This window comes from Amblyraja radiata, chromosome 47 (genome assembly GCF_010909765.2).
Source record: "Amblyraja radiata isolate CabotCenter1 chromosome 47, sAmbRad1.1.pri, whole genome shotgun sequence".
Taxonomy (NCBI): domain Eukaryota; kingdom Metazoa; phylum Chordata; class Chondrichthyes; order Rajiformes; family Rajidae; genus Amblyraja; species Amblyraja radiata.
Genome location: NC_046002.1, coordinates 4132022 through 4203863, shown reverse-complemented (window position 1 = coordinate 4203863; position 71842 = coordinate 4132022). Strand labels below are relative to the sequence as shown.

At 48.3% G+C, this 71842-nt stretch overlaps 2 protein-coding genes across 2 annotated transcripts in view; one reads left to right on the top strand and one right to left on the bottom strand.

Moving 5' to 3' along the window:
- Positions 1-27307: 27307 nt before the first annotated feature.
- On the bottom strand, positions 27308-44020 carry LOC116968925 (acidic leucine-rich nuclear phosphoprotein 32 family member E-like). Its single transcript, XM_033015915.1, has 7 exons — positions 43724-44020; positions 34589-34738; positions 33319-33441; positions 31639-31795; positions 29826-29992; positions 29024-29084; positions 27308-27621 (listed from the first exon to the last, which is right to left on the bottom strand). The coding sequence occupies exons 1-7, from the start codon at positions 43775-43777 to the stop codon at positions 27557-27559; spliced, it is 777 nt and encodes a 258-aa protein (XP_032871806.1). The 5' UTR covers positions 43778-44020; the 3' UTR covers positions 27308-27556.
- A 15738-nt stretch (positions 44021-59758) lies between these two features.
- The window catches only part of LOC116968891 (integrin alpha-11-like), a 52625-nt gene continuing 40541 nt past the window's right edge, over positions 59759-71842 (top strand). Inside the window, exons 1-2 of the mRNA XM_033015871.1 lie at positions 59759-60409; positions 67821-67932. Coding sequence (XP_032871762.1) covers positions 60358-60409; positions 67821-67932 — 164 coding nt within the window. The 5' untranslated portion in view covers positions 59759-60357. The remainder of the gene's footprint in view (positions 60410-67820; positions 67933-71842) is intronic.

Genomic DNA, 71842 nt, shown 5'->3' with positions numbered 1-71842 from the left:
GTGTTGGCGCCATATTGATGAGGTCCTGTTGAAGGGGTGGGCAAGCCATATTGATGAAGTCCTGCTGAAGGGGTGGGCAAGCCATATTGATGAGATCCCATAGACGGGGTTGGGAAGTCATACTGTTGAGCTCCTTTGGAAGGGGTGGGGGTCAAGTCAAACTGCTGGGGCCCCGTTGAAAGGCCGGTGTAGTCGTACTGTCCACTTCCTTGTGAAGAGAAGGGGAAGTCCTGCAGCTGAGGTCCCCTTGAGGGGACGGAGAAGGCATGGTGGTGGGGCTCCTTCGACCAGGTGGGCGTGCCGTAGGTCTGGAAGGGGTTATAATAAGGGGGGGAGGAAGGAAAGCTCTCGGGCCCGCTGGACGGGGTGGGGGAGTCGCGAGTCTGCGTCTCCGTGAAGGCGGTGGACGGGGCGTGCCCGAGCGTGGAGATGTGCTCCTTCACGTCGGTGGTGTCGTCCGTCAGCTTCACGGCCACGGTGGAGGTGGGGGAGGAGAAGTCGCCCTTGTCCAGCCCGGTAGCGGAGGGCGGCGGCTCGCTCTGGGCCTCCGACACCACGGTGGTCACCCCCTCCGTGCTGCCCCCCACGGTCGGGGAGAACTCCTGCGCCTGGGGCCCGCCGGAGGTCAGGTCGACGTCGGTGGTCTCGCTGCTCCCGGCCGGCCCGCTGGCCGTTTGGGTGATTTCCAACACCGGGGCGGCGCTGCTGGCGTTGCCCTCCACGTCCTCGCGTACGATGGTCACGTCGTCGGGGAAGCGGGTGTTGGCGCTGCCGAGGGGCGTGGTGGGGAGCTGGGAAAAGGGGGAGAGCATGGCCTTGACCAGGGTCTCGAAGGACGAAAAGGCCTCCTCCTCCTTGGGGACCACCAGGGGCGGCTTGGTCGAGTTCTTCCCCTGATAGCCATCGTCCACGATCACCACGGTGGAATCCGTTTCGACGCCGCCCACCGGCTTCTGATCCTCCCCCCCGGCATCGATGATCCTGTTTTTGCGGCCCAAAATCTTCTCGCATGTCTCCTCCAGCCCCCTCCTGGTGGCAGCCACTCCCTCGCCCTTCCGGTGGGCCTTGAAGTGGAGGTACTCCTCGAAGATCTGGTGGAAGAGTTGCAGCTCTTTCTCAGCGTAGCCGTGGTCTTCTCGGGCGGGCTTGCCCGTGTCGGGGCGCCCAGCCCAGGACTGGCCCGGCAGGCGTGGACGGCCCTTCCTCGAGTGCTGGGTCAGGTTCAATCGGCTCTCGGGCGGCTGACTGGAGCCCGGTTGGAAGCCTACCTTGTGCTGGCCGCCGCCGCTCGGCTTAACGCCACTCTCCGCCAGCATGCGCTCCAGCAGAGAGGGCATGGATGCATTACTGGCGTACACATCGAAGATGATGTCGCCTAGTGTCCTGCTGTCTTGGCTAAAGCCGTTCCCAGTTCTTGGAACTAAATCAGGGAAAAAAAATCAAATTCAATAAACAATAGACAATAGACAATAGACAATAGGTGCAGGAGTAGAGGCCATTTGGCCCTTCGAGCCAGCACCTGCACCGCCATTCAATGTGATCATGGCTGATCATCCCCAATCATTACCCCGTTCCTGCCTTCTCCCCATATCCCCTATCTAGCTCTCTCTTGAAAGCATCCAGAGAACCTGCCTCCACCGCCCTCTGAGGCAGAGAATTCCACAGACTCACCACTCTCTGTGAGAAAAAGTGTTTCCTCGTCTCCGTTCTACATGGTTTACTCCTTATTCTTAGAAACATAGAAACATAGAAAATAGGTGCAGGAGTAGGCCATTCGGCCCTTCGAGCCTGCACCGCCATTCAATATGATCATGGCTGATCATCCAACTCAGTATCCTGTACCTGCCTTCTCTCCATACCCCCTGATCCCTTTAGCCACAAGGGCCACATCTAACTCCCTCTTAAATATAGCCAATGAACTGTGGCCTCAACTACCTTCTATGGCAGAGAATTCCATAGATTCACCACTCTCTGTGTGAAAAATGTTTTTCTCATCTCGGTCCTAAAGGATTTCCCCTCTATCCTTAAGCTGTGACCCCTTGTCCCGGACTTCTCCAATATCGGGAACAATCTTCCTGCATCTTGCATGTCCAACCCCTTATTGTTAAACTGTGGCCCCTGGTCCTGGACTCCCCCAACATCGGGAACATGTTTCCTGCCTCTAGCGTGTCCAAGCCCTTAACAATCTTATATGTTTCAATGAGATCCCCTCTCATCCTTCTAAACTCCAGAGTGTACAAGCCCAGCCGCTCCATTCTCTCAGCATATGAAAGTCCCGCCATCCCGGGAATTAACCTTGTAAACCTACGCTGCACTCCCTCAATAGCAAGAATGTCCTTCCTCAAATTAGGGGACCAAAACTGCACACAATACTCCAGGTGTGGTCTCACTAGGGCTCGGTACAACTGCAGAAGGACCTCTTTGCTCCTATACTCGACTCCTCTTGTTATGGAGGCCAACAGGCCAAAACTGCACACAATACTCCAGGTGTGGTCTCACTAGGGCTCTGTACAACTGTAGAAGGACCTCTTTGCTCCTATACTCGACTCCTCTTGTTATGAAGGCCAACAGGCCAAAACTGCACACAATACTCCAGGTGTGGTCTCACTAGGGCCCTGTACAACTGCAGAATTCATGGAACATTATTGTATTCTCTAATTTCGGGTAACTTCACAAACCGTTAGATTTTCGATTATTTTTTAGATTAGATTCGAGACACAGCGCGGAAACAGGCCCTTCAGCCCACCACTAACACTATCCTACTGAGATCAATAGCCTCCCATGCCTTCCATGAGAGAAGGCAGGTACAGGATACTGAGTTGGATGATCAGCCATGATCATATTGAATGGCGGTGCAGGCTCGAAGGGCCGAATGGCCTACTCCTGCACCTATTTTCTATGTTTCTATGTTTCTATGATGAAACTGGCAGACTCTTTTGTTAAGAGGCAGTGGTATCTGATTGCTGCAGGGAGGTTACATCAGAACTTTTTGTCCCCCAGACTGTTTACTTTTTGAAAGACAGCTTTTTTCCCCGCAAGACAAAATTTCCAAAGTAACTTTTAAGTGGTTCCCTTGTTCCCGATCAAAATCAATTTGGCTCAATGTAATACAGTGTTCTCTAATTCAATAATGTTTTTTTTTAAATTTGTGGTATGGAAACATAAGTTATAGCAAAGCTACCTAATTGCAATCAAGTCTTTCAAAGAGGAGGTATTAACTATAACCTCTATTTGTCTAAATTTGGCCAATGTGTGAGTGTGAAGACATAGAAACATAGACAATAGGTGCAGGAGTAGGCCATTCGGCCCTTCGAGCCTGCACCGCCATTCGATATGATCATGGCTGATCATCCAACTCAGTATCCTGTACCTGCCTTCTCTCCATACCCCCTGATCCCTTTAGCCACAAGGGCCACATCTAACTCCCTCTTAAATATAGCCAATGAACTGTCCTCAACTACCTTCTGTGGCAGAGAATTCCACAGATTCACCACTCTCTGTGTGAAAAATGTTTTTCTCATCTCGGTCCTAAAAGACCCTTATCCTTAAACTGTGTGTGACCCCTTGTTCTGGACTTCCCCAACATCGGGGACAATCTTCCTGCATCTAGCCTGTCCAACCCCTTAAGAATTTTGTAAGTTTCTATAAGATCCCCCCTCAATCTTCTAAATTCTAGCGAGTACAAGCCGAGTCTATCCAGTCTTTGTTCATATGAAAGTCCCGCCTCCCAGGAATCAGTCTGGTGAACCTTCTCTGTACTCCCTCTATGGCAAGAATGTCTTTCCTCAGATTAGGAGACCAAAACTGTACGCAATACTCCAGGTGTGGTCTCACCAAGACCCTGTACAACTGCAGTAGAACCTCCCTGCTCCTATACTCAAACTGTCTTCAGCGTTCCCCTTAGTTTATTTAGAGATACAGCGTGGAAACAGGCCCTTCGGCCCATTGAGTCCATGCCGACCAGCGATCGCCCCGTACACTAACTCTACCCTAAACAGCAGGGACAATTTATAGAGGGCCAATTAGCCTACGAACCTGCGCGTCTTTGGAAAGTGGGAGGAAACCGGAGCACCCGGAGAAAACCCACGAGGGTCACGGGGAGGAGGTCCAAACTCCATCCAGACAGCGGCCCGCAGTCAGGATCGAACCTGGGTCTCTGGCACGGCGAGGCAGTAACTCTACCGCTGCGCCACCGTTGGCAGCCCCCATCGTAGTGGGTCTACTTGAATTCTTAAAGCGTAAAGCCCGAAGGGGCAGAGGAGCCGGCTACAAGCACCGAGGAGATCAAAGGGCGAATGAGGAAGCCTTTCTTACCTCTTTCTTTGAACGAGTTGTGAGGTGCTTCACTCCAGTCAGCGTCTACAGAGGCAATCTGTGGGGGGGGGGGGAAGAATGAACAGAAAGGGCTTTACCATCTTAACGAAACGCAATTGTAGCCTTGTCCCCAAGGCGTGGAATGATATGTTGAAAGATATAATGTTTAAGAAGGAACTGCAGATGCTGGAAAATCGAAGGTAGACATAAATGCTGGAGAAACTCAGCGGGTGAGGCAGCATCTATGGAGCGAAGGAAATAGGCAACGTTTTGGGCCGAAACCCTTAGAAACATAGATCCTTAGGTGCAGGAGGAGGCCATTCGGCCCTTCGAGCCAGCACCGCCATTCAATAACCCGTGCCTGCCTTCTCCCCGTATCCCTTGACTCCACTAGCCCCGAGAGCTCTATCTAACTCTCTCTTAAATCCACAAATCCTTCTTGAAAGATATATTGACGTTGGTGTGTGCATTGCCGAGGGGGTCATGAGGGAGGTGGTCTAATGCTCGACTTTAGCTTGTAAAGGCTTCCCGTTAAATAATAGTTCTTTAGACACAAAAAGCTGGAGTAACTCAGCGGGACGGGCAGCATCTCTGGAGAGAAGGAATGGGCGATGTTTCGGGTCGAGACCCTTCTGGAAACTCAGCGGGTGAGGCAGCAGCTATGGAGTGAAGGAATAGGTGACGTTTCAGGTCGAGACCCTTCCGGGTCTCGACCCGAAACGTCACCTATTCCTTCGCTCCATAGATGCTGTCTCATCCGCTGAGTTTCTCCAGCATTTTTGTCTACCTTCCACAGTCTCATCCGCTGAGTTTAGAAACATAGAAACATAGAAAATAGGTGCAAGCGGAGGCCATTTTGGCTCTTCGAGCCAGCACCGCCACTCATTGCGATCACTCCTGTACCTTCACTCCCTCCATCGGGAAGAAGGTACGGGAGCCTGAAAACAACCAGGCCTTCTCAACATCCATCAGCCTCTTGGACACAACTCAACTACGAACCTCTCTGGATCATTAAAGGCATCGGGTTTTCATTTGGTTTAGAAATACAGGCCCTTCGGCCCACCGAGCCCGCGCCGACCAGCGATCCCCGCACACTTACACTACCCTGCGCACACACTAGGGACAATTTTACCTTTCTACCTGGCCAATTAACCTTCAAACCTGTACGTCTTTGGAGTGTCGGAATATCTAAATAAAAAACCCACGCCGGTCACGGGAAGAATGTACTAACTCCGTGCAGACAGTGTCGGTAGTCAGGATCGAACCTGGGTCTCTGGCGCTGTAAGGCAGTAACTCTACCGCTGCACCACCATGACCCCCCCTTTAGTGGTTATCTATATATTACTAAAAGTCTGATCTTGACCGCTTTTGGCCCACTGTGCTGCGATTTCCGAGAGAACGCCGCCACCAACGGCCGTCATTTTTGGCCACCTCGCTCAGAGCCCCCCCTCCGCCTTCCGGGACACCAGAGGATTGTTCCCACCGATGAAAAACCCGAGAGATATTAATGTTTTTTTTTTTTTAATCCCCCTTCTCTCTGCTGCCCCCCGCTGGCGGCAGGGTGAGGGACTATAAAACCCGGAAGTGTAGTGCCTCATTCCGTCTCTGCCAGACCCAGGAAGCGAGAGGGTCACGGCTCTCTGAGCTGTGAATATCACTGAACGCACGTCTACACCACGATGAGTCCCCTCGATGCGGCTGTAAAGTGGCTGCAGCCCAATTGTTTGCCTCGCCTTTTTAACAAGTTTGTGTTCACAAATTGAATTTTGGTTGTCGGGTGGCTGCAGCCCAATTGTTTGCCTTGCCTTTTAAAATCGTTGCAACAATTGGATGCCAGCCCAAGAATCCATTCGGCCCACAATGTCTATACCAGCCCTTTGGAAACCAGTACCTTCGGCCCGCAACACCCATACTAGCGCAACAGACAGCCCCCCCCCCTACTGGCGAGCGATATTAGAATTGGTGGAGAGGTGGAATATTGTGTTGGTGACCAGCCCTCCCGTATGATGCTGGTACCCAACGGGTCCCACTTAGTCTAGTATATATTTGATGGATGGGATTTATATAGCGCCTTTCTAATACTCAAGGCGCTTTACATCGCATTATTCATTCACTCCTCAGTCACACTCGGTGGTGGTAAGCTACTTCTGTAGCCACAGCTGCCCTGGGGCAGACTGACGGAAGCGTGGCTGCCAATCTGCGCCTACGGCCCCTCCGACCACCACCAATCACTCACACACATTCACACAATATATTATCTGTGTGATGCCTGTTACGCTGCTACAAGTATTGTATTGTTCTGTTCAGGGTAGACATGAGAATTAGGCTCTCGTGAGTCTTCTGACTTGAATCCACCACTTCATCCCTTCCAGAGAGGGGGAGGGTGTTGGTGTAATAAGGGCCATCGCACAAACCAACCTCCCTTTCATTCAGCACCTCGGCAAGGCCAACAGCATCATCAAGGGACCAGTTCACCCCCGGTCACTCCCTCTTCACCCCTCTCCCATCGGGCAAGAGGGACAGAAGTGTGACAATAGACAATAGACAATACTTGCAGGAGTGGAGGCCATTCGGCCCTTCGAGCCAGCACCGCCATTCAATGCGATCATGGCTGATCATCCCCAATCAGTACCCCGTTCCTGCCTTCTCCCCATATCCCCTGACTCCGCTATCTTTAAGAGCCCTATCTAGCTCTCTCTTGAAAGCATCCAGAGAACCTGCCTCCACCGCCCTCTGAGGCAGAGAATTCCACAGACTCACCACTCTCTGTGAGAAAAAGTGTTTCCTCGTCTCCATTCTAAATGGCTTACTCCTTATTTTTAAACTGTGTGGCCCCCGGTTCTGGACTCCCCCAACATCGGGAACATGTTTCCTGCCTCTAGCGTGTTCAAGCCATTAACAATCTTATATGTTTCAATGAGATGCCCTCTCATCCTTCTAAACTCCAGAGTGTACAAGCCCAGCCGCTCCATTCTCTCAGCATACGACAGTCCCGCCATCCCGGGAATTAACCTTGAAAACCTACGATGGGCTCCCTCAATAGCAAGAATGTCCTTCCCCAAATTAGGGGACCAAAACTGCAAACGTGAAAACGAACGCAGACATCTCCAGATTCGGAGACAGTTTCTTCCCGGCTTTTATCAGGCAACCGAACCGTCTTATAACCAACTAGAGAGTGATCCTAGCTTACCATATCTCCCATTGGAGACCTTCGGACTATCTTTAATCGGACTTTATCTTGCACTAAACGTTATCCACCTTATCCTGTTTAAGAAGGAACTGCAGATGCTGGAAAAATCGAAAATGTGGATGCTGGAGAAATCGAAAATGCCGGAGTACAGTTTTGCCCTCCTAATTTGAGGAAGGACATCCTTGTGATTGAGGCAGTGCAGCGTGGGTTCACGAGATTGATCCCTGGGATGGCGGGACTGTCATATGAGGAAAGATTGAAAAGACTAGGCTTGTATTCACTGGAGTTTAGAAGGATGAGGAGGGATCTTAGAGAAACATACAAAATTTTATAAGGACTGGACAAGCTAGATGCAGGAAAAATGTTCCCAATGTTGGGCGAGTCCAGAACCAGGGGCCACACACACTTAGAATAAAGGGGAGGCCATTTAAGACTGAGGTGAGAAAAAAGCTTTTTCACTCAGAGAGTTGTGAATTTGTGGAATTCCCTGCCACAGAGGGCAGTGGAGGCCAAATCACTGGATGGATTTAAGAGAGAGCTAGATAGAGCTACAGGGGCTGGTGGAATCAAGGAATATGGGGAGAAGGCAGGCACGGGTTATTGATTGGGGACGATCAGCCATGATCACAATGAATGGCGGTGCTGGCTCGAAGGGCCGAATGGCCTCCTCCTGCACCTATTTTCTATGTTTCGATGTGAGGAGTGAAGTGGAGATTTACAGGTGTAAGGGGACAGAGAAGGAGAGGAGGAAGGGAGGGAGGGGATAAAAGAGAGTCGGGGATGTGAGATCGTCGACTGAGAACGGCACGGCTCCCATTCTATCCATTGTACCAAGATCACGAGTAGATTAGCATGCACGCCATTAAATACGCTGTGATGACTGGCCTTACAGCAGGAGACTCTTCATCCCACATTTTCTTTGCAAAAGAGTCACGTGCAAAATGCAATCAGGCAGAACCTGCCTTTGGCTTTAAAGGCAGGCTCCCAAATTTAGGCCAACTCTGATGCAAAACAAAGTGCTTTGAAGCTCCTGACCTCGGGTGCTTTCTATGTGGAGTCTGCATGCTCTCCCTGTGACCGCGGGGGATTCCTTCGGTTTCTTCCCACGCGGCAAAGGCGTGCCCGCGCGGGTTTGTAGGTTGATTGGCCCTCTGTAAACCGACCGCTAGTGTGGAGGGAGCGGATGAGAAAGTGGGATGATGTAGAACTAAGGGCGGCACGGTGGGGCAGCGCCAGAGTCCCCGCTTCGATCCTGACCACGGGCGATGTCTGCACAGAGTTTGTACGTTCTCCCCGTGACCTGCGTGGGTTTTCTCCGAGAACTTCCGTTTCCTCCCACACTTGACAAAGGCGTACAGGTTTGTAGGTTAAGTGGCTTGGTAAATGTGTGTGTGTGTGTGTGTGGGATAGTGTTAGTGTGCGTGGGATAGATAGTTGGCGCGGACCGGGTGGGCCGAAGGGCCTGTTTCCGCGCTGTATCTCTAAACTAAACTAAAATAAACTGTAAAAACACTCCCCAGGAACGCCTGTGAATAGAAACATAGAAATTAGGTGCAGGAGTAGAGGCCATTCGGCCCTTTGAGCCTGCACCGCCATTCAATATGATCATGGCTGATCATCCAACTCAGTATCCTGTACCTGCCTTCTCTCCATACCCTCTGATCCCCTTAGCCACAAGGGCCACATCTAACTCCCTCTTAAATATAGCCAATGAACTGGCCTCGACTACCCTCTGTGGCAGAGAGTTCCAGAGATTCACCACTCTCTGTGTGAAAAAAGTTCTTCTCATCTCGGTTTTAAAGGATTTCCCCCTTATCCTTAAGCTGTGACCCCTTGTCCTGGACTTCCCCAACATCGGGAGCAATCTTCCTGCATCTAGCCTGTCCAACCCCTTAAGAATGTGTAGGAAGGAACTGCAGATGCCGGTTTAAACTGAAGATAGACACAAAATGCTGGAGTAACTCACAGAGTTTGCACGTTTTCTCCCCGTGACCTGCGTGGGGTTTTCTCCGAGATCTTCGGTTTCCTCCCACACTTCAAAGACGTGCAGGTTTGTAGGTTAATTGGCTTTGGTGTATGTGTAAAATTGTCCCGAGTGTGTGGGGGATCGCTGATCAGTGGGGACTCGGTGGGCGGAAGGTCCTGTTTCTCCAAAAAACTAAAAACTAGTGCGAGCGGGTGGCTGAGGGCCAGTGTGGACTCGACGGGCCGAAGGGCCTGTTTCAATGCTGCGTCTCTCAACTAAACTTGGAGCAGTGAATTGTAGGGGTGAAGATGTTTCCTAATGCCCCTGTCCCACTTAGGAAACCTGAACGGAAACCTCTGGAGACTTCGCGCCCCACCCAAGGTTTCCGTGCGGTTCCCGGAGGTTTTCGTCAGTCTCCCTACCTGCTTCCACTACCTGCAACCTCCGGGTCTAAATCTCCAGAAAAACAGCTGGGTAGACCATTCATGATGGTCACAGGCTTATATTTGCAAGCTCTTCTGACTTGTTCTAGTTTAGTTGAGGGATACAGAGCAGGAACAGGCCTATCTTCACGCCCAGTCCACACCAACCAACGAACACCCAGTCCACACCAGTCTCTCGACCCGAAACGTCGCCTATTCCTTCGCTCCATAGACGCTGCCTCGCCCGCTGAGTTCCTCCAGCATTTTTGTTTACCACCCATTCACACTAATAATAATAATAATAATGGATGGGATTTATATAGCGCCTTTCTAATACTCAAGGCGCTTTACATCGCATTATTCATTCACTCCTCAGTCACACTCGGTGGTGGTAAGCTACTTCTGTAGCCACAGCTGCCCTGGGGCAGACTGACGGAAGCGTGGCTGCCAATCTGCGCCTACGGCCCCTCCGACCACCACCAATCACTCACACACATTCACACACAGGCAAAGGTGGGTGAAGTGTCTTGCCCAAGGACACAACGACAGTATGCACTCCAAGCGGGATTCGAACCGGCTACCTTCCGGTCGCCAGCCGAACACTTAGCCCATTGTGCCATCTGTCGTCCCAATGAATGGTTTAGGGAGACAGCATTGACACAGGCCTTTCTGCCCACCGAGTCCATGCCCGCCAACGGACATCCATACGCTAATTCTACCCTACACACACTCAAGGCAATTTACACAAGCCAACTAGCCTCCAAACCGGCCGTCTTTGGAGTGTGGGAGGTAACCAGAGCAACCGGAGAAAGCCCACGTGGTCACAGGGAGAACGTACGTACAAGCTCCACGCAGACGGTGGCCGAGGTCAGGATCAAACAAATTTCTTTGGTCAGAGGGTGGTGAATCTGTGGCATTCTTCGCCACAGACGGCTGTGGAGGCCACAATTCAATGGATTTATTTAAGGCAGAGAGAGAGAGAGAGAGAGATAGATTCTTGACTGTTTCAGAAGGAACTGCAGATGCTGGAAAATCGAAGGTAGACAAAAATGCTGGAGAAACTCAGCGGGTGAGGCAGCGTCTACGGAACGAAGGAAATAGGCAACGTTTCGGGTCGAGACCCTTTTTATTTCCTCTTCCTTTCTTCTTCCCCCCCCCCACCCTCAGATCAGTCTGAAGAAGGGTCTCGACCCGAAACGTCGCCTATTTCCTTCGCTCCATAGATGCTGCCTCACCCGCTGAGTTTCTCCAGCATTTTTGTGAAGAAGGGTCTCGACCCGAAACGTCGCCTATTTCCTTCGCTCCATAGATGCTGCCTCACCCACTGAGTTTCTCCAGCATTTTTGTCTACCTTAGATTCTTGATTAGTACGGGTGTCAAGGGTCATGGGTTACGGGGGAGAAGGCAGGAAAATGGGTTGAGGAGGGAGAGATGGATCAGCCATCATTGATTGGATGTCGGAGTAGGCTTGATGGGCCGAATGGCCTAATTCTGCTTCTATCCCGGCGGCACAGCGGGTAGAGTCGCTGCCTCGCCGCGCCGGAGACCCGGGTTCGATCCTGACTACGGGCGCCGGCTGTATGCAGTTTGTCATTTGTACCTTCTCCCCGTGACATAGAAACATAGAAACATAGAAAGTAGGTGCGAGAGTAGACCACCAGGTCCGTCGAGCCCGCACCGCCATTCGCTCATGGCTGAACACTAAACAGACACACTTACCCACAAACAGTAGACACAAGACACAGAACACAAGACACTACCCTCCCCTTTATACCGCTATCACCCCTCTCCACCCCAAGAACCGCGTGATCTCCTGGGGGAGGCAAAAAAACGGATAAAAACCCAGGTCCAATTCGGGAAAAAAATCCGGGAAATTCCTCTCCGACCCCAATCCAGGCGATCGACACTTGTCCAGGAGATCACTCAGGTCTTACTATACTAACCATACCTAGGTCCATATCCCTGCCCTCTCCCCGTAGCCCCTTATCCCCTTGGCAGCTAAAAAACCATCTATTTTAGACTTAAATATATTTAACGTTTCTGCTTCCACTGCTCCCTGGGGCAGTGAATTCCATAAATTAACCACCCTCTGGGTGAAGAAGTTCTTCCTCATCTCAGTTTTAAAAGAGCCCCCCCTTATTCTGCAACTATGTCCCCTAGTTCTAGTTTCCCCGATCATTGGGAACATCCTCGGTGCATCCACCCGATCAAGGCCCCTCACGATCTTATATGTTTCAATGAGATCGCCTCTCATTCTTCTAAACTCCAAAGAGTAGAGTTCCAGCCTACTTAACCTTTCCTCATATGTCAATCCCCTCATTGCAGGAATTAATCTTGTAAACCTTCGCTGCACTGCCTCCAGGGCTAGTACATCCTTTCTTAAGTATGGACCCCAGAACTGTACACAGTATTCCAAATGTGACCTGCGTGGGTTTCCTCCGAGATCTTCACTTGTGACCTTGTGAACCCGGGTCTCTGGCACTGCGCAGCCGTGACTCTCGGCAGTTGGCTTTGGGCCCTACGCCTGGAATCCTTGATGGGGGGGGAAACGTGCCGTCCGTTGACTCTTCATCGGAAGAGGAGAACGACACCACAACTTTGCCGAGCGTGCAGAGAAGGTTTACCAGAATGCTGCCTGGATTGAAGGGTTTGCCATTGACCATCATTAGTTCGAGGAGGGGAATCAGGCCACTCGGCCCCATCAAGTCTACTCCACCATGCAATCATGGCTGAACTATCTCTCCCTCCCAACCCCATTCTCCTGCCTTCTCTCCACAACCCCTGATACCCACACTAATCAACTATCTACCAATCTTAACCTTAAACATATACATTGAGTGGATATTTTCACCAATAGACAATAGACAGTCTGAAGAAGGGTTTCGGCCCGAAATGTTGCCTATTTCCTTCGCTCCATAGATGCTGCTGCACCCGCTGAGTATCTCCAGCACTTTTGTCTACCAATAGACAATAGACAATAGGTGCAGGAGTAGGCCAGTCGGCCCTTCGAGCCAGCACCGCCATTCAATGTGATCATGGCTGATCATCCCCAATCAGTACCCCGTTCCTGCCTTCTCCCCATATCCCCTGACTCTGCTATCTTTAAGAGCCCTATCTAGCTCTCTCTTGAAAGCATCCAGAGAACCAGCCTCCATCGCCCTCTGAGGCAGAGAATTCCACAGACTCACCACTCTCTGTGAGAAAAAGTGTTTCCTCGTCTCCGTGCGAAATGGCTTATTCTTAAACTGTGTGTGGCCCCTGGTTCTGGACTCCCCCAACATCGGGAACATGTTTCCTGCCTCTAGCGTATCCAAACCCTTAACAATCTTATATATGACCAGACTGATTCCTGGGATGTCAGGACTTTCATATGAAGAAAGACTGGATAGACTCGGCTTGTACTCGCTAGAATTTAGAAGATTGAGGGGGGGATCTTATAGAAACTTACAAAATTCTTAAGGGGTTGGACAGGCTAGATGCAGGAAGATTGTTTCTGATGTTGGGGAAGTCCAGAACTAGGGGTCACAGTTTAAGGATAAGAGGGGAGTCTTTTAGGACTGAGATGAGAAAATCATTTTTTACACAGAGAGTGGTGAATCTGTGGAATTCTCTGCCACAGAAGGTAGTTGAGGCCAGTTCATTGGCTATATTTAAGAGGGAGCTAGATGTGGCCCTTGTGGCTAAAGGGATCAGAGGGTATGGAGAGAAGGCAGGTACAGGATACTGAGTTGGATGATCAGCCATGATCATATTGAATGGCGGTGCAGGCTCGAAGGGCCGAATGGCCTACTCCTGCACCTATTGTCTATGTTTCTATGTTTCAATTTCACCCGCTGAGTTTCTCCAGCATTTTTGTCTACCTTCGATTTTCCAGCATCTGCAGTAGCTTCTTAAACCAAATATCCACTGACTTGGCCTGTGGCAATGAATTCCACAGGTTCACCACCCTCTGACTAAAGAAATTATTCCCCCATCTCCTTTCTAAAGGTGCCATCCTTCTTATTCTGAGGCTGTGCCCTCTGGTCCTAGAATCTCCCACCAGTGGAAACATCCTCTCCACATCCACTCCATCCAGATCCTCCAGCGCTTTGTGTTTTGCTCAATAGCCTGGCATCTGCAGTTTCTTGTGTTTCCATGTAAAGGGCCTGTCCCACTTTCAAGACCTAATTCACCACCTCTGCCGAGTTTGCCCTTGACTCATAGAAACATAGAAAATATAGAAAACATAGAAAACAAAGAAACTTACAAAATTCTTAAGGGGTTGGACAGGCTAGATGCAGGAAGATTGCTCCCGATGTTGGGGAAGTCCAGGACAAGGGGTCACAGCTTAAGGATAAGGGGGAAATCCTTTAAAACCGAGATGAGAAGAACTTTTTTCACACAGAGAGTGGTGAATCTCTTGAACTCCCTGCCACAGAGGGTAGTCGAGGCCAGTTCATTGGCTATATTTAAGAGGGAGTTAGATGTGGCCCTTGTGGCTAAGGGGATCAGAGGGTATGGAGAGAAGGCAGGTACAGGATACTGAGTTGGATGATCAGCCATGATCATATTGAATGGCGGTGCAGGCTCGAAGGGCCGAATGGCCTACTCCTGCACCTAATTTCTATGTTTCTATGTTTCTAAAATAGGTGCAGGAGTAGGCCATTCGGCCCTTCGAGCCTGCACCGCCATTCAATATGATCATGGCTGATCATCCAACTCAGTATCCTCTAAGCATGGTCATCACAAGGTCGTAGGTAGGTCGTAGCAGGCCGTGATGCCAGTCGTAGGCACTCGTGGCATCAAGTAGGTCGGGGCGTTTTTTCTAGCACGATGAAACATGTCCACGAGTAAAAAAGGTCGTGAATTAGCTCGTGAAAGTGGGACATGCCCTTTAGGCCTTCTTGAAGTCCAAATAAGCATCTATCGAGTTATCTGTGCCTATCCAGGTAGTTTTAATCACCAAATACACCAGCATTTAGCAAGCACAATTTCACTTCAGCCCATGTTGACACTGCCTAATCCAATTATTACTTTCTAAGAGATTTATACTGGGTACGTCCTGAAAATTTGACCGCAGCATCTTTGGCTCCTGCTGGCGTCCGGCTTGCCTTTTCCACCCACCACCTTTCTTAAACAGTGGAGTCACCCACATAACAATCGGTGCAAGAATCCATGGAACCTTGGAAAGTAACATAGAAACATAGAAAATAGGTGCAGGAGTAGCCCATTCGGCCCTTCGAGCCTGCACCGCCATTCGATATGATCATGGCTGATCATCCAACTCAGTATCCCATACCTTCCTTCTCTCCATACCCCCTGATCCCTTTAGCCACAAGGGCCACATCTAACTCCCTCTTAAATATAGCCAATGAACTGTGGCCTCAACTACCTTCTGTGGCAGAGAATTCCACAGATTCACCACTCTCTGTGTAAAAAATGATTTTCTCATCTCGGTCCTAAAAGACTCCCCTCTTATCCTTAAACTGTGACCCCTAGTTCTGGACTTCCCCAACATCGGGAACAATCTTCCTGCATCTAGCCTGTCCAACCCCTTAAGAATTTTGTAAGTTTCTATAAGATCCCCCCTCAATCTTCTAAATTCTAGCGAGTACAAGCCGAGTCTATCCAGTCTTTCTTCATATGAAAGTCCTGCCATCCCAGGAATCAGTCTGGTGAACCTTCTCTGTACTCCCTCTACGGCAAGAATGTCTTTCCTCAGATTAGGAGACCAAAACTGTACGCAATACTCCAGGTGTGGTCTCACCAAGACCTTGTCTTGGTGATGCTAGTAGTTTTCTCACCGCCAGCTACTGTATCCACAGCTACCAGCTTGGGGTGGGAGATTGCAACCTTCACGTGGTCCGCCCAGTTTCGACTAATGCAATCAATCTGGTGTGCACAATCAAATAAGATCAAATAGAACAAGTTGTCCTACAACTTTAGGCTGTGCACGCCACACGCAAGAAGAAGAAGCTACCAGCTTCAAAGCCCCACCATATTATCGGAGCGTCAGTGTTGTACTGGATGGTCCCGAGCGACTGGGCTTTAGAAGGATGAGTGGGAATCTCATTGAAACATGTAAGATTATTAAGGGTTTGGACACGCTAGAGGCAGGAAACATGTTCCCGATGTTGGGGGAGTCCAGAACCGGAGGCCACACACACAGTTTAAGAATAAGGGGTCGGCCATGTAGAACGGAGACGAGGAAACACTTATTCTCACAGAGAGTTGTGAGTCTGTGGAATTCTCTGCCTCAGAGGCCGGTTCTCTGGATACTTTCAAGAGAGAGCTAGATAGGGGTCTTAAAGATAGCGGAGTCAGGGGATATGGGGAGAAGGCAGGAACGGGGTACTGATTGGGGATGATCAGCCATGATCACATTGAATGGAGGTGCTGGCTCGAAGGGCCGAATGGCCTCTACTCCTGCACCTATTGTCTATTGAACTTTTTTTCTCTCAAATCATATTTTTTTCTTATCATATTTGTTTACAGTGTGCTATGTTTATATATTCTGTTGTGCCGCTGCAAGCAAGAATGTCATCGTTCTATCTGGGACTTATGACAATAAAATACTCTCGACCCAAAACGTCACCGATTCCTTCCCTCCAGAAATGCCGCCTGACCCGCGGAGTTTAGTTTAGAAATACAGCGTGGAAACAGGCCCTTCGGCCCACCGAGTCCACGCCGACTAGCGATCCCCGCACACTAACACTATCCTACGCACACTAGGGACAACTAGGTCCGAATGGCCTATTCCTGCACCTATTGTCTATTGTCTAGTGGCGTATCTGGTGGAGCCACTGCCTCTTGGCGCCAGGGATCCAGCTTCGACTCCGACCGCAGTTTGTGGAGTCTTTGTGGAGTTGGCCCATCATCCCCGTGACCACGTGGGTTTCCTACGGGAGCTCCGGTTTCCCCTCACATCCCAAAGACGTGCAAGGTTGGCAGGTGAGTTAGCCCTCTGTAAATTGCTCCTGGTGCGTTGGAAGCCACTGAGGAAATTGGGATAACTAGTGAGCAGGTGATCGATGATCGGCGTGGACTCGATGGGCCGAAGGGCCTGGGTCTCCCGTGCTGATCCTCTGAGCCAAAGCTAAATGATATCTAAAACCAGTGCAGGAAGGAACTGCAGATGCTGGGTTACATTGAAGATGGGCCCTTCTTCTCGACCCGAAATGTTACCCAAACCCTTCTGTCCAGAGATGCTGCCGGTCCCGCTGAGTTACTCCAGCATTTTGATATCTAAAATATCCTGTACAGAAATCCTTCCTCCACCTTTGGAAATGAGGGGCTGTGTGGCGCAGCTGGTCGAGCTGCTGCCTCATAGGGCCTTGGGTGCGGTCTGTGTGGAGTTTGCACGTTCTCCCCGGGATCTCGTGGGTTTCCTCCGGATTCCCCGGTTTCCCTGCGCGCTGCTGGAAACGTCCTCCCAATTTATATTACATCGAGGCCTTTCATTATTCGGAAGGTTTCACCGAGATCTTCCCCCACCCCCACTCCCCCTCCCCCCCTCATTCTTCTAAACTCTAGAGGGTACAACAGGGAGTCAGATAAGGGGAGAAGATGAATTGTGAAGTGGAAGGGCAGAGGGAGGGATGTAGGTTGCAGAGGACATATAAACCTAGAAAATAGGTGCAGGAGGAGGCCATTCGGCCCTTCGAGCCAGCACAGCCATTCATTGTGATCATGGCTGATCGTCCCCAATCAATAACCCGTGCCTGCCTTCTCCCCATATCCCTTGATTCCACCAGCCCCTAGAGCTCTATCTAACTCTCTCTTAAATCCATCCAGTGACTTGGCCTCCACTGCCCTCTGTGGCAGGGAATTCCACAAATTCACAACTCTCTGGATGAAAAAGTTTTTTCTCACCTCAGTCTTAAATGGCCTCTCCTTTATTCTAAGACTGTGGCCCCTGGTTCTGGACTCGCCCAACATTGGGAACATTTTTCCTGCATCTAGCTTGTCCAGTCCCATGTAATTTTATGTGTTTCTATAAGATCCCCCCCCCACCTCCCCACCTCATCCTTCTAAACTCCAGTGAATACAAGCCTAGTCTTATTTTCAACCTTTCCTCATATGACAGTCCCGCCATCCCCGGAATCAATCTCGTGAACCTACGCTGCACTGCCTCTATCACAAGGATATCCTTCCTCAAATTAGGAGAACAAAACTGTACACACGTCCGAGCTGCACTAGTCCCACCTGCCCGCGTTTGGCCCCTATCCCTCCAAACGTGTCCCACCCATGTCGAACAGTCTCCTAAGCGTTGGGATAGTCCCAGCCTCGACTATCTCCTCCGGCAGCTCGTTCCGTACACCCACCACCCTCTGTGGCAGGGAATTCCACAAATTCATAGAAACATAGAAAATAGGTGCAGGAGGAGGCCACTCGGCCCTTCGAGCCAGCACCGCCATTCATTGTGATCATGGCTGATCGTCCCCAATCAATAACCCGTGCCTGCCTTCTCCCCATATCCCTTGATTCCTCTAGCTCCATCTAACTCTCTCTTAAATCCATCCAGTGACTTGGCCTCCACTGCCCTCTGTGGCAGGGAATTCCACAAATTTCACAACTCTCCAGGTGAGAAAAAGTCTCTCCTCTCAGCAATTTTGTGTGTTTGTTTAAAACCAGCACCTGCAGCTCCTTCCTACACCCTTGCGGCTGTTATTGCTGTTGAGCCGATCCAGAAACCATGAGTGCCTTCAATCTGGGAATGGGCTAGCATGGACACAATGGGAAGAATGGCCTTTTTTGTTGCTGCTGCTGGTATCTTCTCTTATCTTATGAACTTCTAACACTTACCAGAGAGACATACAGCCAAACAAGTAAAGACAAGGACATTTTGTGAGGCTCTTTTCATCTTTTAAAGAGCCTGGAGATGGGGTCGGCCTTTCACGCCCGCCCCATTGCTTGGTCCGTTGCCATGGAGAGGTTTGAATGATACCGTGCGCGGTGCGCGCTGGGACTTGTAGTCCCACGCACGGCCCGGCCCGGGGCGACGCCACGTCCTCCGCGCCGCCGCCGACTACAACTCCCAGAGGGCCAGCGCACAAGATTGTTCTCCTCCTACCCCTCCCCCACCCACATGTCTATGGAGCCATAAGGGACATCATCTTGCAAATGCACTGGAATCAGGAATTATTTACTTTCTGCCTCAAGGGATGTTCCAAACTCTCACCTCCAAGACTATGGTGCAATAAGACTCAGTGGCCAAAAGGGCCATGATCTTGCAAATGCACCATGATCTTGCAAATGCACTGGAATAAGGAATTATTTACTTTCTGCCTCAAGGGATGTTCCAAACCATCACCTCCAAGACTATGGTGCAATAAGACTCATTGGCCTAGGGCCATGATCTTGCAAATGCACTGGAATAAGGAATTATTTACTTTCTGCTTGAAGGAATGTTCCTATCACCTCCAAGACTATGGTGCAATAAGACTCAGTGGCCAAAAGGGCCATGATCTTGCAAATGCACCATGATCTTGCAAATGCACTGGAATAAGGAATTATTTACTTTCTGCCTCAAGGGATGTTCCAAACTCTCACCTCCAAGACTATGGAGCAATAAGACTCAGTGGCCAAAAGGGACATGATCTTGCAAATGCACTGGAATAAGGAATTATTTATTTTCTGCTTGAAGGAATGTTCCTATCACCTCCAAGACTATGGTGCAATAAGATTCAGTGGCCAAAAGGGCCATGATCTTGCAAATGCACTGGAATAAGGAATTATTTACTTTCTGCTTGAAGGAATGTTCCTAACTATCACCTCCAAGACTATGGAGCAATAAGACTCAGTGGCCAAAAGGGACATGATCTTGCAAATGCACTGGAATAAGGAATTATTTACTTTCTGCCTCAAGGGGTGTTCAAAACTATCACCTCCAAGACTATGGTGCAATAAGACTCAGTGGCCAAAAGGGCCATGATCTTGCAAATGCACTGGAATAAGGAATTATTTACTTTCTGCTTGAAGGAATGTTCCTAACTATCACCTCCAAGACTATGGAGCAATAAGACTCAGTGGCCAAAAGGGACATGATCTTGCAAATGCACTGAAATAAGGAATTACTTAAGGTAGACAAAAATGCTGGAGAAACTCAGCGGGTGCAGCAGCATCTATGGAGCGAAGGAAAAAAGGAATTATTTATTTTCTGCTTGAAGGAATGGGCGATGTTCCAACCCTCTGCCTTAGAGGGTGGTGGAGGCAGGTTCTCTGGATGCTTTCAAGAGAGAGCTAGATAGGGCTCTTAAAAATAGCGGAGTCAGGGGATATGGGGAGAAGGCAGGAACGGGGTACTGATTGGGGATGATCAGCCATGATCACATTGAATGGCGGTGCTGGCTCGAAGGGCCGAACGGCCTACTACTGCACCTATTATCTATTATCACCTCCAAGACTATGGTCCAATAAGACTCCGTGGCCAAAAGGGCCATGATCTTGCAATGCACTGGAATAAGGAATTATTTACTTTCTGCTTGAAGGAATGGGGGATGGTCCAAACCATCACCTCCAAGACTATGGTGCATCTAAGTGGCTATAAAGCTATGATCTTGCAATGCACTGAAATAAGACAGGAATCATTTACTTTCTACATTAAAAATGTCATAGAACAGAGACACCAGGGACAATTTACATTTATACCAAGTCAATTTACCTGCAAACCCGTACGTTTTTGGAGTGTGGGAGGAAACCGAAGCACCCAGAGAAAATCAACCCGAAGACTATTTTATGGCGGTCACCGTGGCACAGTGGTAGAGTTGCCGCCTCACAGAAAAATGCAGCGCCGGAGACCCGGGTTCGAGCCCGGCTAAGGGTGCTGTCTGTACGGAATTTGTACGTTCTCCCCGTGGGTTTTCTCCAGATAGAAACATAGAAATTAGGTGCAGGAGTAGGCCATTCGAGCCTGCACCGCCATTCAATATGATCATGGCTGATCATCCAACTCAGTATCCCGTACCTGCCTTCTCTCCATACCCTCTGATCCCCTTAGCCACAAGGGCCACATCTAACTCCCTCTGAACTGGCCTCGACTACCCTCTGTGGCAGAGAGTTCCAGAGATTCACCACTCTCTGTGTGAAAAAAGTTCTTCTCATCTCGGTTTTAAAGGATTTCCCCCTTATCCTCAAGCTGTGACCCCTTGTCCTGGACTTCCCCAACATCGGGAGCAATCTTCCTGCATCTAGCCTGTCCAACCCCTTAAGAATTGTGTAAGTTTCTATAAGATCCCCTCTCAATCTCCTAAATTCTAGAGAGTATAAACCAAGTCTATCCAGTCTTTCTTCATAAGGCAGTCCTGACATCCCAGGAATCAGTCTGGTGAACCTTCTCTGCACTCCCTCTATGGCAATAATGTCCTTCCTCAGATTAGGGGACCAAAACTGTACGCAATACTCCAGGTGTGGTCTCACCAAGACCCTGTACAACTGCAGTAGAACCTCCCTGCTCCTATACTCAAATCCTTTTGCTATGAAAGCTAACATACCATTCGCTTTCTTCACTGCCTGCTGCACCTGCATGCCTACTTTCAATGACTGGTGTACCATGACACCCAGGTCTCGCTGCATCTCCCCTTTTCCTAGTCGGCCACCATTTAGATAATTATCTTCGGTTTCCTCCCACGCTCCAAAGACGTATAGGCTTGTAGGTCAATTGGCTTGGTAAATGTAAAAATTGTCCCTAGTGGGTGTAGGATAATGAGGATCACTGGTCGGCGCAGAGCCGGGCGGGCTGAAGGGCCTGTTTCCGCGCTGTATCTCTACATACAGAGCACCGTGGTCAGGATCGAACCCGGGTATCTGGCGCTGAAAGGCAGCGACTCTACCGTGCCGCCCCTGGTCCTTGATCCCTCGGATGGCGGGACTGTCACATGAGGAAAGATTGAAAAGACTAGACTTGTATTCACTGGAGTGTAGAAGGATGAGGGGATATCTTAAAGAAACGTATAAAATTATAAAAGGACTGGACAAGCTAGATGCAGGAAAAATGTTCCCAATGTTGGGCGAGTCCAGAACCAGGGGCCACACTGTCTTAGAATAAAGTGGAGGCCATTTAAGACTGAGGTGAGAAAAATCTTTTTCACCCAGAGAGTTGTGAATTTGTGGAATTCCCTGCCACAGAGGGCAGTGGAGGCCAAATCACCGGATGGATTTAAGAGAGAGTTAGATAGAGCTCTAGGGGCTAGTGGAATCAAGGGATATGGGGAGAAGGCAGGCACGGGTTATTGATTGTGGACGATCAGCCATGATCGCACTGAATGGCGGTGCTGGCTCGAAGGGCCGAATGGCCCCCTCCTGCACCTACTTTCTATGTTTCTATGGATAGGTGCTGCTTTAGGTCTGCTCGTTGGAGGAGGGGGGGGAAGAAAGGAGAAAAAAAAAGCTGAAAAAGGGGAGAGGCAGGCACGGGTTATTGATTGGGGACGATCAGCCATGAACGCAATGAATGGCGGTGCTGGCTCGAAGGGCCAAATGGCCTCCTCCTGCACCTGTTTTCTATGTTTCTCCGCCCCACGTACTCAACACCACACACCTCATTCACTCACTCCACACCAGTAGCGAGAAGCTTTACTGAAACATTTGGAACTTTATTTTGTGCAACTTTCAATTTATATATAAACAAAAACAGCATTAAGTTTACAGCACAAAATAAAACCCAGAGCTGTTCCCAGGAGGCGCAATTTTCATGGTTAGAAGTCACAACCCCACATTTCTCCCCCGGCAACAACTAAAACACAGGGGTGGGGGGGGGGGGGGGGGGCGGGCAAGGTCAGCTGGTCACATTTGGGAGGGGGCAAGGCAAGAGAATTATAAACCTACAACACATTGGCGCATCTCACGCACACCAAAAAGAAAAACCTACTTCACAAATTCGAGAGAAAGGGTCAGGGCGGCGGGTAACGCTAGCCTCCGCTAAAAACCCGGGGTGGGGGGGGGAAGCCGACACAAGCAAATGTGTGTCCTGGGAATATCCCTGGGACAAATCCTCGGAGAAACATTCAGAGACCACTGCAGTCACTGGGTTGAGATTATAATAGGCCGAAGCAATGCTTCAAATTCATTATTCCAAATTTAAAAATTCTACCATGGCTTCATCCAAATACAGTATATCCTAAAACCAAAATAATTAAAAAAAAACTATTCTTCCAAAAACAATTTCAACACAAAAGAGGGACAAGGGGAGGGGGAGACTTTATCTCTCCTTAAAAAGGCGACCAAACAGATTATTTACAAAGTATCCTCTTTTAAAAATGGAGTGTCACTGTTTGGAGCACTGTCGGAATTAAGTTCTGGAAGGGGAGGGGGGATTATAGATAGGGCAGGGGGGAGGCAATGCAGAATGATGTCTTCACTGAGAAGACTTGAACCAGGCCAGAGACGTCCCAAATCGGGTCAAAGATGGGGAGGGTACGTAAGGAACTGAAGATGCAAAGTGCTGGAGTAACTTAGCGAGTCAGGCAGCATCCGTGGAGAAGGTACACAAAAATGCTGGAGAAACTCAGCGGGTGCAGCAGCATCTATGGAGCGAAGGAAATAGGCAACGTTTCGGGCCGAAACCCTTCATCAGTGGAGAACATGGATAGGTGAGTGGACCAATGTGAAGAAGGGTCTGAACCCGAAACGTCAACTATCCATGTTCTCCAGGGATGCTGCCTGACCCGCTGAGTTACTCCAGTACAGACCCGCTGGAGTTACTCCAGCACTTTTGGCTTTCTTTGTAAAACCAGCATCTTCAGTTCCTGGTAGAAACAAATAACTGCAGATGACGATTTATACACAAAGGGACACAAAGTGCTGGAGTAGCTCAGCAGGTCAGGCAGCATCTTAGTCACAGCATGGAACTTAGCGAGTCCATGGCGACAACCGTTCACCCATTCACGCCGGCCCCGTGTTATCCCGCTCCCTACATACCAGGGGCAATTTACAGAGGGGCCAATTAACCATCAAAACCCACAAGTGTTTGGGATGTGGGAGGAAACCGGAGCACCTGGAGGAATACAGGGAAAGGGCCCAAACTCTGCACGGACAGGATCCAACCAGGGTCTCCGGCTCCGAGAGGCAGTGGCACTACCCGCTGCGCCGCCTCATCTCTGGAGCGCACCAGCAGGAGACGTGTCGGTTCTGACCCAAAACGTTACCCGCCCGTCTTCTCCAGAGAGGCTGCCTGACGTGCCGAGTTGCTCCAGCACTGCCTTATATTAGGGTAGTGGCGGGGTTGGGAAACGGGCAGGAGTGGGGAGGGAGGGGGGGGAATGTAACAATTTTATTCCAGCATTTGGGTCACAGCCGATAAACAGCGCGTCTGTCCCGGCAACACCACAATCGAGGGAGAACATCATTAAAAAAAAAAAAAACAACAGCGTTGGTGACCTTGGTACAAAACATTAGAGCATGGAGACCGCACAATTTCTTCGTCAAAGCAAGAATATACCGCGTGAAAATTCTTCATCTTGATTCACAGGAGCAGCCCTCCGTCCCGCGACTAATTCCAACAGCGCTCGCGTGTTCTTTTTTCCCTCCTGTGTGTAAGATATTAGCTACAAAACAAAAGCCCCACAAGATCTACGAATACAAAACCCACCCCGACACGCGGACAACTGTCGGCATCTGCAGAGGAATTTTTCGACAACAGGTTAAAGATGCGATTTTCAATTGGAGTCGAAGGGGGTCAGGAGCCAACTACGGTGGCAACACTTGGTTGAGGGAAAAAAAAAAAAAAAAGGTTACAGCCAGCCGCACCTTAAAAGTCTTAAACCGGGGTCCTGAAAGCAAATAATGGTCTAAAGCCATTCACAACGGAGACGAGGAAACACTTTTTCTCACAGAGAGTGGTGAGTCTGTGGAATTCTCTGCCTCAGAGGGCGGTGGAGGCAGGTTCTCTGGATGCTTTCAAGGGAGAGCTAGATAGGGCTCTTAAAAATAGCGGAGGCAGGGGATATGGGGAGAAGGCAGGAACGGGGTACTGATTGGGGATGATCAGCCATGATCACATTGAATGGCGGTGCTGGCTCGCAGGGCCGAATGGCCTACTTCTGCACCTATTGTCTATTGTTTGCTGTCGAAGGTTGCACCACCCTTTCAAGGGATATGGGGAGAAGGCAGGAGAATGGGGTTAGGAGGGGGAAATAGATCAGCCATGATTGAATGGCGGAGTAGACTAGATGGGCCAAATGGCCCAATCACTTTCTAGCTTCATCCTTCCAGAATGATTGGTCAGGGTGCTCGCTCTGGCATGTAATGGAGTTGGACAAGTCGGATAATGACCCACTGGGAAACATAAAGGGCCATGAACAATGAGGCAGGCCACCAGCAGTGAAGCACACAACCCTCCACCTTTAGTCAGCTGCAAGTAAGAAGGAATTGCAAGTGTTGGCTTACATCAATAGATAGACACAAAACATCAAGCGTAACTCAGGTAACCAGGTAGAGCTGCTGCCTTACAGCTCCCGAGACTCGGGTTCGATCCTGACGACGGGTGCTTGTCTGTACGTTCTCCCCGTGAGTTTTCTCCGAGATCTTCGGTTTCCCCCCCACACTCTGAAGACATACGTACAGGTTTGTAGATTAATTGGCTTGGTGTAAAAAAAATGTAAATTGTCTCCAGTGTGTGTGTGTGTGTGTGTAGGATAGTGTTATTGTGCGAGGATCGCTGGTCGGTGCGGACTCGGTGGGCCGAAGGGCCTAATTCCGCGCTGTATCTCTATAAGTGAAGTAAGATACTGCCTCACCCTCTGAGTTACGCCAGCATTGTCTTTATTTATTTGCAAACCAGCATCTTTAGTTCCATGTAGAAATAAAGAACTGCAAATGCTGGTTAATATACAAAATGACAAAGAGTGCTGGAGTAACTCAGTGGGTCAGGCAGCACCTCTGGAGAACATGGATAGGTGACGTTTTGGGTCAAGACTTGTTCTTCAGGATTCCCGCCTGTCACTTGCCCATTTTCTCCAGAGATGCTGCCTGACCTTTAGTTGAGAGACATTGAGCGGAAACAGGCCCTTCGGCCCACCGAGTCCGTGCCGACCTGCGATCCTCATACACTAGTGCTACTCCACACACACACACACACACAAACGGACAATCTGCAATATCTAACCAGAGCCAAATTAACCTACGAACATGCACGCCTTTGGAGTGTGGCAAGAAACCAGAGCACCCGGAGTAAACCCACATGGTCACAGGGAGGATGCACGAAATTCCGTACAGCCAGCATCCGTAGTCAGGATCGAACCTGGCGCTGTAAAGCAGCAACTCTACCGCTGCGCCACAGCTGAGTTACTCCAGCATTTTGTACGTCTCTTTTTAGTCAGCTGCTGCTGCTACTCTACTGTCCAACCCCAAGCATGGACACCGATACAAATGGCCATCAATGCCCCTCGCACCAGGTTAGAAACCACCAGGAAATAGGGCCTGGGAATTCGGATTCTCATCCCGACGAGGAAAAACTTAAAGTATCCACAGGCAGGATCTGCTGGGAAAGGGATTTAAACGGGGGCTCGGGCTATCCAAAATACTAGCTCGCTGGGATTTGGAGGGTTTTACCTGCAGTTTCCCTAAGGAATAGAAAGGGGGGGGGGGGGGGGAATAATTGAGGAGAGGAAAAAGAAAAATTGGGAGAATTTACTGTAAACGCCAACCATATATATATATATATATATATATTGGGATGATGTACCAGTGTGAGGGATTCTGCTGCCAGTGGTGTGCTGCAGTGCCTCTCCTGATGGGGAGGTGTAACTGCAGCGTGACGTGTTTACATAGCAAATGCAGGCAGGAATTATTAAGGAAAATTAAGCAGGCATGTCGTGCTTTAAAGGTCGCACAGAAAAAACAATTTGCTCTTCACCGCCCCTCCGCATCCCTGAATATTGTCTCCTAGAGCTTTGGATTTTCACTTGGGACTATTTGGATGCACTTTGATCGAATGGCGATTCCAGTTTAAGAAGGAATTGCAGATGCTGGAAAATCGAAGGTAGACAAAAATGCTGGAGGAACTCAGCGGGCGAGGCAGCATCTATGAAGCGAAGGAAATAGGCAACGTTTCTGGTCGAGACCCTTCTTCAGACTCACTCAGTCTGATTGAAGAAGGGTCTCAACCCGAAACGTCGCATATTTCCTTCGCTCCAGAAATGCTGCCTCACCCGCTGAGTTCCTCCAGCATTTTTCTCTACCAGGTACAATCAGGGCTGTCTAGAAAAAGGCAGAAGCAAGGAACGGCAGATGCTGATTTACAAAAAAAAAGTGCTGTAGTAACCCAGCGGTTCAGGTAGCATCTCTGGAGGATGTGGATCGACTCGGGGATCCTTCTTCGGACCGAAGAATCTCAACCCAAAACGTCGCCTATCCATGCTCTCCAGAGATACTGCCCGACCCGCTGAGTTACTCCAACACTGTGTCCAGCTCCGTAGAACGGCATTGGGGGGGGAAAAAAAACCATACAAACAAATCTAGGACAGTGGGGAATATTGGAATGTTTTTGTTGTTGTTTTTTTTTAAAGTACAAAATAATTTCCTTCCCCCCCCCCCCCCACACACAATCCCAGGTTATTCCTCCTTTCCTCTCCCCCTTCAACTCCAATCGCGACAGCTTCCATCCAAACCATAGCAAATATGTTACGACGATGTATTGCGGTAAATCAGGAGTTTGGTCACGCCCCTGGGGGTGGAGGTAGGGGGGAACTACTCGTCATCTTCTCCCTCGTCATCCGCTTCTCGTTTCCGTTTCTGCCCCTGAGCGGCTGCGTCTTTGGTAAAAGAAAGAGACAAAAAAAAAGAAAAAAAGAAAGTGCAACGTTAGGTCAAGCGAGAAGCGACGCCAGGTAAGTGCACAAGCTCATTAATCACAAGAGCACCAGATAGAGGGAGCAGAATTAGGCCATTCAGCCCATCAAGTCCACTCCGCCATTCAATCATGGCCGATCTATCTCTCCCTCTCAACCCCATTCTCCTGCCTTCGCCGCGCAACCCACGTCACCCGGACTAATCGAGAACCTGTAGTGGCCTGGACGAGGTCAGGAAAAGGCCAGGTTCAGAAGTAGTTTAATGACTCGTCGCAAACACACAGAACGCCCCCGAGCAGGGTCTGGGAAACCCCGTGGACAGACAACCAGCCCTGTCCCTCAAGAGGCGAGGGGGCTGACCCAAGGAGTGGACTAACCCCCAGGGACCGCCACAAACCTATCAACCTCTGATTAAAAATACTCAATGACTCGGCCTCCACCACAGGTAGGCAAAAATGCTGGAGAAACTCAGCGGGTGAGGCAGCATCTATGGAGCGATGAGATAGGTGACTTTTCGGGAAGACTCTTCTTCAGACCTGGCCTCCACTGCCGTCTGTGGCAATGAATTCCACAGATTCATCACCATCTGACTAAAGAAATTCCTCCTCATCCCCTTCCTAAAGGAATGGATCCTTGTATAATTGGAGTTTATATTGTTTTAAAAAGCACCTTGTATTTTTTTTTTTAAATTCTGTATAATTTTTGTAAATACACAACCTATATATAGTTTAAAAACACACCCTATATATATAGTTTTTAAAAAGTGTGTTATACAGTTAAAAAAACACACCCTTATAAATACATGTATTAATTATACATATATATTATACACACATATATACATACACACACACACACATATATATTATACACACACACACAAACATATATACATACACACATATTATACACACACATATATACATACACACATATATTAGATATAGATACATACACACACACACACATATATATATACACACACATATACAGACACATGTATACATACATATACACACATATATCATACATACATATATTATATACACACACATATATGTGTATATACATGCGTGTGTGTATGTGTATGTATATAATATATATATATAAAATTAAAATTTAAAACGCTGTATAGTGCTTTACCATATAGTTATATAGTTTTAAAAACTAACATCCTATATAGTTTAAAAAAAACCCATATATAGTTTCAAAAACACACCCTGTATATAGTTTAAAAAAACACACCTATATAGTTATATAAAACACATATTATAGTTTTAAAAGACACACCTATATATACACCTTGTACATTAAAACATATTTCATGTCTAGTTCTAAAACAGTTTTAAAAGAAGTCAACATTTACCCTTTTCTCCTGCTTCTCCCTCCTCCCCTTCGTGAACATAATCATCATCATCTTCATCATCCTGGTGGGAGAAAGAACGTTTGCACTTGTGAGTCACCTTTTACAGGTTCAGCTGTGGTAAAGTGTCCTCCAATCTACCTCATTGGTGACCCTCGGGCTATCCTTGATCGGACTTTGCTGGCTTCACCGTGCACTGAACGCTATTCCCTTATCACGTATCTATCCACCGTAAAAGGCTTGATTTCTGCTCATGAATGTAATAATTCAGCCGACTGGGTAGCAAAAGCTTTTCATCGCACCTCCATCTATTCCCCTCATCTCCCATACGCATTCACTCGATCTAATCCACTCAGGAATTCACTCTGTCTAATCCCCTCACGAATTCACTCCATCTATTTCCCTCGTGAATTCACCCCATCTAATCCCCTCGTGAATTCACTCAATCTATTTCCCTCGTGAATTCACCCCATCTAATCCCCTCGTGAATTCATCCTACCTATTCCCCTCATCCCCATATGTATTCACTCGATCTAATCCCCTCATGAATTCACTCCATCTGTTCCCCATGTGAATTCATCCCATCTATTCCCCTTGTGAATTCACTCTATCTAATCCCCTCATGAATTCATCTATTCCCCTCATGAATTCACCCCATATAATCCCCGCATGAATTCACGCGATCTAATCCCCTCGTGAATTCACTCCATCTATTCCCCTCGTGATCTGGTGGGTGAATCAGAGGGGCCCCAGGACCCGATCCCTTCCCGTCTCTGTGCACGGACACCGGGTACTGGAGACCAACCTGAATTTCTTCCTTTAGGAGGTAGGATAGTCCGACCTCCTCCACTTCCTCCTTTTCATCTTCATCCTCCTCCTCGTCTTCCTCATCCTCGTCTTCCTCATCATCGTCATCTTCGTCGTAATAGCCGCCCGCCGCCGCCGCCTCCTCTTCATCTTCCTCGTCTTCGTCTGCGGAAGAGAAGCGTTGCAATAGTTCACACGATCCCTGCTCCCATTTAAAATGTCAGGAGAAAGACGACTCCCGTCTCCAGGGACTGAGATACAGGGAGAGGCTGGGGAAGCTAGGACTATCTACCTCATTGGAGACCTTCGGACTGTCTTTGATCAGATTTTACCTTGCACTAAACGTTATTCACCTTATTCCCTTTATCATGTATCGGTAAACTGTGGATGGTTCGATTGTATTGTCTTTCTACTGACTGGTTAGCACACAACAAAAGCTTTTCACTGTACCTCACATCGCCAGAGACCCGGGCTCGATCCTGACTACGGGTACATATACAATTATAAAAGGACTGGACAAGCTAGATGCAGGAAAAATGTTCCCAATGTTGGGCGAGTCCAGAACCAGGGGCCACACACAGTCTTAGAATAAAGGGGAGGCCATTTAAGGCTGAGGTGAGAAAAAAACTTTTTCACCCAGAGAGTTGTGAATTTGTGGAATTTCCTGCCACAGAGGGCAGTGGAGGCCAAATCACTGGATGGATTTAAGAGAGAGTGAGATAGAGCTCTAGGGGCTAGTGGAATCAAGGGATATGGGGAGAAGGCAGGCACGGGTTATTGATTGGGGACGATCAGCCATGATCACAATGAATGGCGGTGCAGGCTCAGGTCGAATGGCCTCCTCCTGCACCTATTTTCTATGTTTCTATGTGTACTGTCTGTATGGAGTTTGTACGTTCTCCCCATGAAGCTGTGTGGGTTATTTCGGGGTGCTCCTGTTTCCACCCATGTACAGGTTTGTAGGCAGATTGTCATGGTAACATTGTAAATTGCCACTAGCGCGTGCAGGATAATGCCAGTGCATGGGGTGTTTGATGGTTGGTGCATAGTTCTTGATCAGTATGGGTGTCAGGGGTTATGGGGAGAAGGCAGGAGAATGGGGTTGAGAGGGAGAGATGGATCAGCCACGATTGACTGGCGGATTAGAACGGCCCAATTCTACCCTCATCCCTTCTGTGTGGGCCGAAGGGCCTGTTTAGGCACTGTAACTAAACTAAAAGCGTTTCACTGTACTTCGGTACACGTGACAATAGTGAAGGCTACTCCGGATTGTCAAAGCTGCCACAGCCAGACATAAAAATCACTTTTTTCCACGAGTAGTAGCTCTACTCAATAACCAAAAATCTGTAGCCTCCTTTTGCTCTGGTATTTTATTAAATGCACATGTTTAATCGATAATGTCTGAAGAAGGGGTTCGGCCCGAAACGTTGGCCATTTCCTTCGCTCCACAGATACTGCCTCAACCGCTGAGTTCCCCCAGCATTTTTGTCTACCAATGTTTTATTCCTAACTGTCACTGCAAGTCATGTTGTCACTTGCGGGCGGATCACCAAGGCAAATTCCTTGTATGTGAATATACTTGGCCAATAAACTTATTCATTCATTCATAAACTGTAGTCAACTAAAATGCCATCAGTGTAGGTGGGCAGTGATGGTGGAATCAGACTCGGGTCCACTTTTACGGCACGGTTCGAGAAATAATGAACGAATGAATGAATGCTTTGACTGAAGCTGTGTGGGTGCTCCTGTTTCCTCCCGGCACCCCCCCCCCCCTCCCCCAATCATTCACTGTTAAGAGGAACTTTGCTTACCCTCGTCATCAGACTCCGGAGCCTCCTGGTCGTCTCGGTCAAAGCCGTCCAGGTAGGTGATGTGGGGGAGAAGCTTGAAGATGCTCTCCCTGTAGTCATTGGGGTTGGAGATGTCACAGTTGTACAGGTCCAGGCTCTTCAAATGCGTCAGGTTTTTCTGCAATTGAAGGAAGGCAGATAGATTATGTTGATAGAATGGAGCGGCTGGGCTTGTACACTCTGGAGTTTAGAAGGATGTGAGGGGACCTTATTGAAACGTATAAGATTATTAAGGGTTTGGACACGCTAGAGGCAGGAAACATGTTGAGGGGGAAGTCCAGAACCAGGGACCACACAGTTTAAGAATAAGGGGTAAGCCATTTAGAACGGAGACGAGGAAAAACCTTTTCACCCAGAGGGTTGCGAATATGTGGAATTTTCTGCCTCAGAAGGCAGTGGTGGCCAATTCTCTGGATGCTTTTAAGAGAGAGTTGGATAGAGCTCTTAAAGATAGTGGAGTCAAGGTATATGGAGAGAAGGCAGGAACGGGGTACTGATTGTGGATGATCAGCCATGATCACAGTGAATGGCGGTACTGGCTCGAAGGGCTGAATGGCCTACTGTATCTATTGTCTATTGTAAGACTTCTTCACCATACAGGCAGAGCACACGCACATTCATACAACGGGAAAATGCAAGGTCTTTTGTGAGTGGTAATGGGCAGAAAGCACCACAGTTGTGCTAACACCAAGGCTAAACCGAGGAAGCCCTTTTAGTTCAAAAGGACGCAATGTGCCGGAGTAACACAGCAGGTCTGAATGTTTAAGAAAGAACTGCAGATGCTGGAAAGAAAATAGAACGTTGACAAAAATGCTGGAGAAACTCAGTGGGTGAGGCAGCATCTATGGAGCGAAGGAATAGGTGACGTTTTGGGTCGAGACCCTTCTTTAGAATGATGTGGGGGTGGGAAGAAGAAAGGAAGAGGCGGAGACAGTGGGCTGCGGGAGAGCTGGGAAGGGGAGTGGAAAGAGGGAGAAAGCAGGGACTACCTGAAATTGGAGAAGTCAATGTTCATACCGCTGGGGTGTAAATTACCCAAGCTAAATATGAAGTGTTGCTCCTCCAATTTGTGGTGGGACTCCCTCTGGCCATGGAGGAGGCCCAGGACAGAAAGGTCGGATTCGGAATGAGAGTGGGAGTTGAAGTGCAGGTCTGAATGGTCTATTTTCTGTGTAACCGTCTGCCCCGAGCGTTGTTGAGCACCCAGCAGAGCGAGATGTCCGTCGGGGAATGTTGCCGACTGGCCCGCTGCAGACTGCAGGAGTACGTGCTGAGGGACGCGCTGAAGCTCGGTGCAGCCAACGCCAAGTCTCGGTGGGGGAGGACCACAGTCTAGGGTCGACCCGCTTCTGGACATGGGGGTGGGGGGGGGGGGGGGCAGGGTGTGGTGGACGCCCCTCAATATAAGGGAAGGGATTCCATGCCAGTTGTCACATGAGTGGCAAGGGTGTGTGGTGGGGGGAGGGGGGATAAATTTGTGATTTGGGGAAACTGTATTGTATTCATGTATATATTCCGAGAATGTCGGATGGAGTTTTGTAAGGATCATGTGTTGTATATATTTGTGTCCCGAATAAAGTCTATTTTAGTTTAAGTTGAACCATTACTGGAGGCACAGCCAGATCCACACCAGTCACCTACCAGCGGGTCCACCGTGCTGTACTCCTTTATTTTATTGCTGCTGAGGTTGAGGTATACAAGGTTGGGACACTTCTCCGTGAGCATCTCCAGCCCTCCCGAGATGGCGTTATCACTCAGCTCCAGCTGTGGAAGGAAGAAAGGAGAGATGAAGGAAGGTTAGTCAATAGACAATAAGTGCCATAAGGCCCCTTCATAGAAACATAGAAAACAGGTGCAGGAGTAGGCCATTCGGCCCTTCGAGCCTGCACCGCCATTCAATATGATCATGGCTGATCATCCAACTCAGTATCCCGTACCTGCCTTCTCTCCATACCCCCTGATCCCTTTAGCCGCAAGGGCCACATCTAACTCCCTCTTAAATATAGCCAATGAACTGTGGCCTCAACTACCTTCTGTGGCAGAGAATTCCACAGATTCACCACTCTCTGTGTGCAAAAAAAAATGTTTTCCTCATCTCGGTCCTAAAAGATTTCCCTCTTATCCTTAAACTGTGACCCCTTGTTCTGGACTTCCCCAACATCGGGATCAATCTTCATGCATCTAGCCTGTCCAATCTTCCTGCATCTAGCCTGTAGAGCCAGCACCGCCATTCAATGTGATCATGGCTGATCATCCCCAATCAGTACCCCGTTCCTGCCTTTTCTCCCCATATCCCCTGACTCCGCTACCTCACCCGCTGAGTTTCTCCAGCATTTTTGTTTACCTAGCGTGCAGGGAGTAGATGCAAAAGAGGGACAACACACAACTGGTGTGAACGGGAAATTGTTGGACGGTGTTGACTCGGTGGGCCAATGGGGCCCAATTGAAGATTGTTAAGGGCTTGGCAGGAAACATGTTCCCGATGTTGGGGGAGTCCAGAACCAGGGGCCACACACAGTTTAAAAATAAGGAGTAAGCCATTTAGAACGGAGACGAGGAAACACTTTTTCTCACAGAGTTGTGAGTCTGTGGAATTCTCTGCCTCAGAGGAGGCCGGTTCTCTGGATACTTTCAAGAGAGAGCTAGATAGGGCTCTTAAAGATAGCGGAGTCAGGGGATATGGGGAGAAGGCAGGAACGGGGTACTGATTGGGGATGATCAGCCATGATCACATTGAATGGCGGTGCTGGCTCGAAGGGCCGAATGGCCCACTCCTGCACCTATTGTCTATTTCTACATTATCGCCAAACATAAACCCCCTATCCTCAGCTCTAGACCCGGGCCACAGCCTCCGCTTCTGGCTTCACCTCCCACGTCACCCCCATGGTAACTCGCTGCCACCAGAGCTCACCTTTAGCAGCTTATGGAGGTTGGGGAGCTTGGAGAGAGACTTGAGCCCGACGTTGATCATACTGAGGTACTCCAGCTCCTTGAACCCGTCGCTGAAGCCGTCGATCTCCCCTTCGCTGCTGCGGCAGTTGTCGATTACTAGCTCCGCAACCTGGAATAGCGAGGGGGGGGGGGGGGGGGGAAGAGAGAAAAAACAACTGAGTATAGAAGTTGGGAGGTCATGTTAGTCACACAAGTTCAGCTCAGTTTACTTTGTCACTTGTACCACGGTACAGTGAAAAGCTGTTGTTGCGTGCTATACAGCCAGCAGAAAGACAACACATGATTACAATCGAGCCGTTCAGTGTACAGATATATATATAAGGGGATAACTTTTAGTGCAAGGTAAAGTCCGATCAAAGAAGAGGTTCGGCACGAAACGTTGCCTATTTCCTTCGCTCCATAGATGCTGCCTCACCCGCTGAGTTTCTCCAGCATTTTTGTCCACCAAAGTCAGATCAAAGATAATCTGAGGGTCACCAATGAGGTGGATAGCAGTTCAGGACTGCTCTTTGGTTGTGGTAGGATGGTTCAGTTGCCTGATAATAGCAGGGAGGATAGATACAAAAAGGTGGAGTAACACAGCGGGTCAGACAGCATCTTTGGAAAAGAGGAATAGGTGATGTTTCGGGTCGAGACCCTTGGACCAACCCATTAACGTCACCTATTCCTTTTGTACAGAGATGCTGTCTGACCCACTGAGTCACTCCAGCTTTTTGTGTCTATCTTTGGACATATTACCTGCCAGACTTTGTCCTGCCTCTCCCCTTTTCCGGCTTTTTTTCTCCTTTCTTCCCCCCCCTCCAACGAGCAGACCTGAAGCGACACCCATCCATAGAAACATAGAAAATAGGTGCAGGAGGCTATTCGGCCCTACGAGACTGCACCGGCATTCATTGTGATCATGGCTTATCGTCCCCAATCAATAACCTGTGCCTGCCTTCTCCCCGTATCCCGATTCCACTAGCCCCTAACTCTCTCTTAAATCCATCCAGTGATTTGGCCTCCACTGCCCTCTGTGGCAGGGAATACTGTACCACAAATTCCATGTTCTCCAAGATGCTGTCTGGCCCGCTGAGTTACACCAACACTTTGTGTCCTTGTGTGCATTAACGAGTATCTGCAGTTCATTGTTTCTGCACGCGATCCTTGCGACCTTCTCAATCTCATCATTGGCGACTATCCGCTGACTCCGTTATGACAACGACGCCAGACACAAAATGCTGGAGTAACTCAGAGGGACAGGCAGCGTCTCTGGAGAGAAGGAATGGGATATTATGACAGCGGTTGCTGATCGAGATCTTGTGGGCGAGAGGGGACAAGGGGAGCGGGATTCACTCCTTCTTGCCCTTGTGGATATGGAAGGCAAGGTCATAGAACCACAGGAAACCCCCGCTGTTAGCCACACAGGAAAGGCAATGAGGAACAAGACCTTTGTGCAGCCAGGAAGAACCGCAGATGCTGGAAACGGGAGTAAAGCAGCACGGTGGTGCAACAGTAGAGTGGCGGCCTTACACACCATAGATCCGGGATCGATCCTGATTACGGGTTCTGCTTGTACGGAGTTTGTACGTTCTCTCTGTGACCGCGTGGGTTATCTCCGGGTGTAGGAAGAAACTACAGCTCCTGGAGAAAACCCACGCAGGTTATGGGGAGAATTAACAAACTCGAGGGCCTGAGCTACAGAGAGAGTTTGGGCAGGCTAGGACTTTATTTCCTTGGAGCGCAGAATGATAAGAGGAGATCTTATAGAGGTATATAAGATCATGAGGGGAATAGGTGGAGTCTTCATGCACAGAGTCTTCAGGAATCAGCTGGTATGCAAGGTAAAGCCAGCAAAGTCCGATCAAGGATAGTCCAAGGGTTGCAAAAGAGGTAGATAGTAGTTCAGGACCGCTCTCTGGTTGTGGTAGGGTGATTCAGTTGCCTGATAACAGCCGGGATGAAAAGGTTCCTGAATCTGAGGGTGTGTATTTCCACACTTCCATACCTTTTGACAATAGACAATAGGTGCAGGAGTAGGCCATTCGGCCCTTCGAGCCAGCACCGCCATTCAATGTGAACATGACTGATCATCCCCAATCTGTGCCCCGTTCCTGCCTTCTCCCCATATCCCCTGACTCCACTATCTTTAAGAACCCTATCTAGCTCTCTCTTGAAAGTATTCGGAGAACCGGCCTCCACCGCCCTCTGATGGGAGAGGGGAGAATAGGCATTTGGACAGGTATATGGATAGGAAGGGTTTAGACAGAAGTGGGCCAAAACGTGGGCAGATGGGACATCTTTGTCGGCGTTGGGTCAAAGGGCCCAACTTGCTCTGTGACTTTATAATTCATTCCCTTCCTCAATGCATACATAGCCTTGCCTTCTTGGAATTCATTGTCATCCTTCCACCCACCAGTTGAGGAAGAAAGCTGAAGCAGTAGCAGAAGGTCAATGGCAACCGCTGTTTACTGTACTGACTGACTAAAACCTCAGATCCAGCAGATACAAAAAAGCAGGGTAAAAGAAAAAGCTGATTTTTTTCCCCTCACATAACCCCACACAGCAGTGGCATTGCACCGATACGTGACTAATAGCTCAAGGTGACGTGGCTGCCTTAAGTGCCAAGGCCTGCTGATTCCCACCCTGGTCACAGAGACTAAACAACATAAAAGGATTTAGAATTTTGAGATACAGCATGGTAACAGAAGGCACTTCTGCCCACCAAGTCAGCGCCGACACTTTTTCCTCACAGAGAGTGGCGAGTCTGTGGAATTCTCTGTCTCAGAGGGCGGTGGAGGCAGGTTCTCTGGATACTTAAGGGCTCGTAAAGATAGCGGAAATATGGGGAGAAGGCACGAACGGGGTACTGATTGGGGATGATCAGCCATGATCACATCAAAGGGCCAAATGGCCTACTCCTGCACCTATTGTCTATTGACCAGCGATCACCCCTTTCGTTAGCACTATCGTACGCTAAGGACAATTCACCAATGGCAGGAGAATGGGGATGAGAGGGAAAGATAGATCAGGCGTGATTGGATGGCAGACTTGACTTGATGGGCCAAATGGCCTAATTCTTCTCCTTGAACTCATGAGCCTACAAGCCTGTACGTCTTTAGAGTGTGGGAGGAAGCCAGAGCACCCAGAGAAAACCCACGTGGTCACTGGAGAACGTACAACCTCAATGCAGACAGCACCCATTGTCAGGATCGAACTAAACTAAACTAACAAAAAATGCTGGAGAAACTCAGCAGGTGAGGCAGCATCTATGGAGCGAAGGAACAGGTGACGTTTCGGGTCTTGACCAGAAACGACACCTATTCCTTCGTTCCAAAGATGCCGCCTCACCCGCTGAGTTTCCAGAAGGGTCTCGACCCGAAACGTCACCTATTCCTTCGCTCCATAGATGCTTCCTCACCCGCTGAGTTTCTCCAGCATTTTTTGTCTGCCTTCGATTTTTCCAGCATCTGCAGTTCTTTCTTAAACTAAATAAACTGTTTACAACAATAAAGTAAACTGCACCCGGGTCTCCAGCTCTGCAAGGCAACTCTACCTGACCTAATGGATCGCTGGTAGGCTCGATAGGCCGAAGGACCTGTTTCTACGGTATATCCCTAAACTCGAAACACAAAGTGCTGAAGTAACTCAACGGGCCAGATAGCATCTCTGGATGACATGGAGAGGCACCCGACTTTAAAATGTTGTCTGTCCATTCCCTCCACAGATGCTGCATGACCCATCGAGTTACTCCAGCCTCCCCTAATGGCCGGTGAAACTTGCAGAACTGGGAAAAGAACCAGCTTCACAAGGAAGGTCGAGTTGGTGAGGCAGGGAAGAGTAATGTGAGGGGGTTATGGGAGATGGGAACGGGATGTCCTCCAGTGATGCTGCCTGACCCGCTGAGTTATACAAGGATTGTGCAGCACGGTGGCAGAGAGGTACAGTTGCTGCCTACAAAGGCCCGGGTTCGAACCCGACTGTCTGTGCGGAGTTTGCACGTTCTCCCCGTGACCTGCCTGGGTTTTCTCTGAGATCTTCAGTTTCCACCCACACTCCAAAGTCGTGCAGGTTTGCAGGTTAATTGGCTTCGGTGCAAGTGTAAAATTGTCCTTTGTGTGTGCAGGATAGTGTTAGCGTGCGGGGATCGCTGGTCGGCACGGACTCGGTGGGCCAAAGGGCCTGTTTCCGCGCTGTATCTCTAAACTAAATAGTGTTCACAGATATTAAATGCGCTGACATTAGAAGCATTAAAATGTGATACAGGGTGGACAATATGTAACAGAAGCCCGGAATTGCAAGCAAGGACGATTTAACTTGCAAGGTTACCCACCAAAACAACAGTTAAACTGCTGACTAGAGATCTGGCTTCTTCGACAGACTTTTAGGGATTCAAGGTGGAACTCCCGGTAAATTGATACAGAGTGCATCGCACGTATCTGGTAGGGCTCCTCTATCTCTGCTCGTGAAGTGGTTGGAGGAGTCGGAAGGAACTGCAGATGCTGGTTTACACCGAAGATCGACACAAAGTGCTGGAGTAACTCAGTGGGACATGCAGCATCTCTGGAAAGAAGGAATGGGGGACGTTTTGTGTCAAGACCCTTGAGACCGAGAGTCAGGCGAGTGGGAGACACGCAGATATGAAAGGGTAGGGTGAGAAACCGAGACATCATCACTCCCCCATTTTAGTTCTCCGACTGACTGCCCTGATTAAATTTTATCTCTGTATACTTCATTGTCACCTTCCCTTAGGTAACAATGATCTATTCTACATTTACCTTGGTCTTCGTCCTCTTAGATGTCTTGTTTTTACATATCTATGCCCCCCTCTCCCCTGGCTCTAAGTCTGAAGAAGGGTCTCGACCCGAATCGTCACCCATTCATTCTATCCAGAGATGCTGCCTGCCCTGCTGAGTTAATCGAGCAAGTGGCTGGAGGTGTTAGACTGGTGGCTTCTCAGCTAGTTGAACTCTTTGCTGAGCATTTGACGGCGTGGGCCTCTCTACTGGCTGGAGTTTAGAAGGATGAGGGGAAACCTCATTTAAACTTGCCGAATAGTGAAAGACTTGGATAGAGTGGATGTGGAGAGGATGCTTCCACTCGTGGAAGAGTCTAGGACCAGAGGTCATAGCCTCAGAATAAAAGGATGTACCTTTAGAAAGCAGACGAGGAGGAATTTCTTTAGTCAGAGTGCGGTGACTCGGTGGAATTCAATGGACATTTTTATGGTGGCGAAGGCGGGAGAATGGGGTTGAGAGGGAAAGATCAATCAGCCATGATTGAACGGCCAAGTAGACTTGATGGTCTGAATGGTCTAATTCTGCTCCTAGCACTTCCAGGGATATGGGCCCGCAAAGTCGGCTTTGGGAATGGATCTGCCGGCTCCAGCCGGGGCGCAGTTCCAGAGCTCCGGCTGCAGGGGAGAAATTCCACCTGCCGATAGGAGCAGAAGTTCCAATGAGGTCGAGATCGGCCACCTCACCCGGCCTAGGCACCACGTTTTCCGAGAGACTTACAAATGTATGACAAAACAAAACTAAAGTTCAAACTGAAGAAGAGTCCCGACCCTATTCACGTTCTGTAAAAATGCTGCCTGATATGTTAAATTACTCCAGCACTTTGCGCCTTCTTTTATACACCAGCAGCTGCAGTTAGACTTGGATTATTGTAGTCTGAAGAAGGGTTTCAGCCCGAACCGTCGCCTATTTCCTTCGCTCCATAGATGCTGCTGTACCCGCTGAGTTTCTCCAGCACTTTTGTCTACCTTCGATATTTCCAGCATTTCCAGTTCCTTCTTAAACCCTTGGATTATTGTACACAGTTCTGGTCACACCACAAGACTGCTCCCCCACCTCTAGTTTAATGATGCAGCGCAGAAAGACCCCTCGGCCCACTGAATCAACGCTGACTAGTGCTCACCCCCGTACACTAGCACTATCCTACACATTAGAGACAATTTGCAATTTTTTCTGCGCCAATTAGCCTACAAACCTGTACATCTTTTGGAGTGTTGGAGGAAACTAGAGCATCCGGAGGAAACCCACATGGTCACAGGAAGAACGTATAGATAGCACCAGTAGTCAGGATCGAACCCGGGTCTCGGGCGGCGTAAGACAACAACTCTACCGCTGCGCCACTGTACCAACTTCTCTTCTAGCCTCCTCTCTACTGCAATTAGTAGAAAGAAGAGTCCCGACCAGAAACATCACCTACCTACGAAGGAAGACAAGACATGAAATGCTGGAGTAACTCAGTGGGGACAGGCAGCATCTCTGGATAGAAGGAATGGGTGACGTTTCGGGTCGAGAACATTCTTCAGAAGTTTGGATTCTTGAACACATGCAATTTAACCCTGCTCTTAGTAGTTTTAACTGCCAGTGGCTTGGAACCAAAGGCAAGCTAGTCAGTGGGATAATCGGTTGTTATAAATTGTCCCTTGTGAGTGGGCAGTGGTGGAATCCAGCGAGTCAAAGCAAATGTGGGTGGCACAACGGTAGATTTGCTGCCTTATAGCGCCAGAGGCCCGGGTTCAATCCTAACTACGGGTGCTTTCTATATGGAGTTTGTATGTTCTCCCCATGGCCTTTGTGGGCGTTCTCCGGTTTCCTCCCACACCCCAGGGCCACACAAAAGCTGGAGTAACTCAGCGGGTCAGACAGCATCTCTGGAGAAAAGGAATAGGTGACGTTTCGGGTCTAGATCCTTCTTCTGACTCTGAAGAAGAGTTTCGACCCGAAACATGACCTATTCCTTTTCTCCAGAGATGCTATCTGACCCGCTGAGTTACTCCAGCTTTTTGTATCTATCCATACGAGGTGGTGCTAAGTAAGAGTAAGGGGGCGGTTGTGAAGACGCCCACATATATGGTGATAATAATCCTAGACTCAATGTCATTCCAATATTCCTCACTTCCCAGAAGGTTCTCAATCTTTCATTAGGATCATTCAGAGCAGTTGGGTGGGCAACTTAGAAAATAGCTCATTTTTACAAAGCACCTTGAACTCAGGAAACCTTTGGAAAACGAGGGTTAAAAGCTGGTAAAGAAAGTACATATCCTCTCCCAGGATGGCAAGACTGTTGATAGAATGGAGCAGCTGGGCTTGTATACTCTGGAATTTAGAAGGATGAGAGGATATCTTATTGAAACATAAGATTATTAAGATCATCAGTCTGAAGAAGGGCTTCGCTCCATAGATGCTGCTGCACCCGCTGAGTTTCTCCAGCATTTTTGTGTACCTAAGATTATTAAGGGTTTGGACACGCTAGAGGCAGGAAACATGTTCCCGATGTTGGCGGAGTCCAGAACCAGGGGCCATACAGTTTAAGAATATGGGGTAAGCCATTTAGAACGGAGACGAGGAAACACTTTTTTTCCCACAGAGAGTGGCGAGTCTGTGGAATTCTCTGCCTCAGAGGGCGGTGGAGGCCAGTTCTCTGGATGCTTTCAAGAGAGTTAGACAGAGCTCTTAAAGATAGCGGAGTCAGGGGATATGGGGAGAAGGCAGGAACGGGGTACCGAGCGCGGATGGCCAGCATTGATCACATTGAATGGCGGTGCTGGCTTGAAGGGTGGGGCTGGCTCAAATGGGCCGAATGGCCTACTCCTGCACCTATTGTCTGGACCTGTTACTTTGAGTTGGCCGTAGAGATGGGTAACACAAGGCAAGTTAACCTGTAGCAGCAAACCAGTTCTGCACCTAATGCAGTTACATTCTAGTTCATTGCAATTGGAATTACAATTCTATATGAAAGTAGCCTCAAAAGGAAAAAAGTTACATCCAAAACAATCGCCTCTTGTTACAACTTTAAATGAACAATGTGGATTTTTTGGAGAGAAAAAAACCCATGTAAATCAAGGCCATGCATCCTTAAAGATTAAATTATGAACACAATCTTTGGAGCCTTCCAACAAACTTGTACAAAACAAAAACTCAGCGCCGTTCGAAGAAAGATAGGACATTTCATCTGTGCTTGTACCATTCAAACCCTTTTCACTGAATTGCACATGTTGAACAGCACATTTTTTCAAATGATCTCAGCAGAATCGTGACTCATATATATATAACATCTGAGAGCAGCAATAAAAATAATTCAAATTCTAAAAAGTATAAAATATATTTAAAACAGGAAAACTATCTACATCTGGGAAGGAGGGGGGGGGGGAGATTTATTATTTAATTCTTTATTTCAAACAGAATTAAAGAATTAAAAAGCAAGTGTGAAACAGCATACAAAAAACAAAAACAAAAAGACCATCTATAAAGTGTCACAAACAATATTCATAAATAAATTAAATCATATGTGTCCAGAAAGGAAATTAGGAATTGGGTTGCGAGGGTTTAAAAAAAAAAAAAAGATGTACAAGTTCAAGTTTGTTTAGTATTTTAAACTGAGGTTAAGTCTAAATGTGCAAAGAGCTGAAAGTTTCCCTCTCTTCCCCCCCACACACAATTGGAGAAAAAAGGGTAATAAGAAAGTTTAAACTAATCAAGCCTGCTTTTGGAAATTGAAAAAAAAGGGCTGATAATAAGAGAGTTTAAACTAATCAAGCCTGCTTTTGGAAATTGGAAAAAAAGGGTGATAATAAGAAAGTTTAAACTAATCAAGCCTGCTTTTGGAAATTGGAAAAAAAGGGTGATAATAAGAAAGTTTAAACTAATCAAGCCTGCTTTTGGAAATTGAAAAAAAAGGCTGATAATAAGTAAGTTTAAACTAATCAAGCCTGCTTTTGGAAATTGAAAAAAAAAGGGTGATAATAAGAGTTTAAACTAATCAAGCCTGCTTTTGGAAATTGAAAAAAAAGGGTGATAATAAGAGAGTTTAAACTAATCAAGTCTGCTTTTGGAAATTGAAAAAAAAGGGTGATAATAAGAGTTTAAACTAATCAAGCCTGCTTTTGGAAATTGGAAAAAAAGGGTGATAATAAGAGAGTTTAAACTAATCAAGCCTGCTTTTTTTTGGTCTTTTATTTTTTAAAATACAAAAGCACTCAAATTTTTTTTTAATTTCTTACACAAATTTTAAAGGGATGTTTGGCTATTGCAGGGAGGGGGGGGGGGTGTGGAAGAAAGGCCAAACATGTGGTGCTGCTGAAGGTGCAATAAAACCTCTCTACCTCGCCAGGGCTCCTGTTCCTCAGCTCCAGGTTGATCCTTTTCTTCATGTCCATTTTCGCCAGCTTTGCCTTTTTCTCTCCCTCTCCCCTACTTTAAAATAAAAACCCAAGAACGCGCGAGGGGGGGGGGGAGGAGGAGGAGGCGGGCAAAAGAAACTTTGCAAAAATATATATGTGTGTGTGGTTTTAAAATGAAAGGAGCGCTTCTCTATCCTCGCCGGCAGCCAAGGACAAACAGCCTTTATCTTCCCTCAGTTACTCGGCCTCCATTACACTCGGCGCTCAGCCCGCTTGTCCCGCCCCCCGGCCTCCCCCATTGGCCGGCGCTCCCCCTCCCTCCTCCCCCATTGGCCGCCACCCGGTGAAACCCGCCCCCCGAGCCTTCATAAGTACCGCCGCCCCATTGGTCGGCGGTCGCGTCACTCAGCGGGCCCGCTCACCGGTTGGTCTGATCGCCCGCCCGTCAGCGGCAGTGCCCGCCCACCCGCGCGCTATTGGTCGACGCGGCCGTCCATCAGCCACCGCGCTGGTCCCGCCCACCGGTTTGAATCCGATTGGTCGGGGAGCGCGCTCCTGATTGGTCGGGGCGGGTGTCGATCAGCAGGCGGGGGGCGGGGGGGGCGGGTGGCGGACGCCGCCGTTCAAATAGGCGCCAAAACTGGAGGGGGTGGGCGGATTGGCGAATTGTGGGTACCCCTCCTCTCCCCCCCACCCCCGCAAGGATGGCGGACAACAATGGCGGATGGCCATGAGGACAGGGCGCCAAGTGAGAGGAAGTCATGGAGTCAGACAGCGTGGAAGCAGAATCTGTGGCCCACACCAGTCCCACCTGCACGTGTTCTTTCTTGGGCTCTCACTAAGTAAGTAAGTTTAGACAATAGGTGCAGGAGGAGAGGCCATTTGGCCCTTTGAGCCAGCACCGCCACTCAATGTGATCATCCCCAATCAGTACCCCTTCTCCCCTGATTTTTAAGAGCCCAGCTACAAAGTAATTTGTGATCCCAGCTACAAAGACAGATGTTGAATTGAATTGAATTGAATTGAATTGAATTGAATGCCTTTATTGTCAATGAAATTTCGTGCCTGCAGTCATACATACAATCATACAATAATAACAACACTAAACACAAATGAACACCACCAAAGTGAGTCCTCCAAGCACCTCCTCACTGTGGTGGAGGCAAAAACCATAATAATAATAATGGATGGGATTTATATAGCGCCTTTCTAATACTCAAGGCGCTTTACATCGCATTATTCATTCACTCCTCAGTCACACTCGGTGGTGGTAAGCTACTTCTGTAGCCACAGCTGCCCTGGGGCAGACTGACGGAAGCGTGGCTGCCAATCTGCGCCTACGGCCCCTCCGACCACCACCAATCACTCACACACATTCACACACAGGCAAAGGTGGGTGAAGTGTCTTGCCCAAGGACACAACGGCAGTATGCACTCCAAGCGGGATTCGAACCGGCTACCTTCCGGTTGCCAGCCGAACACTTAGCCCATTGTGCCATCTGTCGTATCTTAGGGCTGCAGTCTCTTCCCACCTCTTCTCCCTCTGCGCTGAGGCGATACCCCACCGGGCGATGGTACAGACAGTCCCGCGGCTCACCGAACCCCGCGAACGGGCCGGCTCAAACACCGCGGCCCGGGGTGGTCGAAGCTGCCGCCCTCCAGTCCAACGGACGCAGCCGCTGGCCCGCGGCTGAACCCAGGACTCGGGTCACAGCCGCCAGAACGCCGTCCCAGCCACCGGAGCACCGTTCCAGCCCCGAGCCGGATCGCCCTCACGTGAGTGCCGTTCCTCCCTCGGGCTGGGCCGCTCCGACGGGAGCGCCGTTCCAGCCCCGAGCCGGGCCGCCCTCACGGGAGCGAGCCCAGTGCAAGTCCGAAGAAGGGTTTCGGCCCGAAACGTCGCCTATTTCCTTCGCTCTATAGATGCTGCTGCACCCGCTGAGTTTCCCCAGCAATTTTGTGTACCTCCAGTGCAAGTCCTGACTGGCTCTGCCTCCGGAGTCTCGAGGCCGCCATCAGGCCTCAGCGCAGACGGAGGCAGAGAAGGGGGGATACGATAAAAAAGTCGTATTCCCCCCGAAGAGAGAGACAGCAAGCCCCGTTTCAACCCCCCGCCCCCCCCCCCACATGAACACAACCTAAAAAACAAAAACTAACTAGACAAAACGAGAAAAAAAAACATTAAAAAAGTCAAGACAAACGGACTGCAGGCGAACCGCGGCCGTTTACCAGCGCCGCCACTTCCAGCAATTCGTTCTTCCCACGCACAATTAAAGCATGGAATAATCTGCACCAAACTATAGTCACCCAACCAGATGCAACTAAATTTAAAGTAGCTCTTTCTTCCCAATAACCCTTTCCGGCTTAATCCCTCCCTTCACCACCTCCACAGTTTAAATTCCAGTTGGAATATTTTGGAGGACCAAGAAACCAAGAACCAAGCCCTATCTAGCTCTCTCTTGAAAGCATCCAGAGAACCGGCCTCCACCACCCTCTGAGGCAGAGAAGCATAGAAACATAGAAAATAGGTGCAGGAGTAGAGGCCATTCGGCTCTTCGAGCCTGCACCGTCATTCAATATGATCATGGCTGATCATCCAACTCAGTATCCCATCCCTGCCTTCTCTCCATACCCCCTGATCCCTTTAGCCACAAGGGCCACATCTAACTCCCTCTTAAATATAGCCAATGAACTGTGGCCTCAACTACCTTCTGTGGCAGAGAATTCCACAGATTCACCACTCTCTGTGTGAAAAATGTTTTCCTCATCTCGGTCCTAAAAGATTTCCCCCTTATCCTTAAACTGTGTGTGGCCCCTTGTTCTGGACTTCCCCAACATCGGGAACAATCTTCCTGCATCTAGCCTGTCCAACCCCTTAAGAATTTTGTAAGTTTCTATAAGATCCCCCCTCAATCTTCTGAATTCTAGCGAGTACAAGCCGAGTCTATCCAGTCTTTCTTCATATGAAAGTCCTGACATCCCAGGAATCAGTCTGGTGAACCTTCTCTGTACTCCCTCTATGGCAAGAATGTCTTTCCTCAGATTAGGAGACCAAAACTGTACGCAATACTCCAGGTGTGGTCTCACCAAGACCCTGTACAACGGCAGTAGAACCTCCCTGCTCCTATACTCAAATCCTTTTGCTATGAAGGATGTGTCCCAGATAGGACGATGAAATTCTTGCTTGCTGCAGCACAACAGAGTATTGTAAGCATAAATACAGAACAGTTCAGTGTGTCTATAAAGCATAGACCATATATATACACACATAAATAAACAGATAAAGTGCAATAGGCTGTTATAGTTCAGAGTTTGTTTGATGGTGAGTTTAATAGCCTGATGGCTGTGGGGAAGTAGCTGTTCCTGAACCTGGATATCAGGCTTCTGTACCTTCTACCTGATGGCAGCAATGGAGAGATGAGTACGTGGCCAGGATGTCCTTGATGATGCTGGCAGCCTTTTTGAGGCAGCCACTGCGATAGATCCCGTCGATGGTGGGGAGGTCAGAGCCGATGATGGACTGGGCAGTGGTCACAACTTTCTGCATTCTTTTCAGCTCCGGGACGCTCAAGTTGCCGAACATCAACACATGCAAAGATGCACTCCAAAAGCATCTCCATCTCGACTAATTTGAGGAAGGACATTCTTGCTATTGAGGGAGTGCAGCGTAGGTTCACCAGGTTAATTCCCGGGATGGCGGGAATATCTATCATATGCTGAGAAAATGGAGCGGCTGGGCTTGTACACTCTGGAGTTTAGAAGGATGAGAGGCGATCTCATTGAAACATATAAGATTATTAAGGGTTTGGACACGCTAGAGGCAGGAAACATGTTCCCGATGTTGGGTGAGTCCAGAACCAGGGGCCACACACACAGTTTAAGAATAAGGAGTAGGCCATTTAGAACGGAGACGAGGAAACACAGAGAGTTGTGAGTCTATTCGAGCCAGCACCGCCATTCAATGTGATCCTGGCTGATCATCCCCAATCAGTACACCGTTCCTGCCATCTCCCCATATCACCTGACTCTGCTATCTTTAAGAGCCCTATCCAGCTCTCTCTTGAAAGCATCCAGAGAACCGGCCTCTGAGGCAGAGAATTCCACAGACTCACAACTCTCTGTGAGAAGAAGTGTTTCCTCGTCTCTTGTTCTAAATGGCCGACCCCTTATTCTTAGAATGTGTGTGTGGCCCCTGGTTCTGGACTCCCCCAATATCGGGGACATGTTTCCTGCCTCTAGCGTGTCCAAACCCTTAACAATTTTACATGTTTCAATGAGATCCCCTCTCATCATTCTAAACTACAGAGTGTACAAGCCCAGCCGCTCCATTCTCTCAGCATATGACAGTCCCGCCATCCCGGGAATTAACCTTGTAAACGTACGATGCACTCCCTCAATAGCAAGAATGTCCCTCCTCGAATTAGGGGACCAAAACTGCACACAATACACCAGGTGTGGTCTCACTAGGGCTCTACAACAGCAGAAGGGCCAAGTATTCACATACAAGGAATTTGCCTTGGTGCTCCGCCCACAAGTAACAATATGACATACAGTGACAGTTACGAATGACTCAGAAAACACTAAACATTAAATAATAATAAAACATTAATGATAGAACAGCATGTGAACCAACAAAATACCAGATCAAAGGGAGGCTACAGATTTTTGGCTGTTGAGTAGAGCAACTACTCGTGGATAAAAACTTTTTATGTCTGGCTGGGGCAGCTTTGACAGTCCGGAGTCGCCTTCCAGAGGGAAGTGATTCAAAGTGTTTGTGGCCAGGGTGAGAGTGGTCAGAGATGAACTTGCCCGCTCGCTTTCTGGCCCTTGTGCACAGTTCATCAATGGAGGGAAGGTTGCAGTCAATAACCTTCCCTGCTGATCGGACGATTCGCTGCAGCCTCCAGGTGTCGTGCTTGGTGGCTGAGCCAAACCAGGTCCTCGGTCCTCCAAAATATTTCATGTAAAGATCAAGAATTCAGTATTCAGCGTCACCTCCAGAACACTGAAAACCAAAGATCCTGCAGCGAGCAAGATAGACCACTCGACGAAAAAGACGTAGCACGGTCATGGGCAGATTCATGAGTAATTTTCGGCCCCATTTCCGTAACCGGCTTCCGTCTCCGCACCAAAGATCCCATAGCGGAGCAAAGATACTAGTGCAGAGACGGAAGCCGGTTACGGAAACATCCTCGTAAAAATAAAAGTTCTTTGGTAAAAATCTTCTCATTTTCAGAATTATAATTTATTAACACAAACTGTTCCCCCGCAACGTTGATCACACTGCGAGTCGGGTTGGGTCGGGTTACTGAAATGGATTTAAAAGAAGGCCTATGTACTGCTCCGTTGCGTACTACACGTTAGCCCATTGCATTTAGCAGGAGTGGTCTATCTTGCTCCACTATAGGATCTTTGCTGAAAACCCCATTAGAGCCAGACACAAAATTGATAATACTGGGAATATCAGAGGCATGTAGCAATCTAACGGTCTCTCAACGACCTTTTCTCCATTACAGTCTAATATCAGCAAAAAAAAATTATTCTTAAATTCTGGAAAGAGACAGCAGTCCCTTCAGTGAAGATGTGGATCACCGAAAAGACAGATGCACTACATCTAGAGAGAATTAGTTTTGTCTCGAATGATAGACAATAGGTGCAGGAGTAGGCCATTTGGCCCATCGAGCCAGCACCGTCATTCAATGGCTGATCATCCCCAATCAGTACCCCGTTCCTGCCTTCTCCCCATATCCCCTGACTCCGCTAATTTTAAGAGCCCTATCTAGCTCTCTCTTGAAAGTATCCCGAGAACTGGCCTCCACTGAGGCAGAGAATTCCACAAACTCACCACTCTCTGTGAGGAAAAAGTGTTTCCTCGTCTCAATTCTAAGTGGCTTACCCCTTATTCTTCAACTTTGGCCCCTGGTTCTGGACTCCCCGATGATAAAAATATGGTCTCCTTCTATTGAATTTCTTGAGCAACAAAATGGTTGAACACATTTGAAACTGATCGTAGGGGCTGAGTGAGAGGGCGCATGGGTGGGTCGATGGACATATCTCCTCTTCTTTTTTCTTTCCTTTTCTCTCTTCTCTTCTCTTTTTAATTTAATGTTCTGTTTGAAAAATGTTAATATTGAAGCTGTGTCCGAGCTGTGAAATTGTCAAGTTTTTTGTATAATTACTTCCAATAAAATATATATTAAAAAGGAAAGATCAAGAATTATTACCACTATTGATATAAAGATGAAGGGCCACGTCCAGTTGACAAAAGCACCCATAGGCATGTCAACCAGAAGCTACCAAGCTGGAAATGATCTCATTCCTCATGGCATTTCATTAGCACTTTCTAACTCGTTTTTCTTCAAGACAGCAAGGGATTGGAATACCCTACCAGCCTGCATCAAAGGTTCAAAGGTTCAAAGGTTATTTATTAGTCACATACACCTAGGTGTAGCGAAATGCTTCTTGCCAATGCAGCACATGAAGAAGGAATACAGACATAACATTAATAAGAGTTTTAAACATAAAGAACATCCCCCCACAATGGCTCCCACCATGAGGGAAGGCATAATGTCCAGTCCCCAGAGTATCAGAGATCTCAAGTCAAGTTCAAGTGAGTTTATTGTCATGTGTCCCTGTATAGGACAATGAAATTCTTGCTTTGCTTAAGCACACAGAACATAGTAGGCATTTACTACAAAACAGATAAATGTGTCCATATACCATGATATAAATATATACACACATGAATAAATAAACTGATAAAGTGCAAATAACAGAAAATGGGTTCATAATAATCAGAGTTTTGTCCGAGCCAGGTTTAATAGCCTGATGGCTGTGGGGAAAAAGCTGCTCCTGAACCTGGATGTACCAGATTTCAGGCTTCTGTACCTTCTACCTGATGGCAGCAGCGGAGAGATGAGTGTGAGGCCAGGATGTGCTTGATGATGCTGGCAGCCTTTTTGAGGCAGCGACTGCGATAGATTCCGTCGATGGTGGGGAGGTCAGAGCCGATGATGGACAGGGCAGTGGTCACAACTTTCTGCATTCTTTTAAGCTCCTGGACGCTCAAGTTGCCGAACATCAACACATACAAAGATGCACCCCAAAAGCATCTCCATCTCGACTAATTTGAGGAAGGACATTCTGTGAACCAGATGGCTTTTAGCAACAATTTTTATTTCAATTTACTAAATTACTCAATTTTGGAGTATTGTGTACAGTTTTGGTCCCCTAATTTGAGGAAGGACATTCTTGTTATTGAGGGAGTGCAGCGTAGGTTTACAAGGTTAATTCCCGGGATGGCGGGACTGTCATATGCTGAGAGAATGGAGCAACTGGGCTTGTACACTCTGGAGTTTAGAAGGATGAGAGGGTATCTTATTGAAACATATACGATTGTTAAGGGTTTGGACACACGCTAGAGGCAGGAAACATGTTCCCGATGTCGGGGGAGTCCAGAACCAGGGGCCACACACAGTTTAAGAATAAGGAGTAGGCCATTAAGAACGGAGACGAGGAAACACTTTTTCTCACAGAGAGTGTTGAGTCTGTGGAATTCTCTGCCTCAGAGGGCGGTGGAGGCCAGTTCTCTAGATGCTTTCAAGAGAGAGCTAGATAGGGCTCTTAAAGATTGCGGAGTCAGGGGATATGGGGAGAAGGCAGGAACGGGGTACCAATTGGGGATGATCAGCCATGATCAGATTGAATGGCGGAGGTACACAAAAATGCTGGAGAAACTCAGCAGGTGCAGCAGCATCTATAGAGCGAAGGAGATAGGCAACGTTTCGGGCCAAAACCCTTCTTCAGACATATATGCTGCTGCACCCGTTGAGTTTCTCCAGCATTTTTGTGTACCTTTGATTTTCCAGCATCTGCAGTTCCTTCTTAAACACATTGAATGGCAGTACTGGCTCGAAAGGCCAAATGGCCTACTCCTGCACCTATTGTCTATTGTCTTTCACAAATTTCACGTCCCTAGCCCCTGGGGCCGTAACTTAAATAATCAACATGAACCACTGCGCATTGTTCGTAGTGTATGTGTTATGAACAGTGTAGGTGCACTCTATGCTAGCAAAAGAGTCACCATTATGGGGCAGTGTAGCTCCATGTGCAATTCAGTTCTAAAACTGAATTATGTCGGAATGAACTCACTGCAGATTCTGGTTTAAACACGAAGATAGACACAAAAAGCTGGAGTAACTCAGCGGGTCAGACAGCATCTCTGGAGAAAAGGAATAAAATAAAAGTGGCAGGAAACATGTTCCCGATGTTGGGGGGGTCCAGAACCAGGGACCACACGCAGTTTAAGAATAAGGGGTAAGCCATTTAGAACGGAGACGAGGAAACACTTTCTCACACAGAGAGTTGTGAGTCTGTGGAATTCTCTGCCTCAGAGGGTGGTCGAGGCCGGTTCACTGGATACTTTCAAGAGAAAGCTAGATAGGGCTCTTAAGGATAGCGGAGTCAGGGGATATGGGGAGAAGGCAGGAACGGGGTACTGATTGGGGATGATCAGCCATGATCAAATTGAATGGCGGTGCTGGCTCGAAGGGCCGAATGGTCTACTCCTGCATCTATTGTCTATTGAATAGGTGCCGTTTCGGGTCGAGACCCTTCTTCTGAAAGAAACGCCACATACGTATTTTCTCCAGAGATGCTGTCTGACCCGCTGAGTTACTCCAGCTTTTCGTGTCAATCTACAAACCTGTACATCTTTGGAGTGTGGGAGGAAACCGGAGCTCCCGGAGAAAACCCAAGCAAGTCACGGGGAGAATGTGCAAACTCCACACAGACAACACCAGCACCAGCATCAGTCTAAAGAAGGGTCTCGACCCGAAACGTCACCTATTCCTTTTCTCCAGAGATATGTCTGACTCCAGCCTTTTGCGTCTAAAACTAAAATGTTGATTGGGTTATTTTTAATATATAATCGCCTGAGGATTTTTCTTGATAGACAATAGGTGCAGGAGTAGAGGCCATTCGGCCCTTCGAGTCAGCACCGCCATTCAATGTGATCATGACTGATCATCCCCAATCAGTAGCCCGTTCCTGCCTTCTCCCCATATCCCCTGACCGCTACATTTAAGAGCCCTATGTAGCTCTTTCTTGAAAGCATCCAGAGGACCGGCCTCCACCACCCTCTGAGGCAGAGAATTCCACAGACTTACCACTCTGTGAGAAAAAGTGTTTCCTCGTCTCCGTTCTAAATGGCTTACTCCTTATTCTTAAACTGTGGCCCCTAGTTCTGGACTCCCTGAACTAACTTGATATTGTTAATAAACACATTTAACCCCCCCCCCCCCCACCTCTCACTTTCTCCATATTTCCGACTACATTTGAGTATTTCATTTAAGACTGGAAAGTAGTACGATGAAAGAAATTTTATTGCAAACCCCTCAGGCTTCTAGGCTTCTGGATAAACTCAGCAGGTCAGCGAGCAGGTGTGGAGAGAGAGAGAGTTAATGTTTCCGATGTAGGACCCTTCATCTGACAGCAAATAAGCTGATGGTTAAGAAAGAGCTGCAGATGCTGGAAAAATCGAAGGTAGACAAAAATGCTGGAGAAACCCAGCTGGTGAGGCAGCATCTATGGAGCGAAGGAAATAGGAGACGTTTCGGGTCACGATTGAATGGCGGGGCAGACTTGATGGACAGAATGGCCTAAAGGGCCTGTCCCACTTACTCAACTTTTTCGGCAGCTCCCGGCACCCGTCATAAGTCGCCGAAAATGTTCAACGTGTTGAAAATCCAGAGGCGACCTGGAAGACACTATGTCTCTTTGGGCGACTGAGGAGACGACTCACGACGATAGAGGCAACATGTCGCGGGGTGACGCCTGTATGTTCGTGAGCAGTCGCCCAAAGAGTCGTACCTTGTTCTGGTCGCCGCTGGATTTTCAACATGTTGGAGATTTTCGGCGACCGGTTACGACCTATGACGGGTGCCGGCAGTCGCCGAAAAAGTTGCGTAAGTGGGACAGGCCCTTAACTCTTCTCCTATCCCTTATGACCTTATGAGCAGCATTTGGGAAGGTACGAGCCAGTGTATTGGGAGCAGATTGAAGTGGATTAATTTGCAAGCAATCCCGCTTCCTGGCCTGCCCCATCTGCGAACAGTCTGGATTCCACATTGACCACACTAGAAATCTCAGGATATACATGAAAATGAAGTGGAAGTAAGTCATCTTTGGTTCCCGAGTGACTGTGATAAATCTTCGGCCAAATACTTCAGCAAGAAATTCCACACTCCTCTTTAAAATAGTTCAATGAAATCTTGGATTGATGTGGGTCCACGTATGTGTGTCGGAGATAGACACAAAATACTGGAGTCACTCAGCGGGACAATCAGCATCTCTGGACAGAGAGGGAACTGGTGACGTTTCGGGTCGAGACCCTTCTTCAGACTGAGAGGAGGGAGACACAGAGATAAGGAAGGGCAAGGTGTGAAAACACGACATCAAAAGAGAAGGTAGACAACAATTCTGGAGAAACTCAGCGGGTGAGGCAGCATTGGATTGGATTCCTTTATTGTCATTAATTTCGTTGCCTGCAGTCATACATATAATAATAAATAACAAAACATACAATAAACACAAATTAACATCCACCACAGTGAGTTCACCAGGCACCTCCTCACTGTGATGGAGGCAAAAGTCTTAAAGTCTCTGTCTCTTCCCTCCTTGTTCTACCTCTGCGCTGAGGCGATCCAGGCCTCCGATGTTGTTACCCCGCCGGATGATGGTGAGTAAGTCCCGCGGCTCAACCGAGCTCCGCGAACGGGCCGGTTCAAGCTCCGTGGCCCGGGGTGGTAGAAGCTGCCGAAGATGCCGCCCTCCAGTCCAGCGGACGCAGCTGTAGATGCGGGAGCTCCGGAAAAACAGGTCACCAACCTGTGACCTGCGAGCTCCTGACAATGGAATAGGCGACGTTTCGGGTCGAGACCCTTCTTCAGACTGAGAGTCAGGGGAGGAGGAGCTAACACAGATAAGGAAGGGCAAGGTGTGAAAACGAGACTTCAAGAATTTCATCCTTTAATGGAAACTTGTCTCAAGTCCTAGTTACGATTGCATCAATCCAGGGGCAAATCATCAAGGGTTGACAAAAATGCCGGAGAAACTCAGCGGGTGGAGGCAGCATCTATGGAGCGAAGGAAATAGGCAACGTTTCGGGTCGAAACCCTTCAGACCTATTTCCTTCGCTGCAAAGATGCTGCCTCACCCGTTGAGTTTCTCCAGCATTTTTGACTACCTTCGATTTTCCAGCATCTGCAGTTCCTTCTTAAACATCAAAAGAGAAAAGTTACTTCAAAGTAACTTAGAGACAGTCCCAAAGCAAATCCAAATCGTATAAGGAAGAATTTCATACTTCAATGGAAACTTGTCTCAAGACCTAGTTACGATTGCATCAATCCAGGGGCATATCACCAAGGGCTGGCTTCTGAAATCTTTTCCAAGGCATGTGTCTAAACATCTAACATTTGTGCAGCCAGTTCAGATACACAATCTGCTTTCAAAACCTGCAAATCGACGTCTTAAGTTGCTGACTTAGACGTCGTGTGTGACAAGATGAAGATGCCATAGTATTTTATTTTGGGTCTGAAGAAGGGTCTCGACCTGAGACGTCACCTATTCCTTCTCTCCAGAGATGCTGCCTTTACCCGCTGAGTTAAGGGCCTGTCCCACTTGGCTGTCATTTGCGCGTCATATGTAAAATAGATCGACGTGTCGTGATGCGCGACGTCGCGCGCAAATCACGCGTTGTCACAGCCGTCTGGTGCGCGTGACGTCATTAGAATACCCTGCGGCGCGCGGCAGGACGTGGACGTAAGAACGTTGACGCACGGTGATGTAACCATGCATTGCCACACGATACACGTGAGACGTCGGGACGCCAGCGAACGACGCCGAAACGTCATAGCAAATTCATAGCAAAAGGATTTGAGTATAGGACCAGGGAGGTTCTACTGCAGTTGTACAGGGTCTTGGTGAGACCACACCTGGACCATTGCGTACAGTTTTGGTCTAATCTGAGGAAAGACATTCTTGCCATAGAGGGAGTACAGAGAAGGTTCACCAGACTGATTCCTGGGATGTCAGGACTTTCATATGAAGAAAGACTGGATAGACTCGGCTTGTACTCGCTAGAATTTAGAAGATTTAGGGGGGATCTTATAGAAACTTTCAAAATTCTTAAGGGGTTGGACAGGCTAGATGCAGGAAGATTGTTCCCGATGTTGGGGAAGTCCAGAACAAGGGGTCACAGTTTAAGGATAAGGGGGAAATCTTTTAGGACCGAGATGAGGAAAACATTTTTAACACAGAGAGTGGTGAATCTGTGGAATTCTCTGCCACAGAAGGTAGTTGAGGCCAGTTCATTGGCTATATTTAAGAGGGAGTTAGATGTGGCCCTTGTGGCTAAAGGGATCAGGGGGTATGGAGAGAAGGCAGGTACAGGATACTGAGCTGGATGATCAGCCATGATCATATTGAATGGAGGTGCAGGCTCGAAGGGCCGAATGGCCTACTCCTGCACTTATTTTCTATGTTTCTATGTCAGCGTGCGTACGCGATACGTCACGCAGGTGGAGGGCGCGGATTTCGTTCCTGTACTAAATCCTGGAGCGCCGTGCGATACCGCGTGCCACCGCATACGATTCCACGCCTCACCATGCGCAACGCGTGCGCACCCCACGCGTCGACCTAATTTACATATAACGCGTAAATGAGGTGCAAATGACGGCTACTCCTTTATTTTAAGCACGTATCAACGATCTTTCTTACTTTTAAAATCTTTTTATTTTTTATCTTTTTTTTCAAAAACAAAACAACAACAAAAAAGAATGATGATAAACATAACAATGATATTGATACATAGGGATTAGGATTACATTAATAACAGGTAAAACCTAAATATGATAGGTTATAGCCTATCCTATTAAACCTGGCTCTGACAAAACTTTGACTATTAATAACCAAGTATCTGTTATTTGCAGGTACACAAATAAGCTGGAGAAACTCAGCGGGTGCAGCAGCATCTATGGAGCAAAGGAAATAGGCAACGTTTCGGGCCGAAACGTTGCCTATTTCCTTCGCTCAATAGATGCTGCTGCACCCGCTGAGTTTCACCTGCTTTTTTGTGTACCTTCGGTTTTCCAGCATCTGCAGTTCCTTCTTAAACAATCTGTTATTTGCACTTTATCAGTTTATTTATTCATGTGTGTATATATTTATATCACGGTATATGGACACACTGATCTGTTTTGTAGTAAATGCCTACTATGTTCTGTGTGCTGAAGCAAAGCAAGAATTTCATTGTCCTATACAGGGACACATGACAATAAACTCACTTGAATTTGAACTTGAGTCCAATATCAAAATACACATTGAATATAAACCTCCCCGGTCTCTGTAAATATAGTTAAATCTTTAAAAGAAAACTTATATATATAAAAAAAAACAAAAAGATAAAAAGAAAAAAAAGAGAAAAAAGGAAAAAACAAAACCACCCTAAACTAGAGGGAAAAAAATCCAAAACAGAATCTGAGCTGCAAAGAATTTCAACAATTTAAGTCCCTGTTTATCGTCATGTCCATTCCACCATATAATGGTAAAATAATTTTTATAACGGTTGGAGAGGGGACAATTTATGTTGTGTGAAAATGTTGAATAAATCTTCCCCAAGTCCTATCGAATTTAACCAAGGGGTCAACAATGTCACTCCTGATTTTTCCCAAATTTAAACATCATATCGTTTCAGAGTACCAAAGGAGTGTGGTCGACGTCTCAAAAGATCTGGCGGTGCAATGAAGTTGGAATTAAGAGATTAAAAGTATAATCCCTCTTTAAGTGTCCGCTGTATGTAAATTATTTTTGTTTATTTAACCTTTATTTAACCAGGAGAAGTCTCATTGAGATTAAAAATCTCTTTTACAAGAGAGTCCTGGCCAAGACAGGCAGCAGCACAGTTCCACAGTTACAGACAATAATTTAAAAACAACAGAGAACATATAAATAGAGTCACAGTCAGAACATCATCAAACAAAGCATGTACAGACAGAAGAGCCCGCTTCAACATCATTAAGAAGGGATTTAAACCTGTTTAGAGAAACCAGCTCCTTAAGTTTCAGTTCATTCTGCAGCTGGTTCCATGCGAAGGAAGCAGCATAACTAAATGCCCTTTTCCCCAGTTCAGTATGGACTTTAGGTACAGTTAGTAAGAACAAGTCCTCAGAGCGGAGCTGATAAGTTCCTGTGCTTTTTCGAATTACATACTTCTGCAGGTATGAAGGAAGAACACCGAGGATAGTCTTATAAATAAGGATATGCCAATGATGGAGTCTGCGGGTGGACAGGGCAAACCATCCAACTTGAGCATACAAAGAGCAGTGGTGCGTGAGGGTTTTAAAATTAGTAACAAATCTCAGTGCTCCGTGGTAGACCGTGTCCAAAGACTGTAGGCATTTTGAAGATGCATTCATATATAAAACATCACCATAGTCCAACACAGACACAGACATAAACGTTGCAGCATCTCTGCCTCACTGGACTACCATCAATTTGCATACAGGGCAAATAGATCGACAGAGGATGCCATCTCTCTGGCCCTTCACACTGTCCTGACTCACCTGGACAGACAGGGCACGTATGTGAGGATGCTCTTCATTGATTATAGCTCTGCATTCAATACGGTCACCCCCACCAAGCTCACCACCAAACTCCACCAGCTAGGCCTCAGCTCACCGATATGCGCTTGGATCCTGAACTTTCTCACGGAGCGACCGCAGGCAGTGAGACTGGGCCCGCACCTGTCCTCCACCATCACCCTGAGCACCGGCACACCACAGGGTTGTGTACTAAGCCCCATGCTCTACTCCCTCTTCACTCACGACTGTGTCCCTGCATTCGACACCAACACCATCGTGAAGTTTGCAGACGACACAACAGTGATCGGGCTGATCACCAACGGTGATGAAACAAACTACAGAGCGGAGGTGCAGAACCTGGCGGACTGGTGCACACGTAACAACTTGGCACTAAACACCTCCAAGACCAAGGAGCTGATTATTGACTTCAGGAGGTCCCATTCTGGAGAATACGCCCCAATCTCCATTTACGGGGAAAGTGTGGAGAGAGTGTCCAGCTTTAAGTTTCTGGGCACTCACATTTCAGAAGACCTCACATGGTCCACAAACACCGCCGTGCTGGTCAAGAAGGCACAGCAACGACTGTTCTTCCTGAGGACATTAAAAAACGACTGGTCTGCCCCAACAGCTGCTGACAACGTTCTACCGCTGCACCACAGAGAGCATACTAACGTATGGCATCTCTGTGTGGTATCTCAGCTGCACGGAGGCGGAGAGGAGAGCTCTTCAGCGCGTCGTCAACAGAGCGCAGAGGATCATCGGGACAGAGCTACCAGCCTTGGAGGGCATCTACCACACGCGGTGCCTCAGGAAGGCCATCAGCATCCATAAGGACTCATCACACCCCTGCCACGGTCTGTTTCAACTACTTCCCTCCGGCAGACGTTACAAGGCCTTCTACGCCCGAACCTCTAGACTCAGGAACAGTTTTATCCCAAGAGCTATAGCGGCTCTGAACCGGCCCTAATGAGTGCCCCCCCACCCACCCCCTTTGGACAGTCTCCCTCAGATGGTCACGTCAATCAATTCAGCTTGCTTATTTATGTATTGTATTTATTTACCTTTCTTGTACATCAGTGGAGCTGCACACTAAATCTCGTTGCACTGACGTGCAATGACAATAAAAGATATTATTATTATTATTATTATTATTATATTACAAGTCTTTTTTTGGCTTCAAAAGAAAAACAAGATTTGTTTCTAAAGTAAAAACCTAATTTTATCTTTAGTTTTTTCACAAGTTGCTGGATATGAGGTTTAAAAGAGAGAGAATCGTCAAGTGTCCGCTGTATGTAATGAGAGAGTCTGCAGTCTCGGGGCGGTGGGCCAGAAGATCTTGGGCAATAAGGCTCGGGAGCTGAAGGCTTCAGAGACGGTGACTGGATGGAGTGTAGATGTCGAGTGCCAGTGGGGAGGAGCTGTGTTTATTCACTGCGACCACAGGCTGTTTATAAAGTAGGTGATGTGTAAAACAGTCTGGAAAGTCTCTGCTACATTCAGTTAGGGAATGAGAAATTATTGCCAGTGGCTGGGAGATCGGGACACAGTTTAAGTCGAAGTGGGAATTAATGTGCAGAAGGAATATAGCATCAGGGAGAAATATGTTTATTCAGCAGGATATGTAGGGAATTAGAAATATGTTTGCAGAGTGACTGGAAAGTCAGAGAGAAACAGACGGCAATCAAATAAACTTGGGGGAAACAAAAAAAAATCAGCATCCAGACTTTTAAGTTCAAAAATTGGATGCAGTGAGGAAAGGTGATGGGAAAGGAGACTTGAACTAACTCCAAGGCATCTGCAATGCCTCGTACTACTGAAATCGTGCCGCTGTTGCAGTAAACACCGAGTACAGGTCACCTCCAGTGGTGGCGGCATGAACAAGGGGCACAAACTCTAGGTCGCTGCCTGTCTCCGGGACATCATCAGAGTCTGCGTGCGATATTCCTGCTGCCCTCTTCCCGCACTTCGTTTGTGGCCATGGAGTTTAACAGATGCTCTGTCATCCTATACTTCCTCGCTGTGTGGAAAGGTAAGGAAGGATTTATTTTCCCCCTCTCTCTATCGATTGAAACATAAGATCGTTAAGGGTTTGGACACGCTGGAGGCAGGAAACATGTTCCCGATGTTGGGGGAGTCCAGAACCAGGGGCCACACACTGTTTAAGAATAAGGGGTAAGTCATTTAGAACAGAGACAAGGAGACACTTTTTCTCACAGAGAGTGGTGAGTGTGGAATTCTCTGCCTCCGAGGGCGGTGGCGGCCGGTTCTCTGGATGCTTTCAAGAGAGAGCTAGATAGGGCTCTTAAAGATAGCGGAGTCAGGGGATATGGGGAGAAGGCACTGGGTACTGATTGTGGATGATTAGCCATGATCACTTTGAATGGCGGTGCTGGCTCGAAGGGCCGAATGGCCTCCTCCTGCACCTATTGTCTATTGTCTATTGTGTATCTCTTATTTCTGTTAACTTTTTACATCCCATTTTGCTTACAACCCAGCAGTATGAAGATAGATTTCTCTAACCAAGTAACCCTTGCATTCCCTCTCTCGCTCTCTCTCTCTCTGTTCGTATCCCACCCAAGTCAATGGACAATAGACAATAGATGCAGGAGTAGGCCATTCAGCCCTTCAAGCCAGCATTCAATGTGATCATGGCTGATCATCCCCAATCAGTACCCCGTTCCTGCCTTCTCCCTATATCCCCTGACTCCGCTATCTTTAAGAGCCCTATCCAGCTCTCTCTTGAAAGTATCCAGAGAACCAGCCTCCACCGCCCTCTGAGGCAGAGAATTCCACAGACTCACCACTCTGTGTGTGAAAAAGTGTTTCCTCGTCTCCGTTCTAAATGGCTTACCCCTTATTCTTAAACTGTGTGTGTGGCCCCTGGTTCTGGACTCCCCCAACATCGGGAACATGTTTCCTGCCTCTAGCGTGTCCAAACCCTTAATAATCTTATATGTTTCAATGAGATAAGGGTCGGTGGGCCGAATGGGTCAGTCTCCATGCTGTATCACTAAAACTAAACTAAATTATGAGGAACGAGAATATAAATGAAAGGAGCGCCTGTAACAAGGGGTCTACCTGTGCGAGCTCATTCCTGTGAGGTAATTTCCTAAGCAAACTACGTGAAAGAAAGTCAAACAGTTCTTTTGAAATTTGATTAACAGTACATTCTCTTACTTTTCCGGTTTGAAATGTTTTTTTTCCCCCCTAGCGAGTTATAGGCTATTTTTACTTAAGATATTAATTGCACCTGAGGTAGTCAGTGCCTCTGTGCCTTCTGGGGCTGGGCCCTATGGAACAGTATCAGTCACTAGGTTAATTCCCAGGATGGCGGGACTGTTGGGAAAAGGGGAAGTACATCGGGATCTGGGGGTCCTTGTTCATCAGTCTATGAAAGTAAGCATGCAGGTACAGCAGGCGGTGAAGAAAGCGAATGGCATGTTGGCCTTCATAGCAAGAGGAGTTGAGTATAGGAGCAAAGAGGTCCTTCTGCAGTTGTACAGGGCCCTAGTGAGACCACACCTGGAGTATTGTGTGCAGTTTTGGTCCCCTAATTTGAGGAAGGACATTCTTGCTATTGAGGGAGTGCAGCGTAGGTTTACAAGGTTAATTCCCGGGATGGCGGGACTGTCATATGCTGAGAGAATGGAGCGGCTGGGCTTGTATACGCTGGAATTTAGAAGGATGAGAGGGCATCTCATTGAAACATATAAGATTGCTAAGGGCTTGGACACGCTAGAGGCAGGAAACATGTTCCCGATGTTGGGGGAGTCCAGAACCAGGGGCCACACAGTTTAAGAATAAGGGGACGGAGGAAAAACCTTTTCACCCAGGAATCTGTGGAATTCTCTGCCTCAGAGGGCGGTGGAGGCAGGTTCTCTGGATGCTTTCAAGAGAGAGCTAGATAGGGCTCTTAAAAATAGCGGAGTCAGGGGATATGGGGAGAAGGCAGGAACGGGCTACCTGCGCCTATTGTCTACATAAATGCTGCTCTGTCTCTGTCTCTGTCTCTTTTTCTGCCTCTCTCTCTCTGTCTCTCTCCCTCCCCCATCTAAGTCACACCAGCTTCTCGTTCTCACCCAGCAAACAGCTAACGATGGCCTGTTTCCTTTATCATGGTAACCCTCTTTTGCATATCTTTCATTCATTGTTCTTTATCTCTTCACATTCCCTTATCCCTAACTAGTCCGAAGAAGGGTCTCGACCCGAAACATAACCTTTGTGAAACGTCACCTATCTCCCCAGATGATGACAAATTTAAGGCCCTGTCCCTTTTGGCCGTCATTTGCGCGTAATTTACGCGAGATCGTTTACGCGTCACGATGCACGACGTGCGTGTCGTGACATGCACGTGATTGCGCGCATGTTGCGTGATGACATAGGCAGTGACGCTCGGCGTCGCAGGATTTTTGTGATGTACAAAATCTTCGCTCGCCATCTGCGTGACGCGCAAATGACGGCCACGTGGGACAGGCCCTTAAACTATCAAACTAGAGACAAAATGCTGGAGAAACTCAGCGGGAGGGACAAGCAGCATCTCTGGAGAGAAGGAATGGGTGACATTTCGGCTCAGACTGAAGATGGGTCTCGACCCGAAACGTCACCCATTCCTTCTCTCCTGTCCCGCTGAGTTACTCCAGCATTTTTTTTGATTAAACCAGCATCTGCAGTTCCCTCCTGCACAATAACACGGCAGATCCAGGCCAAAGTTAGATTTTAAAAATATAATCAGGGCTCCGTGGATTTTTTTTGAGCCCTCTAATCACGATGGTGTTTTTAGTGTGGGTGGGGTTGGCTCTTCCTGTGTGGGGAGGGAGGGCGTGGAGGATATGGTTGTGACAGACCTTCCACTGTTGGTAGAGAACAGCCTCTCTGTTTGACTTTTCTTTTCAGGCCCGGGCTGAATCACAATCTTACTCCAAATTCAGCCGCGTCACCAGAAATGCCAGTGGTCGCCTTTTCACCTTCATTCATTGAGTACCCCTCATGCTGCGATATCCCATTTCACACGGCTACCTGGAGCTTTCCTCCCAAATAAATTTGCCCAGGAGAAAAACAAACATCGCAGCTGTTCGCCTGGTGGATGTTTATTTTGGTGTTACACGTGCTGAGTCCTCAATCGGTGATTTATCCCACACCACCCCCCGCCCCCCCACAGGCACTGGTGGAAAGAGTGATTAAACCTCTTCCAATGTAAAGCATTATTTGTATAGGTGGCCAGGGCCAAATGTTTCGGGAACGGCGGCTTGAAAGGTAGTGCATTTTCCACCAGGCCCGGGCGACTTCAAACGCAACTGAGGTAAATGCAGGCTTACTGTTCGGAGTCGGTGTGTGCATGTGCGTGTGCCTGCAGAGAGGTGTTTTTCTGAAAATCTTGCGCGTACACACACACATCCTATCCGAATTCCAGTCGCCGCAGTTTTTATGTCAACATTTCATGCACAAGCAGCCTTTGCAAACATCGCGAATAGGCCTGCTGCAGTCGACTGGGCTTCGGGTTTGGAATTGCAGCTTGAAATAGGCCCTTCAGCCCACCCGTTCCATGCTATCCCACGTCCGCGTCCTACAAGCTAGAGGGGCAATTTACAGAAGCCAAAATGACATACGGGTTTGTTAGTAGCCTGTAGATTAGTGTCACACATTTCATGAGTCATGCTTCTACGGTTACGGTTAGCTTTTCAGTTATCAATACACAATAGACAATAGGTGCAGGAGTAGGCCATTCGGCCCTTCGATCCAGCACTGCCATTCAATGTGATCATGGCTGATCATCCACAATCAGTACCCCGTTCCTGCCTTCTCCCCGTATCCCCTGACTCCGCTATCTTTAAGAGGCAAAGAATTCCACAGGGAAGAAGCTGTTCCTGGACCTGCTGGTCCGGCAACGGAGAGACCTGTAGCGCCTCCCGGATGGTAGGATGGTAAACAGTCCATGGTTGGGGTGAGAGCAGTCCTTGGCGATGCTGAGCGTCCTCCGCAGACAACGCTTGCTTTGGACAGACTCAATGGAGGGGAGCGATCAACCGGTGATGCGTTGGGCAATTTTCACCGCCCTCTGCAATGCTTTCTGGTCGGAGACAGAGCAGTTGCCGTACCATACTGTGATACAGTTGGTAAGGATGCTCTCCATGGTGCAGCGGTAGAAGTTCACCAGGATCTGAGGAAGACCCTGGCTTTTTTAAATAGAGAAGAACCGCAGATGCCGGTTTTAATCGAAGATGGACACAAAATGGTGGAGTAACTCAGCGGGACAGGCAGCATCTCTGGAGAGAAGGAATGGGTGACATTTCGGGTCAAGACCCTTCTTCTAAAGACACAAAACGTTCACCTCATAAAGTCATCACAATAGACAATAGGTGCAGGAGTAGAGGCCATTCGGCCCTTCGAGGCAGAACCGTCATTCAATGTGATCATAACTGATCATTCCCAATCAGTGCCCCGTTCCTGCCTTCTCCCCATATCCCCTGACTCCGCTATCTTTAAGAGCCCTATATAGCTCTCTCTTGAAAGTATCCGGAGAACCGGCCTCCACCGCCCTCTGAGGCAGAGAATTCCACAGACTCACAACTCTCTGTGAGAAAAAGTGTTTCCTCGTCTCCGTTCTAAATGGCCGACCCCTTATTTTTAAACTGTGTGTGTGTGGCCCCTGGTTCTGGACTCCCCCAACATCCCCGAACATGTTTCCTGCCTCTGGCGTGTCCAAACCCTAAATAATCTTACATGTTTCAATAAGATATCCTCTCATCCTTCTAAACTCCAGAGTGTACAAGCCCAGCCGCTCCATTCTCTCAGCCTATGACAGTCCCGCCATCCCGGGAATTAAACTTGTTCAAGTTCAAATTCAAGTTTATTGTCATGTGTCCCTGATGACAATGAAACTCTTGCTTTGCTTCAGCACACAAAACATAGTAGGCATTGACTACAAAACACATGAATATATAAACTGATAAAGTGCAAAATGACAGATAATGGGTTATTAATGTTCAGAGTTTTAATAGCCTGATTGCTGTGGGGAAGTAGCTATTCCTGAACCTGGTCGTTGCAGTCTTCAGGCTCCTGTACCTTCTACCTGAAGGTAGAAGGGAGATGAGTGTGTGGCCAGGATGGTGTGGGTCTTTGATTATACTGCCAGCCTTTTTGAGGCAGCGAAACAAGGCAGCCCTTGTAAACCTACGCTGGGCTCCCTCAATAGCAAGAATGTCCCTCCTCAAATTAGGGGGCCAAAACTGCACGCAGTACTCCAGGTGTGGTCTCACTAGGGCCCTGTTATGCCCCTAGGGCATAATCCGCAGGCATTGCCACTTTCATTTCACCGTACATCTTGTATGTGTATGTGACAAATAAAGTTGACTTGACTTGACATCGGGACTTTACGGTGTGGTTGCTAGAGGCAGATTTGTTTTTACAATTAGAGTGAAAATTCCCCGACTTGTCATTTGGTGTAGGTGGCTTTTTGTCTCCCCGGGGACCGGCTCTTTAAGTACAGTAGCAGCCTGCAACTCTGCAACCCACTCACAGTTCAACCTGCCAGGTTGTTGCAAACAGTAAACTTCCTCGGACAAATAACCACTCCAGTTTATAAGTTCTCCTTTCGAGGAGCTGAGTGTATTCGGACTCTCCCTGGAGGTTGTACACTCTGGAGTTTAGAAGGATGAGAGGCAGATCTTATTGAAACATATAAGATTATTAAGAGTTTGGACACGCTAGAGGCAGGAAACATGTTCCCGATGTTTGGGGGAGTCCAGAGCCAGGGGCCACACACACACAGTTTGAGAATAAGGGGTAAGCCATTTAGAACGGAGACGAGGAAAAACCTTTTCACCCTGAAATCTGTGGAATTCTCTGCCTCTGAAGGCAGTGGAGGCCGGTTCTCTGGATGCTTTCAAGAGAGAGTTACATAGAGCTCTTAAAAATAGCAGAGTCAAGGGATATGGGGGAAAAGCAGGAACGGGGTACTGATTGGGGATGATCAGCCATGATCATATTCAATGGCGGTGCTGGCTCGAAGGGCCGAATGGCCCCTTCCCCTCACCTATTTTCTATGTTTCTATGTTTCTAATCCTCTCTGACATACAGAATCTCCGCAATCTTCTCAGGAAGTGGAGGCGTTGATGAGGCGTTGTAACCGAGGAATGTGGATAAAGGAACTGCAGATGCTGGTTTAAGCCGAAGATAGACACAAAAAGCTGGAGTAGCTCAGCTGGGACGGGCAGCATCTCTGGAGAGAAGGAAATGGGTGGCGTTTCGGGTCGAGACCCTCCTCCAGACTGATTAGGGATAAGGGAAACGAGGGATATAGGCGGTGATGTGGAGAGATATAATGAAGGATTTGCAAAAAAAGTAAAAAAGGAAATAGGCCAACGAGAATTACGAGGATGTTGCCGGGACTAGAGGGTGTGAGCTACAGGGAGAGGTTGGGGCAGGCTGGGTCTCTATTCCCTGGAACGCAGGAGGATGAGGGGTGATCTTATAGAGGTGTACAAAATCATGAGAGGAATAGATCGGGTAGTCTCTTGCCCAGAGTAGGGGAATCGAGGACCAGAGGACATAGCTTCAAGGTGAAGGGGAAAAGATTTAATAGGAATCCGAGGGGTTACATTTTCACACAGAGGGTGGTGGGTGTATGGAACAAGCTGCCAGAGGAAGTAGTTGAGACTGGGACTATCCCATCGTTTAAGAAGCAGTTAGACAGGTACATGGATAGGACAGAGAGTTATGAGTCTGTGGAATTCTCTGCCTCAAGAGCGGGGTGGAGGCCGGTTCTCTGGATGCTTTCAAGAGAGAGTTGGATAGGGTTCTTAAAGATAGCGGAGTCAGGGGATATGGGGAGAAGGCAGGAAAGGGGTACTGATTGTGGATGATCAGCCATGAACACATTGCATGGCGGTGCTGGCTCGAAGGGCCCGAATGGCCTACTCCTGCACCTATTGTCTATTGACAGGTTTGAAGGGATATGGACCAAGGGTAGCTGGGACATTGTTGGCCGGTGTGGGCCAGTTGGGCCGAAGGGCCTGTTTCCGCGCTGTATCACTCTACAACTAGTGTAGCTGGGACATGTTGGCCGGTGTGGGCGAGTTGGGCCGAAGGGCCTGTTTCCGCACTATGTCACTCGATGACTCTAAGCAAAATATGGGATGCTGAACTTAGGAATGTTTGATGGGAAGTGTGGAACTGCATGTAACGGAGTCTTATGTGTGTGAATGTGTGTGAATGTGTGTGAGTGATTGGTGGTGGTCGGAGGGGCCGTAGGCGCAGATTGGCAGCCACGCTTCCGTCAGTCTGCCCCAGGGCAGCTGTGGCTACAGAAGTAGCTTACCACCACCGAGTGTGATTGAGGAGTGAATGAATAATGCAATGTAAAGCGCCTTGAGTATTAGAAAGGTGCTATATAAATCCCATCCATTATTCCGTAACTAACCATCCTATATCTGCTTCGACAGGTTTCAGCGATTCATTCAACATTAACGTGAAAGATGCTAAAACCTTCAATGGTCCAAAGAAAGGTCAGTTTGGATATAAAGTTCAACAACAGGAAGCAGAGGGTCAGAAATGGTAAGTTTACAAATCGTTTAGCCTCAGTTCTTAAGTCTTCAAATCATTGAGAAACGCTCTTCATGTCGGAGGCAGATAAAAATGCTGGAGAAACTCAGCGGGTGAGGCAGCATCTATGAAGTGAAGGAAATAGGCGATGTTTAGGGCCGAAACCCTTCTTACATAGAAACATAGAAACATAAAAATTAGGTGTAGGAGTAGGCCATTCGGCCCTTCGAGCCTGCACCGCCATTCAATATGATCATGGCTGATCATCCAACTCAGTATCCCGTACCTGCCTTCTCTCCATACCCTCTGATCCCCTTAGCCACAAGGGCCACATCTAACTCCCTCTTAAATATAGCCAATGAACTGTGGCCTCGACTACCCTCTGTGGCAGGGAGTTCCAGAGATTCACCACTCTCTGTGTGAAAAAAGTTCTTCTCATCTCGGTTTTAAAGGATTTCCCCCTTATCCTTAAGCTGTGACCCCTTGTCCTGGACTTCCCCAACATCGGGAGCAATCTTCCTGCATCTAGCCTGTCCAACCCCTTAAGAATTTTGTAGGTTTCTATAAGATCCCCTCTCAATCTCCTAAATTCTAGAGAGTATAAACCAAGTCTATCCAGTCTTTCTTCATAAGACAGTCCTGACATCCCAGGAATCAGTCTGGTGAACCTTCTCTGTACTCCCTCTATGGCAATAATGTCCTTCCTCAGATTTGGAGACCAAAACTGTACGCAATACTCCAGGTGTGGTCTCACCAAGACCCTGTACAACTGCAGTAGAACCTCCCTGCTCCTATACTCAAATCCTTTTGCTATGATGCTATGTTCTTAAGTCTTCAAATCATTGAGAAACGTTCTTCATGTCGGAGGTAGATAAAAATGCTGGAGAAACTCAGCGGGTGAGGCAGCATCTATGAAGTGAAGGAAATAGGCGATGTTTAGGGCCGAAACCCTTCTTCAGACCAAAGATCCTATAGACCAATCCTTCTAATTGCAAGATAGACCACTCCTTCTAAATGCAATGAGCGTACATGTAGTACACAACGGAACAGAACGTGGGCCTTTTTTTCATCCATTTCAGTAACCCGACCCGACCCGACCCGACTTGCAGTGTAATCAACGTTGCGGGGGAACAGTTTGTGTTAATAAATTAAAATTCTGAAAATGAGAAGATTTTTACCAAATAACTTTTATTTTTACGAGGATGTTTCCGTAACCAGCTTCCGTCTCCGCACTAGTTATCTTTGCTCCGCTACGGGATCTTTGGTGCGGAGACGGAAGCCGGTTACGTAAATGGGGCCGAAAATCACCCGTGAATCTGCCCATGACCGTACTACGTATTTTTCGTCGAGTGGATTATCTTGCTCCGCTGTAGGATCTTTGCTTCAGACTGATGTGAGGGGGGGGGGGGGGCGGGAAGAAGAAAGGAAGAGGAGGAGCCAGTGGGCTGAGGGAGAGCTGGGAAGGGGAGGAGAAAGCAGGGACTACCTGAAATTAGAGAAGTCAATGTTCATGCTGCTGGGGTGCAGGCTGCCCAAGCGGAATATGAGGAGCTACTCCTCCAATTTATGGTGGTCCTCACTCTGGCCATGGATGAGGCCCAGGACAGAAAGGTCGGATTGGGAACGGGAGGGGGAGTTGAAGTGCCGAGCCACCGGGAGATCAGGTTGGTCATTGCAAACCGAGTGGAGGTGTTGGGCGAAGCGATCGCCAAGCCTACGCTTGGTCTCACCGATGTAGGGCAGCTGACACCTAGAGCAACGGATGAGGTTGGTGCAGGTGAACCTCTGCAGCACCTGGAACGACTGCTTGGGTCCTTGAATGGAGCCAAGGGGGGAGGTAAATCGATAAGTGTAGCATAATGTCGGGCCTGTTTCTGTGCTGTATCTCTAAACTAAACCTTGCAATAGTGTTCGCCTCTACTTCCTGAGAAGATTATGGAGAGTCGTTATGTCGAGGAGGACTCTCTCGAACTTCTACAGGTGCACAGTTTAGAGAGCATGCTGACCAGTTGCATCGTGCCTCATCCGCAGACCACAGTCTGTCCGCATTGGTGGAAATCAATTCAAGTCAAGTCAAGTTTATTCGTCACATACGCATACGAGATGTGCGGTGAAATGAAAAGTGGCGATTGTGCAAAAAAACTACAAAACAGAATGGAACAGAATCAGTAATTACATACTTGTGGGAGAAAAAAAGAAAGAAAAAACCAGCAATTTTAAAAAGACACCACACAACAGTGTGAAGTCTGAAGAAGGGTTTCGGCTCGAAACGTCGCCTATTTCCTTCGCTCCATAGATGCTGCTGCACCCGCTGAGTTTCTCCAGCAATTTTGTGTACCTACCACACAACAGTAGATTGGTACAGTAAGTAATTAGTACAACAAGTAATCCTCCGTCGGTTTAGCCACCTCCAACGTGACCCCACCACTCGCCACATCTTCCCATCTCACCCCCATATCTGCCTTCCGCAAAGACCGCTCCCTCCATAACTCCCTTGTCAATTCTTCCCTTCCCTCCCGTACCACCCCCTCCCCGGGCACTTTCCCTTGCAACCGCAAGAGATGCAACACTTGTCCCTTTACCTCCCCCCTCGACTCCGTTCAAGCAGTCGTTCCAGGTGCGACAGAGGTTTACCTGCATCTCCTCCAACCTCACCTATTGCATCCGCTGCTCTAGATGTCAGCAGATCTATATCGGTGAGACCAAGCGGAGGTTGGGCGATCGTTTCGCCGAACACCTCCGCTCGGTCCGCAATAACCAAGCTGACCTCCCGGTGGCTCAGCACTTCAACTCCCCCTCCCACTCCGTATCCGACCTCTCTGTCCTGGGTCTCCTCCATGGCCACAGCGAGCAACACCGGAAATTGGAGGAACAGCACCTCATATTCCGCTTGGGGAGTCTGCATCCTGGGGGCATGAACATCGAATTCTCCCAATTTTGTTAGTCCTTGCTGTCTCCTCCCATCTCTCAGCCCTCCTGCTGTCTCCTCCCATCCCCCAGCCTTCGGGGTCCTCCTCCTTTTTCCTTTCTTGTCCCCGCCCCCCCCCCCCACCCCCGATCAGTCTGAAGAAGGGTTTTGGCCCGAAACGTTGCCTATTTCCTTTGCTCCATAGATGCTGCTGCACCCGCTGAGTTTCTCCAGCTTTTTTGTGTACAGTAAATTGCTACAGTAAGGTTAGTCCCTGGTGAGATAAGAGTTTACAGTCCTAATGGCCTCTGGCACAGCATGGCAATGGAGGCGTTTGCCTGAACGTAGCAGCTGGAACAATCCGTTGCTGGGGGGGGGGAAGGGATCCCCCATGATCTTGTTGGCTCTGGAGTTGCACCTTCTGATAATAATAATAATAATGGATGGGATTTATATAGCGCCTTTCTAATACTCAAGGCGCTTTACATCGCATTATTCATTCACTCCTCAGTCACACTCGGTGGTGGTAAGCTACTTCTGTAGCCACAGCTGCCCTGGGGCAGACTGACGGAAGCGTGGCTGCCAATCTGCGCCTACGGCCCCTCCGACCACCACCAATCACTCGTGTATAGGTCCTGCAGGGGGGCGAGTGTATTTCCCATAGTGCGTTCGGCCAGAGCCTTCTTGTCCTGGGCAGAGCAGTTCCCAAACCAAATTGTGATGTTGCCAGACAAGATGCTTTCCACAGCTGCTGAGTAGAAGCACTGGAGGATCCTCAGAGCCACTCTGAATTTCCTCAATTGCCTGAGGTGGTAAAGGCGCTGCCTTGCCTTACTCACGAGTGCGGCAGCGTGTGATGTCCATGTCCATGTCAAATGTGTCAGCCTCGATAACAATCAGCACGGGAGCACCTCAAGGCTGTGTGCTCAGCCCCCTGCTATACTCACTCTATACTCATGACTGCGTAGCCGGACATTGTGTGAATTCCATCATCAAGTTCGCCGACGACATCAC

Bases quoted from the DNA above. Each gene is read 5' to 3' on its own strand.
- LOC116968925 (XM_033015915.1), bottom strand. From the start codon at position 43,777: ATGGACATGAAGAAAAGGATCAACCTGGAGCTGAGGAACAGGAGCCCT. The intron at 34,739-43,723 runs GTAGAGAGGTTT...TCGCTATTCCAG, and splicing joins GGAACAGGAGCCCTGGCGAG to GTTGCGGAGCTAGTAATCGA. The intron at 31,796-33,318 runs GTAGGTGACTGG...CTTCAATTGCAG, and splicing joins ACAGCACGGTGGACCCGCTG to AAAAACCTGACGCATTTGAA.